Source organism: Equus przewalskii, unplaced genomic scaffold (assembly GCF_037783145.1).
Source record: "Equus przewalskii isolate Varuska unplaced genomic scaffold, EquPr2 contig_12173, whole genome shotgun sequence".
Classification (NCBI taxonomy): domain Eukaryota; kingdom Metazoa; phylum Chordata; class Mammalia; order Perissodactyla; family Equidae; genus Equus; species Equus przewalskii.
In genome coordinates, this window is record NW_027227008.1 from 24,033 (window position 1) to 96,121 (window position 72,089).

General features: G+C 36.1%; 3 protein-coding genes across 3 annotated transcripts in view; 2 read left to right on the forward strand and 1 right to left on the reverse strand.

Moving 5' to 3' along the window:
• LOC139081271 (olfactory receptor 11L1-like) overlaps window positions 1–318 on the reverse strand; it is a 972-nt gene extending 654 nt beyond the window's left edge. The window contains exon 1 of the mRNA XM_070606747.1: window positions 1–318. This exon is cut by the window's left edge and continues 654 nt beyond it. Within this exon, the coding sequence (XP_070462848.1) occupies window positions 1–318 (318 nt within the window).
• A 24,590-nt stretch (window positions 319–24,908) lies between these two features.
• Window positions 24,909–25,861, forward strand: LOC139081270 (olfactory receptor 14A16-like). The gene is given in 2 exon segments (XM_070606745.1): window positions 24,909–25,829; window positions 25,832–25,861. Coding segments are annotated over 2 exon segments (951 nt in total).
• A 26,388-nt stretch (window positions 25,862–52,249) lies between these two features.
• On the forward strand, window positions 52,250–53,290 carry LOC103545278 (olfactory receptor 2T27-like). The gene is given in 1 exon segment (XM_008511971.2): window positions 52,250–53,290. A coding segment is annotated over 1 exon segment (1,041 nt).
• Window positions 53,291–72,089: the final 18,799 nt, after the last annotated feature.

Sequence of the window (72,089 nt, forward strand, 5' to 3'; positions counted from 1 at the left end):
GAACACAAAAAAGTAGAGCTGGGCCATATAGGCAGGGAAAGAGATGGACTGGCCCCAGGAAAGCAGGTTGGATAGGAGAAGGGGCACAATGGTGGATGTATACCAGATCTCCAGAAATGAGAGGTGTTTGAGGACCATGTACGTAGGTGAGTGCAGTCGCTGGTCCTGGCCCACCACTACAATAATGACAACATTCACTGTTACTGTGAGGAAGTAGATGAACAAGAAAATGGAAAAGAGGAGGGTCTGCCACTCAAGAAGGTCCTGGAATCCTAGCAGCTGAAACTCAGTGACAGTGGATATATTTTGGGGCTCCATTTCCTGTGGAGAGGAGAAACATTTTGGAAAAGCAGTATAAACAAGGCATAAAAATATTTGTAACAATTGATATTTGGAACTTCAGAAATAAACTTTTTTAAGTAGTTTGAATTTTTATGTACAGCATTTTGTAAGAACAAATGCATAATTTCATCTAACTTTTATAAAAATACATTTTCATATCACAAGCTGAATGTCAATATTAGATCTTGGAATGAATCTCTGCAAATTCCATTTGTAGGGTTCTCTGAAACCTGGAAAAAGTCTGAGATCCAAAGATATAGGCAAAAAGGACACTGATTGAAACCAAACTCATAAACTGATAACAACAAAGTTTAAAAAAATTAAGGTGCATGGGGAAGGAAATTCCTTTCTTTTCTCACATGTGAGTTTTGCCTAAAAAAGAAGTCAGGAGGATGACCTGGTGGCACAAGGGTTAAGTTCACATGGTTCAGCAGCCCAGGGTTCACTGGTTTGGATACCAGGTGCGGACATGGCACCACATGGCAAACCATGCTGTCATAGGCATCCCACATATAAAGTAGAGGAAGATGAGCATGGATGTTAGCTCAGGGCCAGCCTTCCTCAGCAAAAAGAGGAGGATTGGCAGTAGTTAGCTCCAGGCTAATCTTCCTCAAAAAAATAAAAAATAAAAAAAAATCTTGGGGAAATTGATGCATTCTCCCCTCCCTCAGACAGTATTTGTAGATACTCTGTTGTGTATGTGTTCATGAAGTCTTGGGCTGAGCTAATGTGTACCTCCATCTATATCCTTTCTTGTTCCATTGAATATCACACTCAGCCACAGTAACAACTCCTTCCTGTACAGATTCAACATGTGACCTTTCCCTCAGTTTCACTTGGTTCATTGTCAAACTGAGTTCTGATTAAATCCAACATCCACCTGCCATACATGAGCTTCCATAAAATAAGGGAGGTGAGAGGCAACACATATCTTTGCCACCTTAACATTCATAACCAATAAACTCCGATGTGTCCTTAGCACTGTGGGTTAACCATTCTACACTAACTTCACCTGTTTAATTTTCCATTCTCTTCAGTGACTATTTCATGTATGTTCATCTCTTTTAAAATGTCCAAAACTTCCGTGTCTATCTATACCATCAGCAAAAGACCTATTGTACTGAAAAAAGTACTGAAATACTCTAATGGGAATATCAGATGCTCAGGCCATTAAGTTCCCCATGTGCCACCTTATGTTTCTGTGCACCTGCTTCCTACATCTTCCTCTGAAGAAACAGTCTATGCCCAGGTTAAGGTAAATCCATCCATACGTGCTTTGGGAGCTGCACTCTTCCAGATAGTGGAAGGTATTGCAGGCATTACATCCTCTTACTCCCTGAATCAATGATGACCCCCTCTCTGCTGCATCGTTGCCTCAGCATGTCAACAGGCTGGTGTTTCTATCCCTTTTAAATTAAAAGACAAAACTGAGAAGAAAAGATCTCAATGCTACTCTGTTTTCCAAACACTGCTTGCATTTGTCTGTTCACCTTTACTCTTTTCCTTCCTGAGGGTGTTGTCTCTCCCAGCTGCCTCGATCCCCATTTGAATGCGCCACAGTCAGGGCCTTTCCCTTACTGCTACATCACAATCCTTCTACCGCAACATCACTCTCCATTTATCCATTCTCATTCCTAACCATCTTGATCTCTCTTCAGCATCACATAGTTGATCTCTCCTTATTCTTGGATCTACTCTTGTCACTTTACATGCTTGACTATGTGCTCTGAGTTCAACTACAGCTCTGTCTTTTCATACTTTATCCATTTATTTTTCAACCATCTCCACCTCTTCCAATTTGCTAATATATGACCTCAGGGATGAATACTTTTCAGTTCACCCTCACTTCTCTGATGGTTTAAGCAGTCTCTTGACTTTAAATGCTGTCATTTGGCCCTCAACACCCAAATGTGTGCATCAAGCTTCAATACAAGCTTCACGTAAACAACTACCCTATTTGACATTCATGCTCACATGTTGAATCAGCAACTGAAATTTAACACAAATTAACCTGCATTCCTGCCTCACTCCATGGTCTCCCCTTAGTGAGCCTCCCCTACCTCCTTAATGATAACTCCATCCTACCATTTGCTCAGGCTAGAAACCTTGAATTTGATACTTGTTTCTCTTAGACCCAACACATGATTTCTCACCAAAATCACCTGGCTCCACTGAAAATATATTCAAAAGCTGATCACCATTAACCACCAACATTGCACACTCTTTGGAAAAAGTGCCACATCTTCTCACCTGGAGGGTTCAATAATCTCCTTGCAATCCCTCTGCACCCACCTGCACTTTTTCTGTAAATAATAAAGCAGCCAGTATAAACCTTTTAAAACAGAAGACAGAGCATGTCACTCCTCTGCTCAATTGCCACAGTGGTATCCAGCTTCATGTGTGTACTGGGAACACAAACGTACTGTTAATCCTTCCTGTTAAGTGAATAAAACAAAGTGATCAATTAGCTTATTTACACATCAAGAATGACTGTTGTGCTAATTTGTTGTTTTTGTTTTCATTCACTATTTTTGCTATTCTCTGTTTTCTCCTCTCATATTTGGGTAAAATCACTGGGAATATTATCTTCATTTGAACATAAAAAATTCATATGGAGCGAAAATAATATCTTTGTAAAATCCATGCAATTGTCATCAGAAACAGAATACTGGATGTTTCTTATATATATTAAACTGTGTGGTATGTGTTTTCTTAAAGCTTAAGACAGGGAAGAAAGGCCAAAACCTTCACAGTTTACCAGGTCCTCCTTGTTCTCTGCTGTGATTGCTTCTTCAATTTGTTTGTTACTTTTCTCTTTGCACATTCTGCTCCCAGCACTCCAGCTTCCTTAGTACTTTTCAAATTACCCAAGACTTGACTCCTTTTCTATTCAGCGTCCTGGAATATTGTCCCTGAATATTTCCATATAGCTTGTTTCTTGTGTCCGTCTAGTCTGCTCACTTTTTCTATGATATTTTATCTGACCACTCTACTGCCATTCTAGGAGCTTATGACATTGACTCAAGATACAAGTGTTTTGGGGAAAAAACGATACAAGTGCTGTGTGTATCTTGGTTTGAAGACAGAATATTCCAAAATTTATGACTTGAAGCCATTGAATGAACAACTAAAGGAAGCTAAAATATTATTTAATGATAATAGATTAATCAGTTTTTTAAAGCTCAGTGTAAATTAATTCTAACACTTGAAATAATAATTATTAAGCAATTAGTATTTCAATAGGTGATGAGTTCCTCATTACTTAAAGTATCCCAGCAAAGACAGATGATTCACAAAGTTTAGTTGTCCTGTGGACTTGAATGTGCATTGCAGCAGGGACTTTGATCATTTTGTTGATTGATTGGTTCAGAAAGAGGGAGATGTGATGGAGGGTTTTGGAGACACAGTAATGCTCAAAAATTGTCTTAGCAAAGTAACAATTCTACTTTGGAATATGGTCTTTTTTTACTTCCTTATCTCATTTTCTGTAACTGCATTGCCATTGGACTCAATATAAATGACCAATGAATAAATAAAAAATAATTTAAATGTTGTGAACAATGGAGGTCTAGTTTGGGAGACCACAGTGAAAGCAAAATGGCATTGTATTACACTAGACAAAGATTTCAGGGCATCTGGCTCAATCTCTTAGTCATCTAAAGTCCTGCCCACAATGAACACAAGGAAACTGGACTTTGTTAATCACCAGTCTTTACTTAAATACTTTCAGTAATGAAGAACTCACTACCTATTGAAATGCTGATTACTTAAATAGTGATTATTTTTAAATGCTAGAATTGCCTTAATTACATTGAACTTAAGAAAAAAGAAAAATTCTGCCTCCCATAGTGCTGAGTTCACTTCAGTATTAGAGAAACCAGTGTAACCTCACATCTAATTTTGTAACTTTCTTTGAAATTATGTGAAAATAAACGTAATCAATAATGTTATTGTTCTTATATGCAATCTCATCTAGAGTCAACTGAATGGCCTTTTGACTTCTGGAGAATTCTGTCTTGGTTACTTTTTAAGTTATTACTGTTTGAAATACCAGAAAATTTAGGCATGATCATTGACTTTGTTTTCATATAGATAGAGCGTCAGCAAAAGCTAAAATTGCCTTGCTAATGAGCAACAATTTAATGAAATATGTGTAATTTTAGAATTCAACGTCCACAACCACAACTAATACAACAAATTTTATGTCATCTGGCATGAAAACACAAACCATGTTGATTTCCTTCTGCAAACCTTGAGGCCTGTCTGCATGAGCCTCCCCTACCTGTCCATCTCCCCAGCATGGAGAGTCCTAAATCCTTCCTGCTCCAAGATCTGTCATGCCCGCTTCTAACCCAAATATGGGCTGTGCTTTCTTGATGTGAGTGGGGATTTGCCCTCTTCTGCTGGGGTTCGATGCTGAGTGAAGCTGATTTCTCTTTTCAATGACTCTGGATTTCTTGAGGACCTGACCCTTCTGAGAATCCTGTTCCCCAGATATTCTTCTGTAATTTGCCAATCAACTTAGTAAATAATGGAATCAATCTTCTGAAATTTGACTCTTCCCATTGAGGCTTAGATGTTGATAACACAAGCAGGATAGATACAATTGTTATTTTCTTTTAGAAGTGTAATTTTTTTATTGAAATTAAGATCAGTCTCAATAATGTTGAATTAAAAATTAAATCAAACAAAAGAGTCTTTGTCTAAAATGTAGCAAGCAGGACATTAGTGACTACCCTATCTTGAGGACTGAATGCATGACAGCTGCTTTTTGTTGAATGTCATTTCTCCACCACACTTTAATTATGGGTTTGGTTAAATAAAAAAGGAGCATAATTCATAACTGAAAATTAATTCATGCAATGAAAGCAATCTGCACAAAAACTTATTCTAAGTGTGACTCTTTCAGTTTAACAAAGAAAATGCAATATCTGAATTGGTCTGAGAGGCTGCCATAACATGAGTTGGAAAAGAAAAGATTTCAACCCATCTGAAAAATAGCAGGATTTTAAAAAGCGAAAATCCAGTGTATGGAACCAAGTGTATGGAATTTCATTAAAACCTCCTTTATTTGTGTTTGATTTACTTGATATAGATTTTTTCAAAATAATATGATTTATGTGTGTATTTTACAGAAAGCTTGGAAACAGAAAGAAAAAGAAAACTATCAGTAAATTTGCTTCAATGTGATGCACATGCATGGCTGCTTGTTCTTAACTCAATAGCATAATCTTAATTAATATGCAGTAAATTATAGTCTAAAATACATTGGTATTGTTTTAAGTGAGAAACCACCATGAAATAAAATGCACAGCAAATGATCATAATTGAACATTCCTTAGGATACATTGTATATCGTGCTGTCAGAAGCCATGGTGCTTATGGGAAGTAAAAGGCTACTGGAAAGAATGTCCAAGTTACTTAGGGGTGGAAATCATAGTACTCTTTCCCAGAGTTAGACACTTGATATCTTGCTGTTCAAACATTTTTTGTGCGTCTCCCATATGGGGTGGAGCAATATAGACTATTTTATAGCTTATAACTTGGCTTTTTTTACAGCTAAATTTATATAGCTTACGTCTTAGCTTTTTTTGCTGCTACTTTACAGCTAATTTCTATCATAGATCTTTTCTCCTGTTAAATTTTGAAAATAAACACCATTTATTGACCGCATTTCAGTCCATTGTTTGATGTAAGCTCTTCATACCTAATCAAAAATCTAGATCTTACAATTCTTGCAAGTTTTCAGAAAGAAAACAAGAGGAACTATAAGGCCCGTAAAGCAGGTTATATATCCACTTTCTCTGACAGCTGCAGAAATGAAATAATAGAACTTCTGTACACATCAACCATAGCTGGATATATGGAGATGAGATGGTACCCAGGCCTGCAAAGACCATAACTGTCTACACATGATGAAGAGCCAGCCAAAGAGCACAGGGAGCATGAGCAACCTGGATACTCAGAACCAGAAAGTGTCAGGCTTCACAAGTTAGCCAGGCCACCCAGTAAGAGCAAGCTATGGCAGATAGGGGACACCAGGAAACTTCCTCTAATAGTCAGCCATGTGATGACAGGGATGTGTGTTTCTTCTCTGTGGTAGGAAGATGCTACAGGAAAGGTAGATAAATATCCTCTCTAAGCCTGAAGTGGCTAATGCTGATTAAAAAACATATATAATGAAATACATAAATTACAAAACATTGTATACATTTGTAAGTTTTAAATGGTATAAATGACATAAACACTTAGAACCTTCAAATGCACCATAACTTGGTATTTTTTCCAATAGCCTTTTATCTCTCACAAACAGCATGACTTCTTGAAGTACAATATGCAATATATTCTAAGAATGTTCAATTATGGCCATTTGCTGTGTATTTTATTTCACAGTATAGCAAAAATTGTGTTCTCATTTAAAATATTATAAATATGTTTTTACAAAAACTTATTGCATATTAATTTACAGTTATGTTATTGCATTAAAAATTAACATCCATTTATGTGTATCACACCAAAACAATTCACAGATATTTTTAAATATTCAAACTATCATTCAGAAACATTTTAAAATTCCTCTTTTGCATTTCCCAGTAGAGTTAGCTTTCAAGTTTTCTTAATAGGCTTATGACTAATTTATTTATCAGTACATAGAGAAATTTGAAATTTTGTAATTATTTGTCACAATTATATTATGGATTATTTGAAAAATAGAAATATTTAATGGTAATTTTAAGTCAAACCAAATGTTGCTAAAAGTCATTTCAATTTAAGAGAAGTGATAATATGTCATTGTAAGAACAGCCTAACTTCACTTTAAATGCAAAATAATAAGTTTATTATAATAGAGCTTACAACTGTTAAACATTTCTTTAGTTGGAATCACAGTGTTTTGTGTTTCACTTGCATTACTTTATCTTACCTGCACAACAGCTCTACATGTTGGGCGTGAACCTACAAATATGAAAGCTGAGGCCTGGAAAGTAAATGATTCATTCAAGGTCACCTAGCTTAAGGTCACTGTGACAGCATCGGTTTCACCCAGAATGTCTCGATATGGAGGCCAGACTTGTATATGCGGTTCTTTCCTGCTGCTCTAGGCACAGAGAGTGGTAAAGATGAGCCTTACGAAATGTACTAGTTTACAAAATAATTAAGGGGAAGGAAGTGTATTTAAATTGGTGGAAGTCTCCCATGGTAAGCATGGGAGCAGAGTGCTTTACCTGCCGCCGTCCTGAAGCACAGTGCCTTCAATTCGAGGGCTCTGTTTGAGAAGCTCCTAGATAACGTGGCATAAGTTCAATGGAGAATGTTGTAAGGCTCCAGAGTTATTCCAAGAGAAAGTAATGAAAAACAAGTGGAGGCATCTCACCTGATTTAGAGAAGATAAACATGGATGATTTTATGGGCGGAATTAAGCAATTTTACAGTTCGCAATTAAAGTAGAAATACTATTAATAAATGGAAGTTTTAGGAAAATATGTCTTGGTTCAATATAAAGAAGACATTCTAAAACTTATGTTCGATGTTGTTCAGACAGAGGGAAAATTATCACTTGGTTAGGTATTAGATAAGGAAATAATTATTTGATAGATAGGGTAGACTCCCAAGTGTTTTCAAACATTTAATTCTATGATCTCATAGACAAAAGTTATAGTGAATTAACTTAGGGGCATACTTTTTTACCAAAATCTAAATTCAACTTTGTCAGTATAGATATTTCCTCTGCAGAGGGAAAGAGAGAAGAGGATTTTCAAGGATGCATTAATCATAGTCTTTGCTTTCAAAGAAGAGTCACTACTATTCTCAAAACCCATTCTAATGCTTTATCATTGCTTACCACTGGAGGGGACTTGATGTATGATGCATAGAGACAGAATTCTAATTCCAGCAATTTAAATGATGTCTAGAGTTAGTTTCAAATGTTTTATCTTTATTTTAATTTTCTTGTAAAGAAAGAAGGAGGATTGGGCAGGCTCAGTGGCGGAGCAGTTGAGTTTGCACACTCGGCTTCGGCGGTCTGGGGTTCACCAGTTTGGATACCGGTTGTGGACCTGTCCACCACCAGTCAGGTCATGCTGTGGCAAGCATCCTACATGTAAAGTTAAGGAATATGGACACAGATGGTAGCTCAGGGCCACTTTTCCTCAGCAAAATGAGAAGGATTAATGGCAGATGTTAGATCAGGTCTAAACTTTGGAAAAAAAAAATAAATAAAAAGCAAGAAAGGAGGAAGATTATCCAAATATTGTATCGCATTGTTTGCTGCATTTTCTATGTATTTATACAATGTGGTGGGGCCATTATAAGGCATGCTTTCTATTACCTTTGCAATAGTGACTGATGATACTGTATTTTTTAGAATCTTTTAATGTCCTTGGCAAACTTCGGCAAGGTAGTTCTTTACAACTTGAAATCTCTCTCTACAATTAAGTAACTGAACAATGCTGGTGAAGTAATTGAAACAACCAGCCACAGAAGATAAATAACCAATCTAGGAATAAATAATTATTCTTCCTCAGACAGCCGCATTTTGAAATTAGCAGATAATTTGTCATTATCTTCATAAATCTCCTGGCACATAAGTAGAAAGAAAACCTTTACTTCTGAACATCTGCATGTTGAATGCACAGTGGAGATAAGGAAACATCAGAATAATTAGCACCTGCACACAATAGAACAGAATATGTCTCCAAAGATTTACAATTTCTTTCTCTCAAGAGCATTATGTGATTGGGGAGTGAAGGGTTTGGACAAACATTTGTTGAGTACATATTAGATGCCAGACTCTCCAAGAACAATATCTCATATAAGCTTGATGAGGGACTCATCTCACTCATAAGCACATAGGCAGACAGGCTCACATAGGTCACCAGCTTCACATAAGTGGTATATCAGAGCATAAGTGTCTGAAAAGAGATCTCTTTCAGCTTCAAATGTGTTTTTCATTCACCAGAATGCACTTTTTTTCAGGGCAATTCTAGGAATTGCAGGTATTGTATTAACAGAATCAAGCTCAAAGAGACAGCAGAGAAAATGAGTATATGTTTATATAAGGGATGTCAGGTTTCAGATGCTACTGGAGTAATGCAGGAGCTAGCAAGAGAAACAAATGAGGAAGAGATCTAATACCTGGATTGAAAAGAATTCCCACCAGCAAAGTGATGAGATGGAGTCTGAGGGTGATGGAGTGGTAAGGAAAGCCCACCTCAGCAGGGCTGGGGAGGGTGTTGGATGTGGCTCCTGTGACTGATACCATCACGTTCATCTGGGAAGATCTGCTTTTCAGCAAATTTTACATAATTTTTATTTGAAAAGTTTTATTTATAAAGAACTCAGTTTTACCATACTAACTTCTTTACTTATAAACTTTGAAAACGTTCATTTCTAAAACAAAATAAGGCTAAACTTTCTAATTATTTATCGAGTGCTTTGCCTCCTGCTGTTTGCACTCCTAAGAAACCCTCTTCAAATATCATCATGGATTCTTCCTGATGTCCCTCCCACCCTGCCACTAATTAGTACAATAACTATGTCCTTTCTCTTCCTTTAAATCTTATAGAGAGCAGAAAAAAAATTCCCTTGTATGACATTTTTGATCATCCTTATGATATAGTGGTGTGTTTGTAGAAGACCTTTGAATTCACATTCTTAGCAGGAGTATGCATACTAGCACTGAGTGCCAATGCAAATTTTTGTACCAAACTGATTTACAACAATAGCACAATATGAAACACTGGATTCCATACTATGTCCTTCATTGTGGATATGTGAAAGTCTATTTACATGGCAAAAAGACTCTATGCCTTTCTTCTATGAATTTTACAAAGAGTAGAGGTAGAATAATTGTTGAGATATTGCTGCAAACTCATTGGAGAACCTGTCATAGGCCTTGCTTAGAAGAGTGGCCAGAAGGGTCTAGAATGTCTGTTTTTATATTTATCAGATATAATAATGGTATCTCTGAAAATGCAGTTGACTTTGGGCTGCCTCTAAAAGTTTGCAGAAAACCCCACAACTTTGCTGTCTCATTTCCCCCCATCACCTCAGCCACGTTACAGCACCACTGGGGCTCCGCAAAGCCTCTATTCAGTGACCTGTAGGGCTTTAACACCCAAACCACTGGGAAAGACAACAGCATGGCCTAGAAATTACATCCAGTGATGGTCATTGAAAATCTGTCGTTGATACCCATTACCTATGAATAAAAATTTAAATATTTTTAGTAGCATATAAAATTGGTGATTATCTGTTCTTGCCTCAATCACAATCTAAGCAGGAGCCACTTCAAACTTTTCGAAGTTCCAAGACACAAAATATTTTTTCATCCTCTTCTGGATTTTGTGTGTGCTGTTTGCTCTGACTGAATTCTGTTAAAACTATGGAGGCAAGCTGGCAATCCACTACTGGGAATGTAATCTTGTACAATCAGTATGGAAAACAGTATGGAGATTTCTCAAAAAATTAAAAATACAAATACTGTCTGATCCAGCTAATCCACTACTGGGGATTTATACAAAGAACATGAAATCAATAATTCAAAAATGCTTACATACCCCAATATTCATCACAGAATTGTTCATCATAGCCAAGATGTGGAAGCATCCGAAGTGCCCATCAATGGATGAAAAGATAAAGAAGATGTGGTATATACATACAATGGAATACTACTCAGCCATAAAAGAGGACAAAATCATCCCTTTTGTGACAACATGAATGGACCTGGAGGGTATTATGTTAATCAAAATGAGTCAGACAAATTCAAACACCATATGATTTCACTCATATGTGGAAGATAAACACATGGATCGGGAGAACAGACCAATGGTTACCAGACGAGAAGGTGGTGAGGGGAGGGTGAAAGTAGTAAAGGGGCACATATATATAGTGATGGATAAAAACTAGACTATTGATGGTGAACAAGATGCAGTGTATACAGAAACTGAAATATAATAGTGTACACCTGAAATTTACACAATGTTATAAGCCAATATAACGTCAATAAAATAATTTTTTAAACTTTTTAATGTGTATTGAGTTGATAAGTTACAATCTTGTGAAATTTCAGTTGTACATTATTGTTTGTCACTCGTGTTGTAGGTGAACCCCTTCACCCTTTGTGCCCACCCCCCACCCCACCTTTCCCCTGGTAGCCACAAATCTGTTCTCTTTGTGTACATTTCTAAAGTCCTCATATAAGTGGAGTCATACAGAGATTCTCCTTCTCTGTCTGGCTTATTTCACTTAACATGATTCCCTAAAGGTCCATCCATGTTGTTGCAAATGGGATGATTTTGTTCTGTTTTATGGCTGAGTAGTATTCCATTGTATATATATACCACATCTTCTTCATCCAATCATCTCTTGATGGGCAGTTAAGTTGCTTCCACGTCTTGGCTATTGTAAATAATGCTGCAATGAACATTGGGGTGCATAGGACTTTTGGAATTGCTGACTTTAAGTTTTTTACATAGATACCAGTAGTGGGATTGCTGGGTCGTATGGGAGTTCTAGTTTTAATCTTTTGAGGAATCTCCATACTGTTTTCCATAGTGGCTGCACTAGTTTGCATTCCCAGCAGCAGTGTATGAGGGTTCCTTTTTCTCCACAACGTCTCCAACATTTGCTACAATTAGTTTTAGATATTTTTGTCATTCTAATGGGTGTAAGGTGATATTTAGTGCAGTTTTGATTTGCATTTCCCTGATGATCAGAGATGATGAACATCTTTTCATGTGCCCATTGTCCATCTGGATATCTTCTTTGGAGAAATGTGTGTTCATGTCTCCAGCCCATTTTTTGATCGGGTTGTTTGATTTTTTTCTTGTTGAGTTGTGTGAGTTCTTTATATATTATGGATATTAAGCCTTTGTCGGATGTATGCCTTGAAAATATTTTTTCCCATTTAGTGGGTTGTTTTTTTGTTTCAATCCTGTTTTCATTTGCCTTGGAGAAGCTCCTTATCCTGATGAAGTCCCATTTGTTTATTTTTTCTATTGTTTCCCTTCACTGGGAAGACATGGTGTCTGAAAAGATCCTTTTAATACTGATGTCAAAGAGTGTACTGCCTACATTTTCTTCTAGAAGCCTTAAGGTTTCAGGCCTCACCTTTAGGTCTTTGATCCATTTTGAATTTATTTTGGTGAATGGTAAGAAAGAGTGGTCAATTTTCATTCTTTTACATGTGGCTTTCCTGTTTTCCCAGCAGCATTTTTGAAAAGACTTTCTTTTCTCCAATGTAGGCCCTCAGCTCCTTTGTCGAAGATTAGCTGTCCATAGATGTGTGGTTTTATTTCTGGGCTTTCAATTCTGTTACATTGATCTGTGCACCTGTTTTTGTACCAGTAACATGCTGTTTTGATTATTCTAGCTTTGTAGTATGTTCTGAAGTCAGGGATTGTGATGCCTCCAATTTTGTTCTTTTTTCTCAGGATTGCTTTAGCAATTCGGGGTATTTTGTTGCCACATATGAATTTTAGGATTCTTTGTTCTATTTCTGTAAAGAATGTTATTGGGCTTCTGATTGAGATGGCGTTGAATCGGTAGATTGCTTTAGGTAGAATGGACATTTCAACTATGTTTATTCTTTCAATCCATGTAGATGGGGTGTCTTTCCATCTCTTTATGTCGTCATCCATTTCTTTCACAAAAGCATTGCAATTTTCATTGCATAGATCTTTCAGTTCCTTAGTTAAATTCACCCCAAGGTATTTTATTCTTTTTTGTTGCAATTGTGAATGGTATTGTGTTCTTGAGTTCTTTTTCTGTTAGTTTGTTGTTAGAGTATAGAAATGCTACTGATTTATGTAAGTTGATTTTATACCCTGCTACTTTGCTATAGTTGTTGATTACTGCTAAAAGTTTTCCATCGATTCTTTGGTGTTTTCTATATATAACATCATGTCCTCTGCAAACAGCAAGAGTTTGACTTCTTCCCTCCCTATTTGGATTCCTTTTATTCCTTTCTCTTGCCTAGTTGCTCTGCCCCAAACCTCCCGCAATATGTTGAATAGGAGTGGTAATAGAGGTAATCCTTGTCTCATTCCTGTTCTCAGGGGGATGGTGCTCAGTTGTTCCTCATTGAGTATGATGTTGGCTGTGGGTTAGTCATATATGGCCTTTATTATGTTGAGGTAATTTCCTTCTATACCCATTTTGTTCAGAGTTTTTTATCATAAATGGCTGTTGGATCTTGTCAAATGTTTTCTCTGCATCTATTGGGATGATCATGTGAGTTTTATTTCTCAGTTTGTTGATGTGGTGTATCACATTGATTGATTTGTGGATATTGAACCATCCCTGTGTCCCTGGTATGATTCCTACTTGATCATGAGGTATGATCCTTTTGATGTATTGCTGAATACGGGTTGCCAAAATTTTGTTGAGAGTCTTTGCATCTATGTTCATCAGCTATATTGGCCTGTAGTTCTCCTTTTTTGTGCTGTCCTTGTCAGGCTTTGGTATCACAGTGATGTTGGCCTCATAGAATGTGTTAGGAAGTGTTCCATCCTCCCAAATATTTTGGAATACCTTGTAAAGGATAGGTATTAAATCCTGTCTAAAAGATTGGTAGAATTCCCCAGGAAAGCCATCTGGTCCTGGGGTTTTATTCCTTCTGATGCTTTTGATGGGTGTTTAAATGTATTTCCTTGTGATTGGTCTGTTTAGATTGTCTGCTTCTTCTGGACTCAGCTTTGGGAGATTGTAAGAGTCTAAGAATTTATTCATTTCCTCTAGATTATCTATTTTGTTGGCATATAGTTTTTCATAGTATTCTCTTATAATCCATTGTATCTCTGTGGAGTCTATTGTTATTCCTCCTCTTTCATTTCTGGTTTTGTTTATTTGAGCTTTCACTCTTTTTTTCTTTGTAAGTTTGGCTAGAGGTTTGTCAATTTTATTTATCTTCTCAAAGAACCAGTTCTTTTGTTTCATTGATCCTTTCTACTGTCTTTTTTGTTTCAATAGCATTTATTTCTGCTCTCATTTTTATTATTTCTCTCCTCCTGCTGACTTTGGGCTTTGTTTACTCTTCTTTCTCTAATTCAGTTAGCTGTAATTTGGGATTGCTTACTTGGTATTTTTCTTGTTTGTTAAGCTGTGCCTGTATTGTGATGGATTTCCCACTTAATACAGCTTTTGCTCTATTCCATATGAGTTGGTATAGCTTGTTATCATTTTCATTTGTCTCCAGATATTTTTTGATTTCTTCTTTTATTTCCTCCATCATCCATTGTTTGTTCAATAGCATATTGCTTAGTCTCCACATCTTTGTCCCTTTCTCAGCTTTCTTCTGGTAATTAATTTCTAGCATCATAGGATTATGATCAGAGAAGATGCTTGTTATTATTTCAATTTTTGAAAATTTATAGAGGCTTGCCTTGTTTCCCAACTTATGGTCTAGCCTTGAGAATGTTCTGTGCACACTTGACAAGAATTTGTATTCTGCTGTTTTTGGATGGAGTGTTCTATATATGTCTATTAAATCCAACTGTTTTAGCTTGTCCTTTAATTCCACAGTTTCCTTTTTGATTTTCTGTGTGGATGACTTGTCCAATGATCTGAGTGGGGTGCTGAGGTTCCCTAATATAATTTTGTTATTTTTGGTATCTTCTTTTAGGTTGTTAATAGTTGCTTTATGAACTTTTGTGCCTCTGTGTAGGGTGCATAGAAATTTATAAGCATTATTTCTTCTTGATGTAGTGTTCCTTTGATCATTATATACTGCCCCCATTTTCTCTCTTTACGTACCTTATCTTGAAATCTACTTTGTCTGATATAACTATTGCGGCGCCTGCTTTATTTTGTTTGCCATTAGCTTGGAGTATCATCTTTCACCCCTTCACTCTGAGCCTGTGTTTGTCATTGGAGGTGAGAAGTGTTTTGTGGAGGCAACCAATTGTTGGATCTTGTTCTTTAATCCATCATGGCACTCTGTGTCTTTGTTATTGGAAAGTTCAATCCATTTACATTGAGGGTGATTATAGATGTATGAAGGTTCAATGATATCATTCTGTCACTCATTTTCCAGTTTTCCTGCATTTCCTTTGTTTCTCGTCCTGTGTGTTCTGGTCTACCCATTGACTTCTTCAGTTCTTTATGCTGTGTTTCTTGGTTTTTTTCCTTATTTATTCTTTGTGTTTCTGTCCTGCTTTTTAGTTTAGTGGCGAACCTGAACTTTGTATTCAGAATCTCATGCATAAGATAGTCCAATTTCTGATGGCGGCTTATTTCCTTAGCCTAAACTGATTCAATCCCTTTACTCCTCTCCCCCTAAGTTATTATTTTCATATCATATTCCAACTTCTGTTGTGAGTTTGTGGTTGAAGTGACAAGATTGTCTTTGTTTTTTCCTTCTCTTTATTATAATGCTATAATTGAATCTTTGCTATCCTGTTCTGATTCTATCTATTTGTCTCCTTACTCTGTGTTTTGTGACCCCTTTCTCCCTTTTTTTCTTTTTTAAGGTATAAGGCCTTCTTGAGGATTTCTTGTGAGGGGGAGGTCTCATGGCTATGAAGTCCCTTAGCTTTTGTTTGTCTGGGAAAGATTTAATTTCTCCCTCATATTGAAGGATGTTTTTGATGGATAGAATATTCTTGGCTGAAGATTTTTATTTTTTAAAGTTTTGAATACGACATTCCAATATCGCCTAGCTTGTAAAATTTCTGCAGAGAAATCCGCTGAAAGTCTGATAGGGGTTCATTTGTAGGTTATTTTCTTCTGCCTTGGTGCCGTGAGTATTGTTTCTTTGTCATCATTTTGGCCTGTATTACTGCTATATGCCTTGCAGTAGGTCTTTTTACATTGACATATCTAGGAGACCTGAAAGCTTCCTCCACACACATTTCTCTCTCATTCTGTAGATTTAAGAAGTTCTCTCCTATTATTTCTTTGAGCACATTTTCTGCTCCATTGTCCTTCTCTTCAACTTCTTGTATACCTAAAATTCTTATCTTGCATTCCCTCATTGAGTTGGCTGTTTCTCAATTTTCTTCACAACTTTTTTAGTCTTAATTCTCTCTCTTCCCCTTTCTGGAGCCTTTCAACATGTCTATCTTTGATTATGCTGATTTGCTCCATTATGATGTCCACACAAGCATTCAAGGAATCTGTATTATGTTTGATTTCTCCCATTGTATTTTTCATCTCTCGTGTTTCTGATTGATTCTTCTTTATAGTTTCAATCTCCTTTGTGAAGTAGCCCCAGAACTCGTTGAATTGTTTCTCTATATTTTCTTTTACCTCATTGACTTTTTTGATGATAGTTATTCTGAATTCATTGTCATTTAGTTTACCTATTTCTAAGTCTGCAGGACATAATTCTGTGTAGTTATTGTTTTCCCTCTGGTCTGGAGCTTTTATGAGCTGCCTGATACTGGAAGTATGATTTTTCCCCATTGTAATATTATTTTGTAGCAGTTACAGCCTATTGCCACTAGATAGGCATTAAGAGCCACATATTCTGAGCCCTCCACCTTCAGCTTCCCTCATGGGGCCTCCCTTGGAAGCAATCCCAGCATTTAGGGGAGGGAGCAAAGTTCTCTTTTACCCCATTCGAGCTCCTCTGATGTGGGCTCCAGCCACTCTGCCCTCCATCGTTTGCCTCTTATGGGTCTCCAAGGATTCCTGTGCTGTTAGGGTATTTTTTGTTGGAATATAGGTGCTTCTCCATGTTGTATGTTGGAGGGGAGAGAGTCCCAGGCAAGCTCACTTTGCCATGATGCTGACATCACTTTAGGATAATTCATTTTAAAAAAGAAAAAAAAGAAAAGAAAGACCTACATTGTACATACAGCCATTTCAGGGGAAAAATAATTAGTGCTATTGTATTAAATCACTAAGATTTGGACTGGCTTGTTATGCAACAATAGTAACTAGAACACATTTTTGTACTTGGAAGAGGGGTATCTCCAACACTAATACTAAAGCCATGTAATGTTGTCATAGAATTATGAGGCAGGCTGAGTAGAAAATGACCTCAAAGAGACTGTTATCAGACATGTAAGATCCTTGAGAGGACCATTACTGAGGCCTTCAAGAGAAGTTGGAAAGATAGCCTTAAAACCTAGAGGAAAAGGGAACCATTTTCATAAAGTAAAAGAAAATCTATAGTAATAAGTAAAACATTGAAAGGAACATAAAGAACTCTGTGACCTTGCTAAAAAGATTTCCAGAGGGAATATTGAAAACTCCACCTGTCTACTGATGGCCCAGGAGATAATATGAGAGGATTTAGATATGCTAAAGAAAAAAATGTTAATAGAAGCAGTTAGGAAGTTCTGGGTTTCAAAAATAAATAGCTTCTCTCAGCAAAGTCTCCTCAAGAATGGGGCTCAGACCAAAGATTAAATAGAGACTGGGGCTGTAAAATTACTTGTTAAAACTTCAGGACAATCCAGGGGCTAATCACGTGGCATAGTAATTAGGTTCACATTCTCCACTTTGGCAGCTGTGGGTTCACCAGTTCAGATCCCAGACAGGGGTCTACACAGTGATCATCAAGTGAGGCTGTGGCAGCATCTCACATCCAAAAAAGTTGAGGAGGATTAGCACAGATCTTAGCTCAGCAACAATCTTCCTCAAGCAAAATGAAGAAGATGGGCAACATACATTAGCTCAGAGCCAATCGTCCTCAAAAAAAAAAAAAGAATCCAATAAAATGAAACAAAACAAAAATTCAGAAAAACCTAAGACCTTATAAGTCCTCATAGGCAAACAATAAGCCCTGTTAGAATCTTAAGGTTATGTCTTTTAGAATCTTTTCAGTAGAAAGAAGCACTTCTAGTAAATCTTTAGGGCATCGTAGTGCAGCAGCTTCACAGGAATCTCATGATAGGAAAGGGCATGTTTCAAAGGGGTTTGTAGCTGTGGCTTTTGTCTCAGGGAGTGAACTCAAATAAGGTTCATAGAAAACTCACTGTTTGTATGCAATTTTTTTTGGCAGAAACACCTCAAGCTTGGTCTTAGGCACAAGCAGGATGAGATGCAGAAATAGTAACTATACCAGTAATTCAAACAAAATATGTTTTTCCTTAAATCCATGAGAAAGATGTCAACACCATTTTTAAATTACTTCACAAAATCTGGAACTATTGTACTGATAGAATACTGTTATACTATCTGTTTGGAGGTATTTTACAATAATAGAAATATCTTAAAGCTTCATCTTTATTAACAGTTTCTTAGATGTTTTACAAACAAATGTTTTTAAATGTAATTCAGGAAAAAACATTTAGAATTTAGTATGAGATAACCAGGAGTTATTATCTGTGGTTATTCACCTAGGAACACGTGCCCTTGTAAGGTGGACTCTCCAAGGCATAGCTACTAAGTTCATGAAAATAACTTTCCTGCAGTTTGAAAAAAAATAAAATTTAATTTCATTTGAATATCATGAACATGAAATGAGAATGATTCACTGTCACGATGTGTGGCAGACTAGTTACATGACCAACCCACAGAGTTAGATGAATAGACAGACTGCTAGGGAAATAGGTATCTACATCTATATTTGATCTCTCTCTTTCTCTCTCCCCACAGATATATACACACACAAATATACACACAAATATAAATCTTAACTATACCTAAATTTATTTCTATCAGAAGCAGACATTTATGTGAAAGCAGAAACCTAGAAAAATTAAACATCAGTGAGTGTCCTCACCAAGGATGTTAGTCACAGGAAATAAACAAAATGCTATCTGTTCCACAGCCTTGTGTGGCACAGTAAAAAGGAGAGACACTACAAGGCACACGAAGGATGATAATCAGATCGAAGATCCCTCCTACACCCTCAGTGTTAGGCTTGACTAGAAAGAATCTCCCCTTCCACCAGTAAGTCCAGGAACACAGGAGAAAATGGTCTGTCTCAATGAATAGCACTGAGTTGAGTGTTGAGAACTCAGTTGAGACTTTGTCAGTCATTTAAAAGTCCAAGCTTCTTTGCTGGAGGGAGAGGCCATGTGGATCAGCACTGAGCCACCAGACATATAAGGGAAGAAAGCTTCTTAGATACCCAGCTCAGTAGACATTTCAGATGACTCCAACCAGGTTCTAACTGCCACTTCTAGTGAAAGTTCCCCAAAGAGAGGAACTGCACTGAACCCAGCCATTTCAAAACACTGGGGAGAAACCAAAAATATTTGAGAAATAATGAGAAAAACATTATATTATTATATTATTGTATTGTACAATATGCTACTGTTTTAAATCAGTAAATTTTGTGTGGTTTGTTACACAGCCACAATATGATGACCTGAGTTAAATTATCTAATATATTTATAATGTTTGACATCATAAAGGTGAAATAAAATTAGTATTGATAAATAAATTACACAGAAAAATGTCTTAGATAATCACTAACAAATATAGAATCATAGTACATTTTGTCTTAAGCAATAGAAAGGAAGCATGAAATGAGAAAAATAATCCATCCAAAGAAGACAAGAATGAGATAGATGTGGACATAGAGAAGGCAGATACTTGGAAAGCACTAAAAAAACATCGTAGAAATTAATCCAACTATGTCATTTCTTTCAGCAAATGTAAATATACTTATTGCTGCAAGAAAAAGCAAATAATCTATACTGGAGAAAAAATATTGTTTCAACTGGGCATATCTAAAATGAAAACATACAATTGTGTGATAAATAAGGAATGAGCCATGTTTCATCAGGCAAATATTGTCAATAGTAAATGGATTTAGCTTCTGTGATATTAAGCAAAATAAATTTTTTTTAAAATTTTCTTTGTTGTTGTTGTTTTGTTGTTGTTTTAAAGATTTTATTATTTCCTTTTTCTCCCCAAAGCCCCCCAGTACATAGTTGTATATTCTTCGTTGTGGGTTCTTCTAGTTGTGGCATGTGGGACGCTGCCTCAGCGTGGTCTGACGAGCAGTGCTATGTCCGCGCCCAGGATTCAAACCAACGAAACACTGGGCTGCCTGCAGCGGAGCGCGCGAACTTAACCACTCGGCCATGGGGCCAGCCCCTTAAGCAAAATAAATTTTATCGAAAAAATCAAGAGATACAAAAACACTCACAGATAGTATAATACAGGTCATTATTTATTTTCAGATACTTTCACTGCCTTTACTGTGCAGTGTTCTGTACCTGAGGATACTATTATTCCCATGATCCAGTGACAGAGTTCCTTTTGTAGGAAATCCCAATGGCAGCTGTAGTGAAAGTTTCGAAGTTCTGTAGGACATAATCCAACATATATTTTCTTTCTTTACCTCTTTCTCTGTTTTAATTGGGGTCTCTGGCAGTAGCTAATACTTTTCATTGTTCCAGTTCCCATGAGACAGCTAGAAAACAGGCACAAAGAAAATAAGGTATTGGAAGAGACAAGCTACTCAAGCATTTTCTTCTCATACTGATGAAGGAAGCAACAGCAGAATGAGAAAAACATGATGTTTCTGAAGTCTTCAGCCTGGAATTGGTAAACAGACTTTCAGCCATATGGCATTGAGCAAAGCAAATAAGCACATGGCCAGGCCCATATGTATGGGGTGAGAAGTTCATTTCTCCCTTAGAGGTCAGGAGAATCCTGTGAATATTTGTAAAGCAATATTCTATTACCCTCAGACTTAAACTATCCATCCACAAGAATGCAATTGAGAAAACCACTTAGCCACACGAAGATCATTTTCCACAATTATTATGGTAGATGAACTATAAAGATATTGGAAAAGGAAGAACATTCTAGAGGAATAAGCCAGGAACAATGACCAAAAAAAAAAAAAAACCTCAGAAATTCCTGCAAGAAATAAAATTACTTTATTTATGAATTTCTTCATTGAAAATGTATAAGTGCACAAATACCTGCCAAGTGAGATTTGAGAATATCTAAGAACAAATTTCTGTATATTCTCTCATTCTTCTTTTCCTTATAAGTTTGTTTATTGCTGTGATCAGGATCCTGATTCACCAAATGTTTTGGTTATTTCAATGATTTACATTTCACAGGTCATCAAATAAGAAAAAAGCATTTCTAGATTTGCTTATCTGCTCAGCACTCATGACTGAATGAGACCTTTGATTTTTCTCTTTGCAAAGTGGTTGAGCTTATTTTGTATGAGAGAACCAAACATTTGGTAACCAGAAAGGTAAACTCATTGATTAATGTTGTTGGTTAGTAATCTGGTCTTCTTACTTCTGGACTAAAGATCATATTGCACTTCTTTTGTCTTTGGAGTATAGGGTAAACTATGAAACATCTGTGAAAGAGGCCTATATAACACCTGGCTAGATAATTTAAGCACTAATAATAAAATTATGTAATAGTAATTTTTTTTTTACAAATTGAGACATAGACTCTGACATATAATCTTCAAACATACTCAAGAGGAATATGATGGAAAATGACATAGGGAAATAAAAAGAAATCCATCGCCATTCTAATATTTTTCTGAATTACTTAAGAGTGTAAGGATAGAAAAGAAATTTGAAAAATTGTATATTTCATTAAGGTCTCTGTCAATCTATTATATTTTATTATTAAAATATTGACTTGAAGGGTAAACACATTTTATCTTTCCAGATTTTAAAAATAGTGAGTGTATCAAAATAAGCTTAGATCTTAATCTGTGTTATCTCTGCCTGTCTTCAATAAAATCCCCATAGGTGGCAAGGTGTTATCACCTAATGTAGTGAATTATGCAACACTGCACATATTTTTAAGCCTCCCTCAGAGTATCCACAAGACCTCTCTATTCTCCAAAATTATTCTCATTTATAAATTTCTTCCATGATATAACATACTTTTAATTTCATCAAGAATATATGACTGAGCAAGATGGTGGATGTTTCCCCATTTCTACCCCACAGAGACAACAATGTGGCAGCCATCAGTTGATAAATGTGCCTTTGGGTAAGCTTTGGGATCCAGGTAAAAAGTTGTGAAACTCAGGTCTAGCCAACGCTTGAGAGTGGCGTTTTTTCAAAGGCATGCCTTCCTGCATCCATGTGGTCCTGCTTACAGACTCAGAAATGCCCCTGACAACCCATCCCTCTGCAGATTCAGCACAGTACTGTTTGGCATTGGTCCTGCCTCAAGTTCAATCTGCCAAGTGATCCAAAAAGAAGCACACCTATTCTTGCCCCTACATGCAGGCCCACTGAGCTTGATCTGAGTGTGGATCCTGAAGCAGTCCTAAGACCCAGCTCCAGCCTCACTCAGCCGTGGTCCAGGGACAGTTCCACCTGCCCCAAAACTTGGAAGAAGTCACAATCGTCTCTATGCCTGGTGACAAAATTCAGACTTTGGTCCTAACTGTGGACATTGAAGCAGCCCTGCGACTCAACTCCCACTCTGCTCAGCCTTGTACAGGGCCACTCTTTCCTGATGTAGGCCCTACTCAGTGACCAGGCAGGACACCTCCCAGAGACCTGGTGGGAGCAACTCTCATCCACAGGTGTGCCTGTGTAGTAACAGGTAGGTGTGTAGTAACAGGTGTGCCTTCTGTGACCCATCTATAGAGCTTGAAGCAGACACTCATCCGCGTTGCAATCTTACTGACCAAGGTTCTGGAAGCCATCTCTTTGACCCAGAAACCAGACAGGATTTAAGCCCTCCCATATACTTGGTAACAGGCCCATCAACAAAAGTATTAAAAATAAGTAGAGTTACAATAAATGAAAACATATCCTACAGGCATGTATATGCATAAGTACAACGCTGTTGATAGGAGTATAAATTTGCCACACATTGCTGAAGGAGTATTTGCGTGCCATTTGTAAAAATTTAAGAGCTATTTGATCAACTAATAGCCTTAAAATTATTTTAGAAAAATATTTGCACATATGTACAAAATATAGACATAATATTTTATTTACAACTGACTCATAATTTTAAAAATATCAGAAGTTTTAAATTCCTTTCATGTCCATATTCAGAAATATGAACAAACCATGGTAAGAAATCATGTATGTTTAAGTAAATGTTTTTGCATTTGTGTGTTCCAAGTTCATGTGAAAATGTAAATAAGTAAATACAGAAAAAATTTAAGAGTTTCTTCCTGAGAAAGAAAATTAAAGTATACAGTGAAAAAGGATATTTGCTCCTTCATTTTCTTGTATCTTGTATATTTTGTATGGTGAGGTGAATTATAATGTGCCTATGACAAATATTAAATAAAATCAAAATAATTAGTAAAGGAAAATAACACAGCTGATCATTTTGTACAGATATCAGCTCATGAATTCAAATCATTCCAATACCTGACAATGTAAAGTTTCACAACCGTTTATTAACATAATTCCTGCCATTAATGAGATAAGTCAGAGCAGGAAAACACCTTGGGTATAAAAACTATCCAAAATTGGACCTAAATATTTGCATTTACAATCCTTAGTGTCGGTGATGACAACTGAAGTCTGCGGCAGAACTCAGGTCCAATACCCATAATTAGCTCTTGTTCTCATTAGTCAATTTAACCACCCACAAAAATGCAAGACACTTTGAACAGTAGATGGACTAGCAATCAGAATAATAGCAGTATTTAAACAGGAATGTTCATCCTGTAGGACGAAACATCCAGCTCATCCAAGTTTACTTTCTATGAAAGAAAATATCCTTTATTGGCCTCATTTTTGGCTTTCACTTCCACAATATTTTAAAGAACAGACTGCCGGAATTAGAGAAGCTGAATTTGTGTTAGGTAAGTGGATTTACCCTAAACCTTTATGCATCTAATATGTTTCCCAGTGCCACTCTATCTCTTTTGATGTGTTGAAGTAGGTAAATTTATTTCATTGTTTATTAGATGCATGAGAGCCATGAATCTTTATTGAAGGAAATTATTGCATAATAAATTTGTTTCTGAACAATTAATATCGACAGAGTAGAATTTTTGTCTACTTCTAGGACTCTGTTGACTGCTCAAGATAGCTCATACATTGTCTCCTTAACTTGAAACCTCTGTAAAAATATCAGTGTACTCATTATAATCTTCACCTTGTAAATGATGTACATCATTGCCCTAGTCTCTATTGTTGTACAGACAAAGATTGCAAGGAGAATATTTAGTTCTGACTTCTCTCATTTCTTATATACTAATAGGATAGAGAAAGGTGGAAAAATAAATGATATCAGAAATTCTTTATACTACTTCTTCAAATGTATCAATAAAACAATCCACAGGAAATTAAAGTAGATTTCCAAGTATGACTGAAACAGTTAACTACTCCGTTCTGTTCAAAATTTTTCTACTTCTTTTAACCTATTCCATCAAAGTAAAAAGTGAGACAATCTTCATTTATGGAAGTATGAGGAAAACATTTTATATTTATGCATGAATTCCAAGCCATAATTTGGTAAATTAATTTAGCCTGCTCTTACTGTCTGTCTTAATATAATTTTTTCTGTATTAATTGAATAAATACATTACGGAGTGTGAGACATGATTTAGTTTGAGACTAACCATGTAACCATGAAAATATCCCTGAGAACAGAGTTGAATCAACAAATATTGGAAGCAACGAAAAGAGACAGATCTTAAGGATACAAGTGAATAAAGAATTATAATTTTTCTTCTTTTCTCACAGGAAAGAACCATCATGTCTGAGAAATTAACCAATGTGACCATCATAATGGAATTCTTGCTCATGCAATTCCCTGATGACCAGGTTCTACAGAGTCTCTGTGCCGTGTTGTTCTTACTCATTTACTTGGCATCACTGATAGGGAACATCCTCATTATCACCCTTACCACCATTGACCAGCATCTACAATCCCCCATGTATTTCTTCCTGAAAAATTTGTCTTTGATTGATGTCTGTTTTATTTCTGTCACTATCCCCAAATCCATCATAAACTCTTTGACCAACAGCTATTCCATCTCCTTTTTGGGATGCTCCTCACAGGTTTTCCTTCTTATTTTTTTTGCTAGCACAGAGTATGGTCTCCTTATAGTCATGTCCTATGATCGCTATGCTGCCATCTGCCACCCTCTGCACTATGAGGCTATCATGAGTAGGGGCAGCTGTGTGAAGATGGTGACTGCATCATGGTTCAGTGGGTGTGTTTATGGATCCCTTCATGTTGCAGGTACATTCTCTGTTCGTTTCTGTGGACCCAACACAGTACATCAGTTCTTCTGTGAAGTTCCATCACTGCTTCACATTGCTTGTTCTGGGGATCAAATTCTAGAATATGCATTTATTATTACTGGCTGTTGTTTTGCTTTTGTATGTTTCATTTTCATGGTTGTTTCCTATGTTCAAATTTTCTCCACTGTCCTAAGAATTCCTTCTGCACAAAGCAGGTCCAAACCTTTCTCCACTTGTATTCCACATATCACTGTGGTGACCTTATTCCTCTCTTCTGGATTTATTGCATATTTAGGTTCAACCTCAAAATCACCAACTTCGCTGAACCTCTTTATGTCTGTGTTATACTCTTTTTTAACTCCCAGCCTGAATCCTGTCATTTACAGTCTGAGAAACAGAGACATTAAGGTGGCTCTTAACAATTTTTTTTTTTGGGGGGGGGAATATTCCCAAAGTTGTAGATGTCTGAAATATCAATGAATTATATAAAATATTTGGTTAATGCAAATAGGTCTTAAAATTATTATATAGCTATTAGGTCATTATTGCTGCTACAAAAGATGCTACAGTTTATATTATTACATGGGTCTGTCAGTCAGATAAGTGTCTTGGCAATTTCCAATCAAGTGGAAATCTTCCACTCCTTAATGTCACATCAAAGGACGCAGGTTCAGAGTAATAATGTTTTTCTTTTTTTTCATGTTTAACATCAGTCTCATTCCTCCTTAAGATAATTTTAAGATAATTTCAAAATGTAAATCTTTATTATAATTCCTAGCCATGAATTTTTCCAATATATTCTTTCAATAGTTTTAATGATAATGAGTAATTTCAAACTTATTTTTTTCTTTTATTTGTTTGAATTGGGAAGAATATTTTTATGAACTCAGTTTAATTGATTACCTAAACGATTAATTTTTCATATGGACTTGCAGATACTACACTCATAACAGTCTTTAATAGAATTTATGAGTATAATATATTGGTAAAAATTTCCATTGGCAATCATGTAGTGACATTTTAAGAGTAGTGATATTGCTTGGCAAATGGGAAAATTCTCATTACAGACTCCAAATTAAGAAAGCACATTCAGGAGCAGAACATTTAAGAGAAAGCACAATTTTGTATCCCCATTTTTTGTATTTCTAGAGTTTGTTTCACATAAAGGTATACATTTAAATATATCTAGCAATAAATTGAAATTTATTTTTTCTTAGATTATCTTCTTTTATATTTACTTCTAAATTTAACTTCTTTTCAGTTTAAATGTAGTGTAAAACATTAAATTGACATTTTATCAATTTAGATGGACTCCTGGTTTCTGAATTTTAATACATTTGCATGGAAAACAATTTTCTTTTTGTGTATGTAGGTTTTTATTCCATCATCCCTTACTTCGTTCCTCTTTCTACTTACTTCTGTTCTCTAACTTCTCCATCTTTTTTCTCTCGTATTTATTTCCCTTATACTTCTTTTCTTTATTTCTTAAGTAGAGATATGTATTCCATATTCCACATCAGTTATCGCATATTTTCTCCATTATTTGACTGTTTACTTCTGTGTCCACTCACCATCCTTTACCCCCAAAATGCCTTTTCCCTTTCTCTCTTTCTGTTAAAATTGGAAGTGAAACAATAACAATTTGTCCACGTCTTGAAACAGTAATCACAATGATTATAATACTAATTTTGTTGTTGATGGTGATGATAATGGTGATGGGACTACTGCCTTTTCTGAGCATTTGGCATGAATTTATCCATTATTTCTGCACAAAAAAAAAACCCCTGCAAGATAACTACTACCAATTTATTTTTTATGTGAAAAACTGAGACACACAATGACTAAGGAGTGTATCCTAAGTCAAACAAATAAAAACTGACACTGTCACCATGCAATCTTAATTAAGATGTTATTCTGTATTCATGAAAAGCACGCTTACATATCATGCTCACATCATCCAATTATCAAATTGGTTCTCTTCTGCTGGTTACTGCATTTTTTTCACTATTTTTATATAATTATAAAATGATAATTATCTAAGTCCTTTAATAAATATCTAACTAACACATGTGTTTGTTTTAAAATATTGTCCTTCTTGAGTAAATGTAATTTAAATAAAAATCTTGTGGTTCATTCATATACTGAAACACAATTTGGCAATAAAAATAATAAACTATTGATCAATGCAAAAAGGTGGGTAAATCTCAAAGGCATAATGATGAGCGAAAAAGTGAGTCTACAAAGGGTGCATACTTTAAAATTCCACGTATGATATGCTGCAATGGCATGACTATAGAGATGTAGAGCAGAGCAGTGGAATGCAAAGGCAAGATTTGAAGAAGTGGTTGATTATAGAGAGGCAACCTGAGGAAACATTTGTGGTGTTGGAACTGTACTGTGTCTTTATTGTGGTAGTGATTACCTCATTGTATGTGTGCATTACAATTAATGTAAATAAACACGAAAATAATGTAAATTTTATGTCATTAGGAGTCAGCCAAGAAATACAATGTTTTGGAATTCTATCGTTATCCCTTTGCACAGACACACACTCAACTGTATAAGAGTTAGATTCTATTACCCAGCAAGTTTTGTAGACACCTTTTTTTAAAAAGATTTCATTTTTTTGCTTTTTCTCCCCAAAGACCCCCAGTACATGGTTGTATATCTTCGTTGTGGGTCCTTCTATTTGCGGCATGTGAGATGCTGCCTCAGCGTGGTTTGGTGAGCAGTGCCATGTCCACGTCCAGGATTCGAACCAATGAAACACTGGGCCACCTGCAGCCGAGCATGTGAACTTAACCACTCGGACACAGGGCCAGCCCCAAACATTTTTATGATGCAAGGAACTGCAGTAAATGCTGCTATGATTGGTTCACATTATAAATTTAGGAAAGTAGAAGCTATCTAAAGACTGTAAGTTATGATTAATAAGAAGGAGTGTTCACAGAATCAACTAGTTGCATCTGATTACGAATCAAAACTTCAAAATTAGAGGAATTACTTTCTCAAAACAAAATAACCTATAAAGAATGACTGAATGAGTGATTCTCTCATTTCTAGGTAATCAGTGGTGGCATTTCTCCCACCACTTGAAGCTAGCAAATTGATATCTCATTTTTTTAATCATATCCTGATCTGGGCATGACAAATATTAGCTTATGCCTTGAATGTGATAGTGCCATTGGGTGAGGAAAATGTATTAATTGTAATTTCTTCACTCTGATCTTCTAAAAAGTAATGTTCAACATAAATAGTCATCATGGAATCACAAACAGAAAGTTGAATTAAATATGACATAACTGTCTTTACCAGTGTGTTGTATATTTTAATATGTTCTCAAGCCACAAATTGACATCAGTTTACTTTAGCTAGAAGAACTCTTTTTAGCATTTCTTCTAAGGCAGGTCTAAAGGTGATTAAATCACTCCATTTTTGTTTGTCTAGGAAAGTCGTTCTTTCTCCTTCATTTCTGAAAGACAATTTTGCTAGATAAAGTAATCTTGATTGGCTGTTTTTTTTTTCTTTCATCATTTTGAAGATATCATCTCTCTCCTGGCTTGTAAGATTTTTGCTAAGAAATCCACTGATAGCTTCATGTGTTTATACTTGTAAGTTACAAGTTTCTTTTATCTTGCTACTTTTATGATTCTCTTTGTCTTATACATTTGATAGTTTTATTATTATGTGTCTTTGATAAGATCAATATCAGTTGAATTTGTTTGAGGACATGTGAGCACATGAACTTGGATGTCCAAATCTCTCTCTAGATTTGGGAAGTTCTCAGCCATTCTTTCTTTAAATGAGCTTTCCTACAGTTTCTCCTCTTCTCCTATGGGACTCCAGTGTCTCACGACTTTTTTCTTTTCATGGTATCCCATAGTTCACACAGACTTTGTTCATTTCTTTTTTTTCATTCTTTTTTATTTCATTCTCCTCTGACTGGGTAATTTCTAAGGTCTTGTCTCCTCCTAACTCATAGATTATTTTTTCTGCAGAATCCATTCTGCTGTTGATGCTCTTTATTGCTTTCTTTTTATTTCTTTCATTATTTAGTTCAGCTTTAACATTTCTTTGGTCTTTTTAAATGATTTCCATCTCTTTGTCTAACTTCTGTTATTGACATAATAAAGAAATCAAGATAGCTGTTTTAAGAAAGCTCAGTGAGATACAAGAAAACACAGAAAGAAAAATCAATAAAATCAGAAAATCAATAATAAAACAAAATGAGATTTCCATGTCTTTGTAGTCAGTTAGTGGAAAATTATTGTGTTCCTTGATGTCCTATGTTTATTTGATTTTTTTATGCTACTTGATACCTTGCATTTCTGTCTTTTCATTTGAAGTAGCAATTACCTCTTCTAATCTTTATTGACTAATTCAGGACAGAAATAGTTTCCAGTAGCCCTTTTTAGGATTCTGAGGCTTTCTCAGACTTCTATGGATATGCCTGCTCCATACTTTTCACTCCACTTATGACAGAATTCTTAAGCTTGTATATCCTCTCTCAATTCTGTCAATTCAGTCTGGGTGTTGACAGCCTCACTTTTGCTTTTCCAAGTATGATGCTAAATGCTTGAGTTTGTGGTGCATTACAGGCTGACAGATTTAGGCCAGCTTTCTGCATGCAATCACTCACCATCTGAAAATGCTAACTCTCACCATCATCATGTTTGTACAGGAGCTGGCCATGGGGTGGGAGTGTGTGTGCATGAGCCACATGGAGCATCAGGGGTGCTGATGTTCCATCAATGGCCTCTGTAGGTTAGTGATGGGATTTTCACAGCAGGTGCCTGGGAAGCTCGCGTGATGGCCTTCCAATGGAGTCTGCTGTGTAGTTGAAAGGATGTGTATTCCTTTGATATGTGCCATTCTGAGTCCTGCTTGTTCTCTCAGCCACTCACTGCCACCTAATAATGCAACTAATGACTCAACACTCTGAATGGGGTAAAAAAAAATGGGCCTCTTTGGCAATGTCTTGCACATCTGAGGAATGCAGGCACTCCTTCACATGCTCTCACTTTCCTTCAAGTGAGGAGCCACAGTCGACCATGTGCTATATTGGCAGTGAGCAAAGCTGTCTTCAGGAAGGGATGATGCAGGTAAAACCAATCTGTTCCTCTTACCCTTTCTGTCACATACAAAAGCTCTAGATTAGCTGAATGTGGAGGAAAATTAATTTCCAGACAAATACTCAATATGGATAAGACCTCTCTGTTCAGCAAACATATGTCTGAAAGGACTGTCACCCATAAGAAGGCCAAGGCAATGTGAGGTTTCATAGCTTTTAAGAACAGGGTAGCAATCACGCTTGGAGGCAATGCTACAGGCTACAAGTCTAATATAAACAACCTAAATTTGCACCTCAAAGACTAGAAAAAGAAGAAACAAAACCCAAAGTTATAGAAGGAAAGATAGAAGAAATATCAGAAAGAAGTAAATGAAGTAGAGACTAAAAAGAATAGAAAAAAGTGATGAAAGTCAGAGCTGGTTCTTTGAAAAGAGAAACAAAATTGAGAAACCATTGGCTAGAGTAACAATGAAAGAAAGACAGAGTGTTCAAATAAAGAAATTCAGAAATTAAAGAGAGATTAAAATTGATACCACAAAAATAAAAGGATCATAGGAAACTACTATGAAAAATTATATGTTAAACAAATTTGACAATCTAGAAGAAATATATAAATTCCTGGAAACATGCACACTACCAAGACTGCATGATAAAGAAATAGAAAATATGAGTAGATTGATAACTAGTAAGGTGATAGAATCAGAAATCAAAAACATCCAAAGAAATAAAAGTCCAGAATCTAGCAGCTTCAGTGCTAAATTCAACCAAATATCTAAAGAATTACAATCAATCTTTCTCAAACTCTATCAAAAAATAAAAGAGAAAAGAATAGTTCCAAACTCATTTAATGAGACCAGCATTACCTTTATACCAAAAGCAGAAAAGGAAGCAACAAGAAATATAATTATAGGCCAATATCCCTGATAAACCTAGATGCAAGAATCCTCAACAAAATATTAGCAAACAAAATTCAAGAACATATAGAAAAGATCATACATCATGATAAAGTGAAATTTATTCCAAGGATGGCTTAATGTCCATAAATCAATCAATTTGATTTGTCACATTAGTAAAATTAAAGACATAGGATTATTTCAATAGATTCAGAAAAACCATTTCACAAAATTCAACATATATTTATGAGGAAAAACTCAACAAAGCGGGTATAGAGGAAAATATCTCAACATAAAGAAGGTCATATACGACAAGCCCATAGCTAACATATATACAATGATGGAAAGAGGAAAGTTTTTCCTCTAAGATCAGTACCAAGACAAGAATGCCCATTGCTGCCACTTTTATTTGACATAGTATTGGAATTCCTGGACAGAGCAATTGGACATGAAAAGAAATAAAAGGCATCCAAATTGGGAAGGAAAAACGAAAATTGTGGCTATTTTCAGATGTATTATATACAGAAAACTCTAAAGACTCTGTGAAAAACTATTAGAACTAATAAATTCAGTAAATTTGCAGAACACAAAATCAATATACAAAAATGTTTTGCAATTCTTTACACTAATACACTACCAGAAAGAGAAATTAAGACACCAATCTCATTTACAATTGCATCAAAAAGAACAAAATGCCTGGAAATAAACTTAAACAAAGAGGTGAAAGATTATACTTTGAAAACTATAAGATGATAATGAATAAAAATGATAAAAACAAAAATAAATGTAAAAATATCCCTTGTTCATGGACTGGAATAATCAATATTGGATAAAATATCCATAAAAAGATATCTACAGATTCACTGCAATCCCTATAAAAATTGCATCTTTTAGCAGAAATAGAACAAACGATTCTAAAATTTGTATGGAACCACAGAAGATCCCAAATAGCCAAAGCAAGCTTGAAGAAGAAGAACAAATCTGGAGACATTATGCACCCTGATTTCAAACTATATTACAAAACTATAGTAACCAAAACAGTATGATACTGGCATAAAGACAGACACATCCATAGAACAGGATAGAGAGTCCAGAAATAAACGTACACATATATCATAAATTAGTCTGTGAGAAGGAGCTAAGAATACATAATGAGGATAGTACACTCTCTTCAATAAGTGCTACGAGGAAAACTGGACAGCCACATGCAAAACAATGAAACTGGATCACCATCTTACACCATACACAAAATTTAACTCAAACTGGATGAAAGACTTGAATGTAAGACCTGAAACTATGAAACTCTTAGAAAAAAACATACATGGTAAGCTATTTGATTTTGGTCTTGGTGATGATTTTTTTAATTTGACACCAAAAGGAAAGAAAACAAAAGCAAAAATAAATAACTAGTACTAAATAAAAAAAAAAAAAACCTTCTGAACAGCAAAGAAAATCATAAACAGAATGAAAAGGTAATCTACTGAATGAGAGAAAATATTCGTAAAACATATATGTGATAAAGGATTAACATCCAAATTATTTTAAAATCTCGTACAACTCAATAGTGAAAAAAAAAAAGAACAATCCTATTAAAAAATGAGCAGAGGTTCTGAGTAGATGTTTTACCAAAGAAGACATAGATTTTATGCAGGAAATTATGTTTGAAAATTTGAAATTTAATTTTGATTATTAATTATTTGAAAATTAATTTTGTATTAATAATAATTTATTTTAAAGTGGAAGCTGCATGTGGAAGATCAATTGTATTCACAGTTGATCCTCATTACTTGAAAGTTCATTAACCATGTATTTCCTACATACTAAAACTTATTTCTTACCTCAAAATCAATTCTCATGGCATTTTTACAGTCACTCATAGATGTGCAGAACAGTGAAAATTTTAAGTACTCAATATACACATTCCTAGCCGATGTCAAACAAGATGATGCTCTGCCATCTTAATTCAGCTCTTATACAATGAACAAGTGTTTTGTTTGTGGTCTATTTAGGGTGATAATTTTTCCCATTGTATTTTTGCTTTTTATTGATAATTTAGCTCTTTGAAATAGCCCCTAGTATAGCCTGCAGTGTTGTCTAGTGTTCCTAAGCACAGGAAGGCTGAATATTACTTATTGAAAAAAATGTGTTTTAAATAAGCTTCATTCAAGTATGACTTATAGTGCTATAAGCTATGATTTAAATGTTAATAAAACAACAAGATACATTAAATAATGTGTCTTTGAACAAAAACACATACGAAACAAGGTTATATATTGATCAATTTACAAAATGTTTGTGGCCCAGAGGATCTCAGGAAACTAACTGTGTTTTTCCTAGGAGCATGATTCAATATCCACTAATTTAGTTTTCCAATAACTTTATAAAATGTAACTACTATAGGAAGTGATGTTAGAAAAGAGAGACCAGCCTTTATCTCATCACACAAAAAAAAAAAAAAAACTCTACAATTATCAGCCATCCCGAAATGAAAATAGCCCTGGCAGGACTAAAGAGTAGAATTAAGAATCTATAGCAATGTAGTGGAGAAAAAAACAAACAGAATAACCACACACATATGATTTCTGGCAAGATAAACTCAGTTGAGATGTCTGGAGACCTCTAGGAACAAAGTAAAGTAAAAGATGCTATCACTATCAGACATAAAGCAAGAGCCATTGTCAGTCCCTGGTGGCTTGCTCTAGAAAGGACCTCAGCAGCATTTGCCTCAGAGGACGGCAACAGCCTCCACAAGAGTCTTTCTGTAGATTTCACAGAAGAGGACACTGTAGCATTCATTGGCATGGGCCGCAGCAGCCTGCTCCACAGAGGACATGAGAAACTTTTACCACTGAGGTTACTGATAGTCAGTGCTTCACAGGTCCCTCAGAGAAGGAGCCACTGTTGTGTGTCCCCCAAAGGAGCTTCTGTTGTGTTGTTCTTGGACTAGAATTGTCAATCCACTCAAATTCATGCATGTCCCAAACACAACAGCCACTGTCACTCCATGTGCAACTGTGTTCCAGATCTTGGTCCTGCAACCACTCTATGCACACCTATTTTCCAAAGCCTGATATGATGGCTGCTATATGGATGCTTACGTATGAATTGGCAGAGTCACTGTTGTTATCTAGCTCCTTAGGCCCTGTTGTCATTGTTGTTCCATGAGCACCCATGCTTCTGTCCCTGACTTCATGGATGCTCAATGTGTGGCCATGCTTCAAGCACTGGAGCCACAGTGCTGCAGGCTACCCATGCCCTGGACCATGGAGCTGCTGTCATTTTTTGAGCATCCGTGCTCTAGATGCCCATGCACCTATGCATCAGACACCAGTGCTGCCACAATTGTGAGGGCACTGAAAGTTGGATTCAGTGCCGAGAGGGATCTTCTCTACCATGAAAGCATCTGTGGGAGCAAAAGAGATCAGGAGGTTCTTGGCAGCTTTCACCACTGATGATTCCAACAGTCCTTGCTGCTGCTGAAAAACAGCTGCTGCCTTGACCTTTGAGGACTCTTGCAATCTTTGCTGACGGTGACCTCAGGTGACAGAGCTACACGGTGATTATGCGGCTGGCCGTTTTCCAGAGCTGGAGCCATCATACCCACTCATAAGTAAGTGTTCTTCCCGAGAAAAGCTAGTCTGTAAAGTCTGGAAGAGGTGACTGCACCATGAATCTGCAGATGTCCATGCAAGGTTACAAGGAATATGAAGAAGTGTGGGAACATCATGTCAACAAAAGAGCAAGGTAGTTTTCCGAGTAATGACCCCAAGGAAATGGAGATCTATGGGTTGCTAAACAAAACCTTCAAAATAATTGCTTTAAATAATCTCAGTGAGCTATAAGAAAACACAGACAGACAACACAGTTAAATGAGGAAAACAACACACAAAATGAGAAGTTCAACAGAAAGTTCAAAATAATTAAAAAGATAAATTCTGGAGCTAAAGAATACAATGAATGAAATGTAAAATGAAATAGAAAACACCAACACTGAGTAGATCATGCATAAGAAAAAATCTGGTGGGGGCGGGCACAGTGGCACAGCGGTTAAGTTTGCATGTTCCCCTTCGGTGGCCCAGGGTTTGCTGGTTTGGATCCCGGGTGCAGACATGGCACCACTTGGAAAGCCATGCTGTGGTAAGCGTCCCACATATAAAGTAGAGGAAGATGGGCACAGATGTTAGCTCAGGGCCAGTCTTCCTCAGCATCATTGTCAGCATTTAGCTCAGGACTAATCTTCCTAAAAAAGAAAGAAGCACTGAAAAAAAAAATCTATGAACTCAAGACAAGTCATTTGAAATCACCTAGTCAGAAGACAAAACAGAAAAGTTTGAAAAAGAGTTAAGAAAGCCTATATGATTTAAGAATGCCACCAACTGAAATAATATTTGTGTTATAGGAGTCCCTGAAGGAGAAGAGAAAAAGACAGAGGAAGAAAGTTTATTTAAATAAGTAATGGCTGAAAACTCTCCAAATCTGAAAAGAGGTATAGACATTGATGTATATGCAGCTTATAGATCTCCATGCAGGTTTAACTGAAAGAGGACTTTACTGAGATAATTATAATACATGCATAAAATCAAAGGCAAAGAGATAATTTTGAAAGAAGCAAAACAAAAGAGACTTGTTACATATAAAGGAAGCTCCAAAAGGGTATCAGCAGATTTCTCAGCAGAAATTTTGCAGGCCAGCAGAGAGTGGATGACATACTCAATATGCTGCAAGAAAAAAAATTGTGAATGAAAATACCTACACAGAAAAGTGCCCTTTAGAAAAAGAGAAATAAAGACTCTCACAGTTAAGAAAAGTTGAGAGTTAATTACCAATAGAGCTGCCCCACAAGAAATGTTAAATGAAAGGATGCTATTGAAAAGAAAATAAAGAATGCTAATTAGTAACAAGAAAATTTATGAGTAAAATCTCACTAATAAATATATACAAATATAGTGATACATGTATAAATATAGTCAAATTCAGATACTGTAATGTTGAAATGGTGATGTGTAAATCATTTAACTCTAGTATTAAAGTTAAAAGACAAATTAAAAATAACTATAACTTATAATAATGTTTTAGTGGATGCACAATAAAACAGATAGAAATCATGACATTAAAAATATGAAATATCGAGGTGCAGAAAAAGGGTAGAGATTTTTTTAATGCAAGTGATGTTAACTTATTATCTGCTTAACATGGACTGCTGTAATTATATGTTTTATCTAACCCTTATGGTAACTAAAACAAAAACCTATACTACATACACAAACAGAAATAGGAAACTAAATATACCACTAGAGAAAATCAAATTAGAAAATAAAATAGCAAAAGAGGAGGAAAGAAATAAAAAAATGATTACCAGAAGACAATCAACAAAATGGCAATAGTGAGTCTTTACTAATCAATACGAGCTTTAAATGTGAATGAATTAAATTCTCCAATTACAAGGTATAGAGTGGCTGAATGAATAAAAAAGCAGACCCAAAAATGCCACCTACACAAGACTCACTTCACTTTTAAGAACATTCATAGGCTGAAAGTGGAGGGATGGAAAAAAAATATTCCATGCAAATGGACACCAACATAGAGCAGAGATAGCTATACTTACATCAGAAAAAAAATAGACTTAAAGTTAAAAGTGAAAAATTGTAACAATAGACAAAGAAAGTCGTATAATAATTCGTCAATTTATTAAGAGACAAACTTTTAATTATTTATTTACCCAATATCAGAGCATCTAAAAACATTAAGAAATATTAAAAGACCTGTAGTTAGAAATAGACAACAAAGCCATTACAGCAGATAATTTCAACAATACTTTCTGTCTGATCATCCAGACAGAAAATCAATACGGAAATATTGTACTCAAACTACACTTTAAAACAAATGGACCCAACAGACATATACACAACAACCTATCCAACAACAGTAGAATACAGATTCTTCTCAGGTGCACATGCAACATTTTCCAGGATAGATCATACATTAGGTCACAAAACAAGTTTTCATAAATTTAAGAAGATTGAAATCAAACCAAGTATCTTTTCCAGACACCATGGTAGAAAACTAGAAAATGAGAACAGATAGAAAGTTAGAAAATTCACAAATATGTGAAAATTAAACAACATACTCCTGAACAACCAATGGTTTAGAGAAACTATCAAAAAAGAAACTAGAAACAAATCTTAAGATAAATAAAAATGGAAACACATCATACCAAAACTTCCAAGATTCAGCAAAGGCACTTCAAAAGGAAAGTTTATAGTGATAAACAAATATGTTATAAAAAAGAGAAAGATTTCAAATAAACAACTAAGTTTACAGCTCAGGGAACTAGAAAAAAACTAATAAGAACAATTATACAACAAAACAGATAACCTATGGGGCTGACCCCATAGGCTGAATGATCAAGTTTGCACACCCTGCTTCAGCGGCCTGAGGTTTCACTGTCTCAGATTCTGGGTGTGGACCTAGCACAGCTCATCAAGTCATGCTGGGGCAGCATCCCACATAGCACAACCAGAAGTACCTACAGCTAGAATATACAACTATTTACTGGGGGTGCTTTGGGAAGAAGAAGAAAAATAAAACATTGGCAACAGATGTTAGCTTAGGTGCCAATCTTCAAAAAAAGAAAAACAAAAAAGCAACGAGCTGCTCCTTGATCTAAAAAACAAAAGCAAAAACAAAAAACAGGTAATCTAGAAAAAAATGGATAAATATCTATAAAAATACAACCTACATAAACTAACTCATAAATAAGTAGAAATTTGAAAAGACCTATACGTAGTAAAAAGGTTGAGTCAGTAATCAGAACTCTCCCAACCAAGGAAGACCAGGATCAGATGACTTTACTGATGAATTCTACTGAACATTTAAAGAAGAATCAATAGTTTCAGTTCAAGATGTCAGTGTAGGAAGATCTGAAACTCACCTCGTGCCACAGTCACAACCAGTCTGAAGCTACATGTGGGACAACTTCCTCTGAAAACTTAGACAAAACCAAAAACTTCATGAGTGATTTCTGCATATCAGGTAAACAAGAAAAAAAAAAGACATTGAAGTGGGTAGGAGAGATTGAGACACACTCTCACCATAAACACCACCCCTGCCATAGCAACCCACAGTGGGGAGGGAGTTCAAAACCTGGAGCTTTGCCCTGAGGATTGAAGGTTTTGAAGCAAACATCGGACACCTTAACTTTTAAGACTTGCCCCTGAGAAATGAGCCCCCAAAACAACTAGTTTTGAAGCCAAAGGGGCTCACATCTATGAGACCCACAAGGTTATAGTAAACTGAGAAATGTTTTTTAAAGGGCTCATATGTGCAGATTTTCCCTCCCCATAGCCCAGAGTAGTGCCCAGATTTTCTGTGAGAGGTTTATTTTCTTATCTTAAAGCATAAGCCAAAGTAGTAGAAGTCTAATTAACACAGGTCTATAGGCCTACTGAAATGCCCACAAGGGACAGAGGGTGGCAAGCGTCACCTTTGTGCTCCTCCTCTGCCTGGCTCCAGCTCATCAGTAACTTTCCAAAAGTAACTTGTACTCTTGACTCTCACCCCAATTTTTGTGGCTGCCACGAGAGGACTCTGTAGATTGCTTTGGCTTTGACCAGTGGGATTTATGCTCTTATGATCCACAGGAATGTAACAGAGAAACAGTTCTTAACTGGCTATCACACCTCAGGGCAAACAAGAGAAACAGATGGAGGAACCCAGTCTTTCTGTGAAAAAGGCCTATTAGCTTGTTTTCACAGCTTCGGCCAGCAAGGCAGGTTTCTAATTAAAAACACATCTGAGGGGCCGGCCCGGTGGCGCAGTGGTTAAGTTCGCATGCTCTGCTTCTTGGCGGCCCGGGGTTCACTGGTTCTGATCCTGGGTGCGGAGATGGCCCCACTTGGCAGCCATGCTGTGGTAGGCGTCCCACATATAAAGTAGAGGAAGATGGGCATGGATGTTAGCTCAGAGCCAGGCTTCCTCAGCAAAAAGAGGAGGACTGGCACTAGTTAGCTGAGGGCTAATCTTCCTCAAAAAAAAGAAAAAAAAAACACATCTGAGAGACAAGTAAAATCATTTTCAGAGACCTTGGAGGGCAAGTGATATCTTAGTATGCCCCCTCTGCCATGAAACAGAGCACCAGTAACTCCCAGAGAAGAGCTTGTACATATGTCTGGTGCCCTGATTTTTGTGGCTGCAGTCTAGAGAATTGCTTTGAGCGCCTGGCACTGGTGGCCAGCAGAGCTTGCATTCCTGGGTCCCTGAGACTGTAACAAACAAAGAGAGCACCAGGCAATGGCACAGGTGACAGATTGAAACACATCTCCAGTCATTCTGTGAAGAAAGCCTTTTTTCTTGTGCTGGAGATATGGTCTGAGGGACAGACTTCTGTTTAGGCACATCTCTGGGGGCCTAAGGAGCTGCTCTCTTGGGCTTCAAGCTAGTGGATGTCATCATTATGTTCTCCTTCTGTCTTACTCCAGGTCACTGATGAGTCCCAGAGTGGAGCTTGTATGCTCATCTAGGACCTTGATTTTTGCAAACTCCACCCAGGAGACACATCTAGATTATTTGGTTCTGGTGGCCAGTGGGACTTACACTTGCAGTCCCACAGGCCTATATATATTTACCTATGTTAAGTGGCTGTATGATTCCTGTTTTCCAATCAGCTTGAATCTAGATGCTGACTGAGTTTCCCTTCATTGGGCCACTGACAATTGTTAAAACTGGGAGCCACCAAGTATAAAATAGGCTGCTTGGACAATCACAAGGACTTAAGGGAAAAACAAAAGCTAGGGCATGCTTGAATAATAAGGTTCATTTTCTACACAAGGATGCTTTTTCAAGACTCGAAGAGGTTTCTGTTTTACCTAAGTCATAGGAATCAGCAGAGAAAATCAAGGAAAATGAAGAAACAAATGAACATATTAGAAATAAAAAATAAAAATGATAAAATCTCATAAAAAGCTCTTAATGAAATGGAGATAAATAATTTACCTGATAAAGAATTCAAAATAATCATCATAACAATATTCATTGAGCTTGGGAGAAGAATTGGTAAACACAGTGAGAGCTTCAACAAGGAAGAAACATAAGAAAGTACCAAATATAAATCAGAAAGCTCAAGAATACAATTACTGAACTGAAAAATACACTAGAGTATTTTAAAGCAGACTAGATATAGCAGAAAGCTGGATCAGTGAATTGAAAGACAAGGCAGTGGTACTTATGCAATCAGAGAAGCAAAAAGAAAAGAACCAAAACAGTGAAGGCAGCTTAAGAAACTTAAAGGTCAGCATCAAGTGCAGTAACATTCACATTACAGGGATCCTAGACCCCAAAGAGTCTCACACCAAGACATATCATAATTAAAATGTCAAAAGTTACAAACCAGGAGAAACTGTTAAAAGCAACAAAAGAAAACCATCTTGTTATGTACACAGGAACCCCCATAAGGCAATGAGCAGAGTTTTTACAAGAAAGTTTGATGGCCAGAAGTATGTGGCACAGTCTATTCAAAGTGCTGAAAGGAAAAGAAACTTTCAACCAAGAATACTCTACCTGGAAAAGTTGAAATTTAGAATTGAAGGAGGGATAAAGAGTTTTCCATACAAATAAAGCTTAAAAGAGTTCATCACCACTAAACTAGCCATTCAAGAAATATTAAAGGTACTTTTTAACCCTGAAATGAAAGATCATTAATTAGTAACAGGAAAAAATATCTGAAAGCGTATGTCACGGGTAAAGGTAAATATACAGTAAAATACAAAATAATCTAAAGTTGTAAATGTGATGGATTTATCACTTATTAAGCTATTATAAATGTTAAAATATAAGAGTAGTAAAATTAACCATAACTACAAAAATGTGTTAAGGGATGCACAAGATGAAAATATGTAAGCTGTGACATCAGAAACAAAATGTGGAGAGGAGCAAGTAAAATTTAAGCTTTAAGGTGTGTTAAAATTTAAGTTGTTCTGAATTTAAAATAGCCTATTACAAAAATAGTTTGTTATATGTGAGCCCGGTGGTAACCACAAAGCAAAAATCTATAGAAGATAAACAAAAGACAAAGAGAAAGAAATCTAACACTACCACTAAAGAGAGTCATCAAACCACAAAGAAGAAGAAAGAAACAGAGAAACTACAAAATAGCCATAAAAATTAATAAAATGGCAATAAGTACATATATATCAATCATTACTTTAAATGTAAATGGACTAAATTTTCCACAAAATGACATACAGTCATTGAATAAATAAAAAAGAACATCGGCCTATATGCAGCCTACAAGAGATTTTCTTCAGATGTGAGCACACATATATGCTATAAGTGAAAGGATGGAAAATAATAACAAAAACATATAGGTAGATACACTAATTTCAGAAAAAATTGACTTTAAAGCAAAGACTGTGATGAGACAAATAAATGTGTTACATAAAAATAAACAGATCATTCCAAAAAGAGGTTATAACGTTTGTAAATATATACACACACAACATAGGAAGACCTAAATACATGAAGCAAGTGTTAACAGACTGAATGGGAAAATAGACAGCAATCTAATAGTCAGAGACTTCAATAACCCCATTTCTTCAATGGATAAATCATCCAACAGAAAATTCATGAGAAAACATTGGCCTTAAAGGACACGTTAGACCAGATGTAAATAACATATATACAGAACATTGCATCCAAAAGCAGCAAAATTTACATTTTTCTCAAGTGTGTATGAAGCATTATCCAGGATAGGTCATATGTTAGATCACAAAAGAAGTCTTAGCATATATAAGAAGATTGAAATCTTATCAAGTACCTTTTCTATTTACAATGATATGAAAATAGAAATCAATTACAAGAAGAACCCTGGAAAATTGCAAATATTTGGAGATTAAACAACAGGATGCTGAACAACCAATGGAATAAGAAGAAACCTGGGCAAGGGAAACAATAGAAAAAATTAACAAACGGGACTATATCAAACTAAAAAGCTTCTGCACAGCAAAGAAAACCATCAAAAAAATGAAAAGACAACCTGACAGTTGGGAGAAGATATTTGCAGACCATACATATATCAGATAAGGGATTAGTATCCAAAATAAACCAACAACTCATATACCCCAACACCAAAAATCCTAACAATCCAATTAAAAAATGGGCAAAAGATATGAACAGACATTTCTCCAAAGAAGATATAGAGATGGCTAATAGGCACATGAAAAGATGTTCAACGTCATTCACTGTCAGGGAAACGAAAATCAAAACTACAACAAGACATCATCTCACTCCTGTCAGAATAGCTCTAATTAACAAGATGGGAAACAAGCATTGGATAGGATATGGAGAGAAGGGAACTCTTGTACACTACTGGTGGTAGTGCAAACTGGTACTGCCACTATGGAAAACAGTATGGAGTTTCCTCAGTAAATTAAGAATAGATCTACCATATGATCCAGCTATTCCACTGTTGGGTATTTATCTAAAGGAGCACAAACAAAAACACAAATGCATAAAGGTACATGCATCCCTATGTCCATTGCAGCGTTATTCACAATACCCAAGACTTGGAAGTAACCTAGGTGCCCATTAGGGGACGAATGGATAAATAATATGTGGTATATATACCCAATGGAATCCTATTCAGCCATAGAAATTATGAAATATGGCCATTTGTGACAACATGGATGGACCTTGAGGGTATTATGCTACGTGAAATAAGTCAGAGGGAAAAAGTCAAATACACTATGATCTCTCTCATAAATAGAAGATAAAAGCAAAGGCAAACAAATGCATGGCAACAGATATTGGATTAGTGGTTACCAGAGGGGAAGGGGGAGAGAGAAGAGGGTGAAAGGTGTGAGTGGGCACATGTGTGTGGTGATGGATTGTAATTGGTCTTTGGGTGGTGAACAAGATGTAATCTACACAGAATTCAAAATATATTATGATGTACACCTGAAAGTTATATAATGTTATAATCCAATGTTACTGCAATAAAAAAGTAAAATAAAATGCAAAAAAACACCTTAAGACAAATGAAACCAAAATATACCAAAATGTATGAGATGCAGCAAAATCAGTTTGAAGAATAAAAGTTAGTGACAAATGCCTACGTGAAGAAACAAAACCTTGGGGGCTGGCACCGTGGTGCAGCGGTTAAGTTCCCACCTTCTGCTTCTCAGTGGCTTGGGGTTTGCCAGTTCCGATCCTGGGTGCAGACATGGCACCACTTGGCACGCCATGCTGTGGTAGGCGTCCCACATATAAAGTAGAGGATGATGGGCACAGATGTTAGCTCAGGTCCAGGCTTGTCAGCCAAAAGAGGAGGACTGGCAGAAGGCAGCTCAGGGCTAATCTTCCTCAGAAAAAAAGAGAAAGAACCAAAACCTCAAATAACCTAACTTCACCACTGAAGGAATTAGAAATAGAAGAAAAATACAGATCCTGATTTTAGTATAAGGAAGAAAATAACAAAGATAAGAGTGGAAATAAATGAAATAGAGAATAAAAAAGAATATACAAAAGATCACTGAAATTAAGAGTTGGTTTTGCAAAGATTAAGTTGACAAACACTTAGCTAGATTCACCAGAGCAAAAAGAGAGGACTCAAGTAAATAAAATCGGAAATGAAAGAGTGGACATTACCACTGATACCACAGAAATCCAATGTATCATAAGAGACTACTACAAATAATCATATGCCAACAAATTTTATTTTTCGTTGATGTAACATTGGCTTACAACATAATATAAATTTAAGGTATACATCATTATATTTCTACTTCTGTATATTGTGTTCACTACCAAAAGTATAGTTTTAATTTGTCAGCATAAAAATGCCCCCCTTTACTCCTTTCACCTTCCTCCTATCCCATTTCTCCTTTGGTAACCACCAATGTTTTCTCTGTGTCTATTGTTTGTTATTTTTTTTCTCTTCCACATATGAGTGAAATCATATGGTGTTTGTCTTTCTCCTTCTGATTTATTTAGCTTAGCATAATATTCTCAAGGTTCATACATGTTGAAAATGGTAACATTTCATCTTATTAGTGGCTGAGTCTTATCTTATTGTGTTTATATATTATGTGAATATGTTTGTATGTACATGTAATATATATATATATTATATCTTATCTGTTCATCCTTTGATAGGTACATGGATGGATTCCAAGTTCTTGGCTATTGTAAACAGTGCTGCAATGCTCACAGGGGTGCATATATCTTTAGAATTAGTGTTTTGTGTTCTTTGGATAAATACCCAGAAATAGAAAAATTGAATCATATCATACTTCTATGTTTAACTTTTTTAAGTATTCTCCATAGTTCTATTCACAGTAGCTGCATCAATTTACATTCCCACAAGCAGTGTATGAGAGCTCCCTTTTCTCCTCATCCTCTCCACCGCTTATTTCTTCTCTTTTTAATAATAGTCATTCTGATGGGTATGAGGTAATATCTCATTGTGGTTTTGATTTTTATTTTTTAATAATTACTGATGTTGAACATTTTTTCATGTGCCTGGGACCATCTGTATATAAATATGTCTTCCTTGGAAAAAGAATCTGTTTAGATCCTCTAACCATTTTTTAATTGGGTTGCTCATTCTTTTTTGGATGAGTTGTATGAGTTCTTTAAATATTTTGGATAATAATCCTTTATTGAATATATAATTTGAAAATATATTCTCCCCACTGGTAAGCTATCTTTTTGTTTTCTTGATGGTTTGCTTTGCTGTGCAGAAGCTTTTTAGTTTGATGTAGTGCCATTCACTTATTTTTTCTCTTGTTTCTGTTGCTTGAGGAGACATACACAAAGAGATGTTTCTATGACTGATTCTTTTTCTAGAAGTTTTATGGTTTCATGTCTTAGACACAAGTATGTAATCATTTTGAGTTAATGTTTGTGTATGGCCTAAGGTAATAGTCTGCTTTCATTCTTTTGCATGTGGCTTTCCAGTTTTCCCAGCACCGTTTATTGAACAGGCTTTCCTTTCTCCATTGTATGTTCTTGGCACCTTGCTTCATTGTAGCATTTGTTGGTTTATAGATGTTTTACTCTCTATAGACTAAAAAGGAAAGACAAAAGAATTCTCTTATGCCATCATGATGATGACATCTCTACACCAACAAAGTGGACAACCTGGAAGAAATTAATAAATTTCAGGAAACATACAACTTACCAAGACTAAGTCATGAAGAAACAGAAAATGTGAAAGACTGATGACTGGTAAGGAAATTGAATCAGTAATCAAAAACTTCACCACAAATAAATTCAAGGAAGAGGCAGATTCACTGGTGAATTCTACCAAACATTCAAAAAAGAATAAATAGCAATCCTTCTCAAACTCAAACACTAGAAGAGGAAGAAATAGTTCCAAACTCATTTTATGAAGGTAGCATTACTCTGATCCCCAAATCAGATGAGGATACCACAAGGAAAGAAAACTATAGGCCAATATTCCTGATGAATATAAATGCAAAAATCCTCCAGAAAATACTGGCACAGTCAATTCAACAATACATTAAATGGATTGTACCCTTGATCAAGTGGTATTTATTCCAGGGATGCAAATATCATTCAGCATCAGAAATCAAAGAATGTGATACACCACATTAACAAAATGAAGGATAAAAATCATATAATCATGTCAAGATGCAGAAAAGCATTTGACAATATCCAACATCCTTTTATGATAATGACTCTCAGCAAAGTGGGATAGAGGACATATACTTCAACATAATAAAGGCCATTTATGACAAGCCCACAGCTAACAACATACTCAATGCTTAAAAGCTAAACTATTTTCCTCTATGATCAGAAATAAAATAAGGGGATACATATTTACTCAACATAGTATTAGAAATCCTATCCAGTGAAGGAGACAATTAAAAAGTATCCAAATCCAAAAGAAACAAAGTTGTCTCTACCTGCAGATGGCATTATATTAATGGATAAAAAAACATAAATACTATACAAAAAAATCTATTAGAAGTAGTAAACAAACATAACAAAGTTGTAAAATAAAAAATAATAGGGGGCAGCCCCATGGCATAGTGGTTAAGTTTGATGTGCTTTGCTTTGGTGGCCCAGGTTTGTAGGTTTGGATCCCAGGTGCAGACCTACACCACTCATAAGCCATGCTGTGGTAGAGACCCCTACACTAAAATACAGGAAGCTTGAAACAGATGTTAGCTCAGGGAGAATCTTCCTCAGAAAAAATGACATCAATATACAAAAATCTGTTGCTTTTCTATACACTAATTAGAAGATATCAGAGGCTAGCATGGTGGCGCAGTTGTCAAGTGTGCACATTTAGCTTTGGCAGTCTGGGGTTCACCAATTGGGATCCTGGGTACGGACATGGCACTGCATGGCAAACCATGCTGTGGGAGGCGTCCCAAATATAAAGTACAGGAAGATGGGCCCGGGTGGTAGCTCAAGACCAGTCATCCTCAGCAACAAGAGGAGGATTGGCAGCAGATGTTAGCCCAGGGATAATCTACCTCGAAAACAAAAAACAAACAAAAAGGAGATATCAACAAAAAATAAAGAAAAAATTTCATTTACAATTGCATCAAAAATAGTAAAATGCCTAGGTATAAATTTAACCAAGGAGGTGAAACATATGTACACTGAAAACTATAAGACATTAATTAAAGAAATTGAAGAAGATACAAATAAATGTGCTCATGGATTGGAAGAAAAAGTAGTGGTAAAATATTACACTAAGCAATCTTCAGATTCAATACAATCTCTATCAAAATCTAAATGGCATTTTCACAGAAATAGGAAAATCAATCCTAAAATTTGTATGAGCTTAAGACCTGAAAAAGCCAAAGCAACTTTAAGAAAGAATAATAAAGCTGGAGGGTTTATGCTATCTGTTTTAACCCATGTTACAAAGCTGTAGTATTCAAAGCAGTATGGCATTGCTATTAAAACAGGCACATTGATCAATGGACCAGAATAGACAGCTCAGAAATAAACCTATACACTTAACGTCAATTAATTTATGACAAACAGACAAGAATATATAGAGAAAATCTCTTTAGTAAACAGTGTTGGAAAATCTAGACACCTACATGCAGAAGAATAAAACTAGACCAGGGCTTTCACCATACCAAAAAGAAACATAACTCGAATTATGGACTTAAATGTAATACCTGAAGTCTTAAAATTCCTAAAAGAATAGATCTAGGAAGCTTCTTGACATCAGTCTTCGTGATAATCTTTTGTATTTGACACCAAAAGAAAAGGCAATCAAAGCGAAAACAAACGGGTGGACTACATCAAACTAAAAACCTGCATAGCAAAGGAAACCAACAACAAAATAAAAATCAACATGCCGAATGATAGAAAATATTTGTAAATTATGTATATGAAAAAGGGTTAACATACAAAATATATAAAAATGCATGCAACTCAAGGGCAAAAATTAAACAACTCAATTAAAAATTGGCATTTCTAAAAAGACATTTTACCAATGAAGAAATAAAGTATGTGAAAAGATGCTAAACATCTTTAATCATCAGGGAATTGCAAATAGAAACCGCAATGAGATATCAACTGACACCTGTTAGAATCAAAAGTATAAGAAATAGCAAGTGTCGGCATGGATGTGAAGAAAAGGGAACTTTTGTGCACTATTGGGGAGAATGCAAATTTGTGCAGCTACTACAGAAAACAGAATGGAGGTTCCTCAAAAAATTAAAAATTGAATAACCTTATGATCCAGCAATTCTAATTTTTGGTATTTGTTAAAAAAAAAAAAAAAAAATACTAACCCCAAAAGATATATGCACCTCCATGATCTTTGGAGCATTATTACAACAGCCAAAGTATAGAAACAGCTTAAGTTTTCCCCAATGGATGAATGGATAAAGAACATATAGCTTATATAGTATGGAATATTATTCAGCCATAATAAAGAAGTGAATCTTGCCATTTATGACAACATGAGTGGACTTTGAGGGCATTATGCTAAGCAAAATATATTAGACAGAGAAGACAAATATTGTATGATCTCACTTAATGTTTAAAAAAAGGAAGCTCCTAGATACATAAAAAAATTTCTGGTTGCTAGAGGCTGGTTGTGAGGGGCTGGTGAAGTGGGTAAAGGGGACCAAAATCTGCAAATTTCCAGTTATAAAATAAACAAGTCATGGGAATGCAATGTGCAGCATGAGGACTATAATCAATAATGCTGGATTGCATATTTGAACGGTGCAAAGAGAGTTGATTCGAAAAGTTCTCATCGCAGAAAATTGTAAGTTTGTATGTTGACTGATGTTAACTAGAGTTATTGTAGTGATTATTTCTCAGTAAATACAAATATTGAATCACTGGTTAATACCTGAATCTAAAATAATATATATAAGCATTTTCTTTATCAATTTCACCATTGACTGACAGTTTGCTTCCATATCTTCTCTATTGTGAATACTCCTGTAGCAAACACGGAAATAAATATATCTCTTATAAATAATGATCTCATATCCTACAGATTTATTACCCAGAAATTGAATTGATAGATCCTATGGTAGCTATATTTTTTAATTTTTTGAGAAACCTCCCAACTGTTTCATTGTTTAAATAAAAAGTACAGAATACTGGACAGTGATTATCAATTATAGGAGATTTCAAAGCCCTGCTCTTACGCTCGGTCTATAATTAATTGCAGTCTGGGGACAGTGTCTCATGAGACACCTGTCAAGGCATCCCTACTTCTGTGGTACACTGAGCTTTAGAAAGACCTGATCCATCCAGAAGACCATGCTGAGTCCTCAGATGCTCCTCTCAGGCCTAACCCAGGAAAGGAGCAGAAATGTAATTAATCCATTTTGGGGGACCTTGAAATGTCAGAAATTAGGTTTCTCAGGACAAGAACTGACTGACTGAATGCAAAAGAGCCATGGGGCAAAAGGAGTGGCAGCAGCTACTTGAAGTTCTCCAGGCAGCAGTGACTAGGGAACTGGAGGCAGAGGAGGGAAAATGATTTTATCCATTAATAAAACAATTGGCTTGTATGCAGGAAGTTAAATCTTGTTTTCATCCAGGCTCCACATCAAAAATTCAGGCAGAAATCTTTGAAAAGCAAGAACAGGTAAGTTTAGACCACATGAAAAGGAAGATTGCTTCTCACAGTGAGTACATTTCTTTGACAATTAGAAGAGGTAGGAATTAAACAATAAATTTTCAGTGGTTTAGATAAATATATAAATCACTAGAGAGATAGAATAATGTCTTGATGGAGGGAAGCTCTGTTTTAAACTGCCTGAGTCCTCATGTTTTCATCCATTGTCTGACAAGGGACATAGTGAGGGCACACTGTTACATCCCTCACTGTCCCAGTTTCTCAAGATTGCACATAGGGCCCATATGAAGTGCCACTTAGTTAGTGCATGAAAATCACTCTGGCATTTAGTAAGCCCACCATAAGTGTTAACTACTGTTAGTGTAATTATCATTATTGTTAGTATTTCCTCCACTATACGGACATGAGGGGAGACAATCTTGTCCTCCAGCAGTACATCTTTTGGGATTACTTCATGCTAGGCTGGGAGAAGCATTACATGGATCCTGAATGATGAAAACTCTACTCCTTTCCTTGAAAATTTTCTCCAGAAGAAGTATGTAAAGGCATTTATAAGAATACAGTGAGTTATGGATGGAAGCAATCTGTTCACACTCTTTTACGAGGATCAGCCTTTTGCCATTCTTACAAAAATTGTTTTAGAGTGATTCTTAGATTGCTAATCACTCAGTTTCAGACTCTATGTGATGGAGAAAGTTAGGTCCCTTGAGTAATTGACAGGAAATCTGACTTTCCCTAGAAGAAAATCAAAGAGTGCCACTATATTTAGTTAAGACAGACCACAGAATTAAACTTCCTTTTTTGACATTTCTTCAGTAAACCATGGTATTCCATATTGACTACTTGAGGACAAAAACATATTTATCTTGACAGAAAATATTTTGCAAGGATTTTTATAATATACGACTTGTGCATTATTCAGTCAAGATTGAATCTGTATCTGGCTAATGCATAGTTTGTTGTTAAAACATTATTTTAGTATAATAAAGGATGTGTTCAATGGTTTTATCAATACCTACTGGCTAATTATAATTTTTAAAAGATAAGAGCAGCCCTTATAGATCAAGTAAGTCAACCTCTTCTTGTACATATGAACAGCTGAATCCTAGTGCTAATCATTGATGTCTAAGCTCACAATGCTATTCATAAAATCAAGGTCATCCTAAAGAAATGACAGGAATCACTTTTATTACACTTTTCTAAATTCAAGACAATATAATATTATGTGCTTAATATAAAACATTACAATATTTTTAAGATACATCACTTCTACTGGCCTAATCTGCTAATCTGTGAAATGATTAATTCACACTTGAAAGGAGCTTCCAAGTAAAAACAGATACTTCAAAAACTGATCATTCGTAAGAGGATAGCCATCATGTTAAATGCTTTGTCATTCCTAGAGGAAAAGTTTTGTAGTGTTTATGTCTATTTTCTGTTCCCAGCCTATGATTAATTGAATCTGCCATGGTTAATAGTACTCCTGTATGTTAACCTGGTAGACATATTTTCATATTTTAGATGTGACAATTGAATACCATGGATTATCATTTTCAAGGATATTCTCCCATTATTTTACTCCCCAGAGAATTAATATCTATGTTAAGGGAAGCATTTATGTCAAAAAATACAGGTATAAAGAGAAGCATCATGATGGAGGGTACCCCAGAAAGCAGCACAGGATCTCTGCTAAGGAAACAAAATTCCTCAGTGTCAAAATAGTGCCACAAGCTTATAATTACTCTACTTTGAAAGTTTGACAGTGAGAACTGATTTCTTTCCATTGGCAGTCAGACATTATACCTTTTTTCATTATCTTAAATAAAGTAAAGCATGAGGACATATGATTTCATACAACATAGTACTTCAAGTATATAATTGATAATGAAAGCAAAATTTCTGGTTGATATTGCTTGAAAAGAGAGGAAGCATTGCATGTGAATCATCAGGGTTCACAACGGAAATCAACTCATTCATCTCAGGACTGAGATATTTGTCATCACATAAATGAAAATACATGTCTTCATTTGTCACCAGTGGAAAGATAACACTCCTACAAACATGAGAACTTAGAATTGATTTGCAGGACTTAGTCAACATGTTAGTGTATTTTGAAGGAGTTTTTATTCCATGGACAATGAACAGTAACTGAAAGATTAATGGATAGAGGAATATGAGTGATGTCTTTTAGGTTGTTAATTGTATAAGAAAATTATTGAAGTGCAAATATAAAGTTTAAAACTAAGATAAGAAGGAAGAACAAAAGGAGAAATTGAATAAAATAAGAATTATCAAGGTGAGTAAGTAAAATAGAATGAACAGCCTATTACATTTGGTTGACAATTATAACTTCTTGAGTATAGCTGTGAGAGGGCCTCAGGAGAAGTTCAAGAGATCCTCTGGGGTGGAGATGGGTAGAATAAGAATTTAAGAAAAGCAACATGCAAGACATAAGAATGTTAACAGCCCAGAGTTCATTAAAAATCTCAAATATATGAGGAAACTAATGGTCAAGTTAGTTATCATTATCTGTCAAAGGGACTAAATACTCATTTACCCAAATCAAACCAACTGTAGGATATGACATTGATAAATTCTAGGTAAAGGAATTTTGATTTGATGGAGTTTTTAATTTCTCTTTTATGAGAATATACTTTTATAGAGACCTAGTCATACATATACAGAGATAATGGTGCTGACCAAGAGATCAAATTATTTTACTGAAGCATTACAACCCTTGTTACATTATTTTCCTTCTGCAAGTATTTCAGTATGAATTGAGCATTTGAATAAAAATATGGACCTGGACCAGAAGAATGAAACAGCAACAGAATTCATCCTCCTTGGGCTCTTTCCCTGGTTCAGATATCCCTATCTTCTCATCCTCATCATCCTCTTCATCTACACTATTGCCTTTACTGGAAACTCCATACTAATCTTCCTCATCTGGCTGGACTCTTGCCTCCACACCCCCATGTACTTCCTGCTCAGTCAGCTCTCCCTCTTAGATCTGGCTTACATCTCTAGCACAGTCCCCAAGATGGTCACCAACTATTTCACAGGGAGGAAGAACATTTCCTATTTTGCCTGTGCCACTCAGCTCTTTTTCTTCCTAACCGTTGGCATTGCTGAATGCATCCTGCTGACTCTCATGGCCTATGACCGCTACGTGGCTATCTGTAATCCCCTGAGTTACACAGTCCTCATGAACCCCAAGGTCTGTCTCCAGATGGCTGCTGCAGCTTGGATTGGGGGAGCCCTTGCTGCCCTTGTACACACTATCTATCCAATGAATTTTCCTATCTGTGGCTCTAGGGAGATTAATCACTACTTTTGTGAGATGCCAGCGATCCTGAGAATGACTTGTGTGGACATATCAGCCTATGAGATGGTGAAATTTGTGTCAACCATTGTATTTCTCCTGGTCCCATTTATTCTCATCCTGGCATCCTACACTCTCATTTTCCTCTGTGTCCTCAGAATGAACACTTGCAAAGGCAAGAACAAAGCCCTGGCCACATGTTCCTCCCACCTGACAGTGGTGAGTCTCTACTTTGGTCAGGCCATCTTTATATACATGACACCCACCTCTTCCCATACACCTGAGCAAGACCAGATTGGAACTGTGCTTGGCACCATAGTGACTCCTATGCTTAATCCACTCATCTACAGCCTGAGGAACAAAGAAGTGGTGGGGGCTCTGAGGAAGTGCATGGGAAGGTGTTGCAAGTGAGAAAATGCCCTGTTTCTACAGTGTCACTTTCAGAAGTGCTCCATCCTCTATGTTAAAAGCTGCCACGGTCACTGGACTGCTGTACTTGGAAATGTAACCTCATAAGAGAGCGGGTAGGTATTAGGACTGACGCCGATTGACATTTGTTTGTTGCAATGGAGTCGTTCTTCCATAGTGGTGACTTCAGTTGAGTACAACAATAATATGTTACTTATCATTAGTCTTTAGAGAAATTACACGGATTTTGACAATAACATCTGTACAGACATAAATGATCTCCATCTTCTTCGAGAGCTCTGGTGTATTGGGATACATGGACAAAACTTATTGTCATCCTACAGCTAACTCCTGGATAGATGATTCTTCTTTAAAAATCATCATATCTGCATTTGCTTTCATTTGTCTATTTACTCTTAATGTCCCTGACTAAATCTCAATTTTCCAAAAGATCAAAGATGACTTGTTCTAGGAAATCTTAACGTATAATCCTACTTTGTCCAATCTCATACATTATTTTTATGTTTTAGTACATACAATTTATGTAGCTATATTATTTTTTCTTCTCAATTAAAGACTTTAGATAGCCATATGTGAATAGAAATAAGAATTCATATAATTTTTAAGAAATAAGATAATTTTCTTTGTTCCTAGTAATTTTTACCATTTTTAATTTTTATTTGGTGCATTAATATTTATATTTTTCAAGCTAATGAATTAGCCCAACATTATAATTTTATAATTCTATTCAGTGTGGCTTCTGAGACTGTAATTTTATATAATTACAGTTATCTGATGCCTTCCTGAAAATACTTATAAATTTAACAATTTAAAAATTAAGTGGTATTTTGTTCATAAATATAAAATAGTATAAAGCAGTTTATAAAATATTAATATCTTGCCATGCTTGAGGTATTATTTTTTCATAAAGTAAAATCCAACTGATAGAATTGAAAAGCCAAAGAGAACCCTGCTTATCTCATTCCTTTCCCTATTCTCCAGCACTCATCACTTTCCTGGATTCATAATGCATCATTCTTAAGGTTGCCTACATGTTGTTACAATGGTGTATGACAACAAGTAATCATTGACCAGATTATACACACAAGGTGATGGCTTTTACTGTGTGAGTAGTTTAATTTAAACTGAGTTTTGAGGTAACAGACATTACATTTATAAATAATTATAAAGAATATTAATTTGGTATTAAAAAATCTTAAATTGTAATGGCATGATATTCATATTACGTTATGTTAAGTTCTAATAAACCTCAAAGCAACTGATTATCTCCATCCCATAGAAAATACTTTACAGAAGTTTGCATGTTTCCTCAAACACACCCAAAGAATTCAATTTCTGATACTGTAGTTTACAGTTTTAGAATATCAATTTATTTATTTTTTATAGAATCTCATTCTTTAATGAAATTTTTCTTTGTTTCAGAGTATTTCTCTCTCCATTTTCTTGAACTTATTAACTATTGGAAGTTTTTTGAAGTTCTTAAATTTTTTACTTCAATATCTGAGCTACCCGTGATCTAGTATCTAAAGTCTGTTTTTCCTTAGTTTTAAATCAGATATGACTTGTTATATGTAATAATTTACAATTGAATTCTGGTTATTGTTTACCAAAACCCATAGAGAATCCACAGGATTTAATCATTCTCCAAATAATTTATCCTTTCTTTTGCTGAATAGACTTTTCAACTGGCCCATCTAGTCCATCATATGAACCTAAACATCTGTTACTCAAACAAGCAGGCTATTAAAACTAAGCACTTGAGTCAAATAACTAAATTTCAACTTTGACACAAATATTTATTGTAGATTTATTCCATAATTGTCCATAGTTGGAAGTGACCAAATTGTCTTCCAACAGATGCATGGGTAGACAGACTTTGCTGCAGTCATAAGATGGAATAACATTAATCAACAAAAAAAATGAGCTATTGATTCATGTAACAAGAAGCATGAATGTTGAATGCATTATGCAAAGTAAAAAAGCCAGACTCAAAAAGGTGTATATTGCATGGTTCCACTTATATGACATAGGAAATGCAAATTGATAGCCATTGATAACATATCAGCAATTTCCAGGGTTTTGAAGAGGACTAAGTGGTTGAATACAAAGGGAATGCATATGGAGTTTTTAGGATAATAACCCTCATAGAAGCCTTACATCAGCCACTGTTCCTAAATGACCAGCACATTTTTTTTTTGGGAGGAAGATTAGCCCTGAGCTAACATCCACCACCCAACCTCCTCTTTTTTGCTGACAAAGATTGACCCTGAGCTAATATCCATGCCCATCTTCCTCTACTTTGTATGTGGGACACTTGCCATAGCATGGCTTGTTAAGCAATGTGTAGGTCCATGACTGGGATCCTAACCAGTGAACCCTCATTTGCCAAAGCAGAATGAACTTAACTGATGCAACACCAGGCTGGCCCCAATGTACTGCACATTTTGTCAGCAGACATTAAAAAATTTTCATCCATGAGTAAAATAACGCAGATGGAAAGTGATTCTTTATGACTCTTATAGCTAATTATGGAAATTCATGGAAGTCATTCATATTCACCCCTTTCCTTTTTTTTAGGTGAGTTTTATTTATTTTTGCTCTGGACATCAATCTATCTTATGATGATTTATATATTATTTTGTAATTTTGTTTTCCCCTATTTTATCATCTTTGGAAGAAAAGGAATTTTAACAACAGGCTTTGACTGTGAACAAGGTAATTGAATTTTATAGTCTCATTCACAAAAGGCAGAACTTAACATGGAAAAATAGACAAAAATGTCAATAAAACTAAAAGTTGGTTGAAAATGTCAATCAAATTGATAAACTTCTAGCTATATTGGCTGAAAATTAGAGAGTGGGAAGGTGACCCATCCCCTCTCATGACAAACACATTCAACCCACAGTGGGATTGGTTGTAGGGTGACCACAATAGACACTCCTATTCAAAAAGAGGGTAAACAAGAGGCAAAGTGGTAGTTTGGTCCACAATATTTTAAAATATGGATTTGTTATTATTCAGGTACGGTGAAGCAAAGATCAGGAGATGTCTGCCATGGAAAAAGTAATGTGTTATGCTCACAGATACCAAGAGAAAGGGGCATGACATTCCATGAGGGCCACATGAGGAAGTAGCAAAGTCAATTAGGTGGCAGAGGGAATGAGGAGAAAACATGGGAAAAGGCCTTTATTGTGTTTCATTTTAAAGGACAGGACAAGTCAGGCTAAGTAGGCTTAGCATTGTCTAATTTGGATAATTTCAGTAAGCTCCAAGATGTAGCATTGTGTTTAGTTGTCTGGTAACTGGGCCTGGGGTATTTAGGGCAAGTGAGTAGTGGCCTGGAGTATGAAAGCCCAATAAAGAAGGTGGCTGGGTGTATGGGTTCTTTATTTGTTGGTTTGCATATAAGAGATGCATTCACAGGTGAGTTGTTTTCTGTATCTGGGAATTAGTAAACCCTGGGTGTGGCTCCATGGTCAGTGAGGGCCTAGATGTCAAAGCATCAGAAGATAGAAAATAAAAACATATGGTTAATACACATATAAATTCTGCAATCCAACTTAGCATATATCGCTAGTCTTCTTATTAAGGTCTAGTACTGCTCCCAGGAAAAATTTTCCAAAACTCTTGACTCCATTGATTTAACTCTTGGTTCAGCTTCTGTGATTTTGGTCCCAGCCAAGATCTTCCGTCCTTTTTTTATAATAACACAGTTTGCAACTACCTAGCTTCCTCAGTCTTCTTGCACACAAAATCTTGAAATCCAAAGATTTCTTTTAATTTAGTGTTCTCTCTGTCATTTTTGGACCAATCTGGGAACTATGAGTATTCTCTTAAAATTTAGGTGGATTTTCTACTAATATCATAGGGATTCGCTCCATTATATCAAGGACACAATGACAAATCTCTTTAGGATAAACTCTTCTTTAGCTTGGGCTCCCTGTGAAGCTGCTATGGAAAATATGCCCTTAAGATTTATAGAAATTCTCCTAAAGAGAAGATGTACAAGGCATAACTCTCTAGAGGGCCTTTGTTTATATATGTTTCTATGTTCCAATTGACCTATATATTTGGTTTTTGGTTTGAGATCTTTTCTTATTTGAGAATCGTTTGCCATCTGGAGAGGCAAGAAACTTATTTTTGAACCTGTAAAAGCTTGACTCACAGATTTAATAGTTTATTTTCAAATTCTCTCTCCATTGGTTCATCACAGGTAGCGAGAAGTCAGGTAGCACTCTCAATATTGTGCCTGAAAATTCCATTAGCTTGATCATCAATTTTACTCAGTATAACCCCTATTTTCTGTGTTACCACATAAAAAGTATAGTGCATCACTACATAATAGGAGTCTACTTTCTTCCAGCTTCCAGTAACTTTGTCTTTGTTTTTCTTTAGGCTGTAATACAAAAATCTCCTTGAGGCGCTTTGAGCTAACATTAATACTTTTCTCAAGTTTTTTTAAGCTTTAACTAACAGTTTCCTTGGGGGCTATTACACGTTCTGCCCACCACCCAATTCAATAGCCAGTGATACAGGTTTTAGTCTTATCTCAGCATCTTCCCATTTCTGGTACAAAATTAGATTCAGTTATCTATTGCTGTGAGACAAACTAATAAAAATTGGTGAAGTAAAATAATAATTATTTATTTTGTTTATAAATGTGAAATTTGGACAGGGCTCAGCATAGGTGGCTCTTGTCAGATGGGACCTGATGCCAGATGGGACAACTTGACTGGAGTCGAGAAGTTCCAGTTACAAGATGGCTCACTCACATGGCTGGCAGGTTGGTGCTGGCTGTTGACTTGAAGCTCAGTTGGAGCTGGAGGCTTGGGATGTTAATACCTCTCCATTTGGGTCTCCCTTTGGGCTATTTGTGCTTCCTCACAGAATGGTGGTTGGGTTAAAAGTGCAATTATCCTAAGAAAACAAATCAGAAATACTAGTTTCATAATAATTTCTGACATACTTTAACAGTCAAGACAGTCAAAAAATCGACTCTACTTTAATTGTGAGAACATAGGCTTCACCTCTTCTTGGAAAAGTAGCCGACTCTAATACAACATGTAGTACGGAAAATAGTTTTGTAGCTGCACTTGGAAAGTGTAATCTGCCACATCTTAGAATCATTGCAAAACTCATATGACTTTTTATATTGTCTTGTTAAAATGTTCCTTAATAAGATAAACTTTCAACAAAAATAATAAAGTATAATGCTTTCATTATCCTCTTGAGTAATAATGTGTGAATATTACATTAAAGCGATAATTACTTATAACACAAATATCAGAGAAATATTAATTAATATGCATTTCTGATTCATTGAAAAACATTACCTTTGTGATAGTCATGCTTAACACCCTGATTAACACCACAAGAGACTATTGAGAGGGATAACGTAAGAGTATGTAAAGATTTAATCATTCAAATAAATTTAGTTTTTCTAAGAAACTAGAGATAATTATGTGGTAGAGAAGACTGACATCATGAAGATGATGATATAAGTCATTCTCAAATTCAGTCTCCATTGCAGAAAGAATTACTAGCAACTATCTATAGATAAGGTGCCACTGTGAAGACCCTGGAGCACAGGCAAGAGCCTGAAGCACCCCTCTGGACCACAGAGACTAAGAAGGGCTTCATTATAAGTATACAAGAAAGAGCTACACTCTGAAAGCATTGCCCCTCCCCTAGGCTAACAAAGCTTCCCACTGAGAAGGCCTCCCTTGGCTAATGGTTACTCCAGTGGGAAAAGGAGAGCCCAAGGTGAACATCAAGCTCCCCAGGATGTAAGATGCTTCCTGGGAGGTCTGTTGAGGTCTTAGCGCACAAGAATTATGGGGGATTCTACAGAGCTGGTACACTGGAGATTAGATTGTGACAGAGAAGGATGGTTGGGCTTACAGCAACTGGCACTCAATTCTTGACAGACTGAGCATCTCCCCCAAGCAGCACCACAGTATAAATCCCCACCAGCAGCTCTGCCCAGCTATAGACTTAATATAATGCCCCATCCTACCAGGGAACTTGGTTCACAGTTATACTTCATGCAGGACCATAAAAAATGGGAATTTCTAGCCTTGGAGCCTGTTCTGCTGCTCTACTTGGGCAGGGAAGTTAATTCATAACCCTGCTTGCTGCTGAGCACTACTCCCAGCCTTGCCTGACTAGGAAACTTGGCCAGAGCACCCAGAAAGCTGCATATCCCAGAAGATCTTAAGCAGTGATCCGGGGCCGTCACTCTGCCTCTGTACAGGGATAATCAGTGACCCCCTCTGGCCAGGGAGCTGCATGTGAAGTTCTGCCTTATTTGGTCCCAAAATAGTGATACTTTCCAACCTTGGGGCCCTGCCCACTTCTGAATACAGCCTTCAGACCCACTTAACCAAGAAATGTAATGAGAGTACATGGAAAACTATGTAGAACATATTGGAGCCATTTATTTTGTAACATAAGCAGAGAACCCAGACATTTGGCTCTACCCATCTGCAGAGTAAAACCAGTGACCCCATCTGCCTAGGAAACTCAGCACACATTTCTGCTTAATATGATCTCATAAAAACAAGCCCCTCACTTTTCCATGACTTTTGCTAGGAGGAATATAAAGATCTCACCATTGTGACTCAGCAACGGAAAACATTCTTGGTCTACTACTTTGCCTGTGTCCTTGATAAATTATTACTTTCTTCTCAGTCCTTCCAACAATGCTAACCGATTCAGAAAGAAACTTTGGGATCAGTGGAAAGCATTGGGGATAGATATAAAAAATACATTATAAAAGTCCTATATCCCAGTGGAAAATCAAGGCCACTATTCAAAACCTTCAAATTATGCTATTCTGAATTATAACAAATACATATATACTTTAATTTTTTCATGTGAAAGAGTCAGTCAAACTCTTGGCATTTAAGCTCAGAATTATGATGGGAATCAAAGACCCATTGGGCATTACCATACCTCTCTCAATCCAGTAGTTAAAGTATATTTATCTTACCTGAGGGCAATAGCTACAGGTGCAAAGTTAGAAGTCATCCATATTTAACCTTAGCACCATCTCTCCATCTCAAGAAATTTCAGGTTGTTGAGACCCTCCTTCTCACTTAAAATACATAATATTTTTCTCCTCCCAGTAACACTTGCTAAAAATTGCTGCTTCTATCTCCAGCACCTGTCACCATCTACAATTACTTAAATCAGCTTTTTAACTCCCTTTTCGGAGAACAGAGAAACTCACTATTGGCTAACAATAAGGAGAGCAGAGCAAGGGAGGGAAAGTTATTTGAATGTTTTGAATTTTGTTAAGAGAGGATATGTGAGAAGCTGAAAGTTGGTTCAAATCATATCAACAATTACTAATTCATGTTTCATCATATTTCATTTCTATCTGCACTCACTTTATAAAAAAGTATTAAAATCCAACCCAGTTGGGCATTTGCACTAATGTGTACTCTTTTTCGGAGTCATTCCTCTCCCAGATATTTATAAGGTCATCACCTTCACTTTTTCAAGACGTTGCTTAAATATCATATTTATTATTATATTATATTTCCCTGTGTCCCATTACAGAACAATAGAAATTAATTTTCTATTAGCCGACCCTCAGTCTTTCATGCATCTGGCTACTCCAACCTGTTTCTGTCGCCCCTTTCTTCTTCTAAAATATTAATGATTTATGCATTTGTTTCTTACTTTTAGAATTCATCCATTAAAGAATATAAGCTTCAAGGGCCTGCCTGGTGGTGTAGTGGTTAAGGTCGTTCACTCCACTTTGGCAGCCCAGGGTTTGTAGGTTTGGATCTCGGATGTAGATCTAGCACTGTTCATCAAGCAACACTGTGGCAGCATCCCACACAAAATAGTGGAAGGTTGGCAAACATTAGCTCAGTGAGAATGTTCCTCAAGCAAAAAGAGGAGAATTGGCAACAATTGTTAGCTCAGGGCCAATCTTCCTCACACTCACACAAAACAGGTAAGCTCCATACGGCTGAAATTTTTATTTATGTCACTTTTATTTATGTTGCAAAATGCCTAGATCAGTACTAGAACTTAGTATCACTCAATGAATATATATTTAGGCAAATAAATGAATTAATGCTGTTCAGAAAAAAAATCCAGATCAGAGATGTATATTAATATATATATATATTTTCATAAAAGTTAATATATGTAAATATATATCAATATATAATATATAAGGAAATTGTGACAGCATAGGGAAGTGAGTTATATGGAGAAGGCCACCAATGCTAAGGTGGTAACTTAGAATTCTACATTCTGAAAGCCAAAAAAATGAACAGAAAAAGAACACCTTATTCGATAGGAACACTGGGGGATTTTTTCTGTAGTCCAGAATATAATGTTTTTAATAGAAAGGTATATTCACCTTATCCAATGGTGCTCCTAAATTTGACTACTGGTGCAAGAATAATGTAGATAATAAATGACCTTACTCTCAGGTTTTTTATATATGCTGAAAAAACTCAGATAGAACAGCCTTATGAAAGAGAGAAGCAGCACTGGAAAGTGTAAAATTATGAGATATTATTTTGAGGAATTTTATAATAAAAGTCATGTGAGTTATGATGTATTAGCTTGGAATGACTGTGAAGTTAGGAGATCATTTTTGGATACAAGAAATATCTGCATGTTACTATACTGGAGGAATTATCCAAGAAAAATAAAATTTATGATAGGCAAAAGATATTGGAGCCCTCACCTCTCATAATAGATGAAAGATGAATGTGTGTATATACAACGTAATTAGATGGATGGATTTTGTGGTGGTAACTAATAGATATGCTTTTCCTTTTGCTTTAATTTATTATAAAAAATGAATTATCTTAGTGTTTGATTATAATAAAAGAGATCCATAAACTAGTACTTACACAAATAAATGATTACTTTTTAAAAAATGAAGAGAAGTGATAGCTCTTTCTTAGAGAAGCATCCCAATTAATAAATGTAGATGGAATAAGAAAACAAATTCACCACATAAATGATTCTAATAATTTTTGTAGGCAAAATTTATGAAATACTGCCAAATTTTGAATTTTTAAGCAAATTTTTATCTGTGCATTCTCAAAGCACTTCCTTAAGTTATTTGTTAATTACTGTAGTGGCTTTAAAATATACCCACAAGTTCATTAATATTTCTTTTCTATGCTTCTCCCAGCAGATTAATTCTACTTCCCTTCATTGTTGGCTGGATGCATTGATTAGGTTCTAACACTAAACTACAGAAAGAAAAAAAATAACTTTACAATAGAGAAACACAAGCCTTAACCAAATAACTAATGTTCACACAACCAGTGTGAAGTCATGTTGATGTACTGTACACCATAATTTGATGCAATGTGAAGGGTGCCCTAATTCGGTGGAATTCTTTCTAAATCCTAAAGTCCCAATATATTTATGAGAAAACATAAGACAAACTCATATTGAGGAACATTCTATAAAATAACAGACCACTACCATTTAAAAATAACAATCTCATGCAAAACAGTGTGTATCACAGAGGATGTTAAGAAAACAATGAGGGGGCTGCCCCATGCCCTAGTGGATAAGTTCAGTGTGCTTTGCTTTGGTGACCTTGGTTTGATTCCTGGGTGCAGACTTATACCACTCATCAGTGGACATACTGTGGTGGTATCTCACATACAAAACAGAGGAAAATTGGCACAGATGTTAGCTCACAGTGAATCTTCCTCAGCCAGAAAAAAAAAAGAAAAGGAAACATAAAATAATAAAAAAAGGCAATATGATATTCTGGGTTGTATCTAGTGAATAGATATAAAGACTGGATCCTAGATTGTAACACAAAAAGACATTACTAGAAAAACTGGGAAAACAAAAATGAAGTCTGTAGTTTAGTTAGAATACAATAGAAAATACTTCTAGACATGAAAACTAATGTGTCACAAATAAAAACATATAATGGATGAGGAAAATGACAGATGAGACATCGTAGAAGAAAATATTAATAAACTTGAAGATGGCAATAGAAATTATACAAAATGAAACACACAAAGAAAAATAATATTAAAATATAAAAGAAGAAAAATGAATTGTGAGACAATTTAAGACAGCCTAATATACATATAATAGACACAACAAAAGAGAGGAATGAGACGAGAAGAAAGATATGACACTTTTTAAGTAACTCCCCAAATTATATAAATTTACAAATATGAGGGTAATGATAAATCCACAAATGCAGGAAGCTCAACAACTCATAGTATGATAAAGATAGAAACTTTACCAAGGCACAAATTACTCAAAATCAGCAATAAAGATAATTTTTTAGAAACAACCAGAGGAAAACAGGACACAGTGTAAAAAGAGATAAAAGTTCAGGTCACCAGCAAGTTTATATCAATAAAAAATATGCAATCAGAAGACAGAGAAGCATCATGTTCAAACTAAAATTGAATAAGTGAAATTTTCCCAGAAACAATTTTTGAAAACTAAGGTAAAATAAACAGTTTTGAGATATATACATGATGAAATAACTAATCACCAACAGATATATGCAACAACAGATATTAAAGGAAACCTTCAAGTAAAAGGGAAATGATACAAGAATGATGTATTGATATAGAGAAAAGAATCAAGAATACCGGTAATAGTAACTACATAGGTTAGAATGTAAGATGATTTTTATTATTGTTTAAGTCTCCTTAAAATATAGACTCTTTTTGATTTCATTTCCATGGAATATCTTCTCAAGCAAATGGAAACCAAAAGAAAACTGCTAGCTATATTTATACCAGAGAAAATGTATTTTAAGACAAAAGACCACAATAGGGGACAAAGTATATCATTATATAATGATAAACGGGTCAATCTAGCAAAAGGGGATAATATTTGTTAATATATATGCACCCAACATGGGAGCATTTAAGAATATAAACTCAATATTATCAGACCTAAATGGAGAAATAAATTGCAACAGAATATTTATAGGAACCACTAGCACCACACTTTCACCAATGAATACATAATCCAGATAGGTAATCAATAAGGAAACAATGTCTTTAAACAGCCTGTTAGACTAGGACTTAATAGACATATAAACATAAACTGAACATTCCATTCAACAGCAACATCACAGGGGCTGGCCTCCTAGCTGAGCTGTTAAGTTTGCCTGCTCTGCTTCAGCAGCCTTGGGTTTCACCGGCTTGGATGCTGGGCACAGGCCTAGCACAGCTCGTCAGGCCATGCTGAGGCAGCGTCCCACATAGCAGAGCCAGAAGGACCTAAAACTAGAATATACAACTGTTTACTGGGGGGATTAGGGGAGAAGAAAGAAAAAAACAAGGAAGATTGGCAACAGATTTTAGCTCAGGTGCTAATCTTTAAGAAAAATAAAAGAGGAGCTGGCCCCATGGCAGAGTGGTTAAGTTCGTGCACTCTGCTGCAGGTGGCCCAGTGTTTCCTTGTCCGAATCCTAGGCACGGATATGGCACTGCTCATCAAACCACACTGAGGCAGCGTCCCACATGCCACAACTAGAAGGACCCACAATGAAGAATATACAACTATGTACGGGGAGCTTTGGGGAGAAAAAGGAAAATATAAAATAAAATCTTTTAAAAAGAAAGAAAAATAAAAGAAACATCATACACATTTTTCTCAAGTGCACAAAATAATCATCTAGGATACATCATATGTCAGGTTGCAAAACAAATGTTAATAAATTTAAGAAGATTGAAGTCATATCAAGCACCATTTCAAAGCACTGTAGTGTGGTACTAAAAATCAATTACAAGAAGAAAATGGAAAAATTCACAAATATATGGAGATTGGATATACAATATACCAAAAATGAATCATGAAGAGATAGAAAATCTCAACAGACCAATTAGTAGCAAGGAGATTGAATCCGTAATCACAAACCTTACAGCAAAAGTCCAGGACCAGGCAACTTTACTGGTGAATTCTACTACCAAACATTTAAAGAATAATTAATATCAATCCTTCTCAAACTCTTCCTAAAGAAAGAAGAAGGAACATTTCCAAACTCATTGTGTGAGGCCAGCATTACCCTAATAACAAAAGAAGTCAAATATAGTACAAGAAAAGAAAATTACAGGCTAATATCCCTGCTTAACAAAAATGCAAAAATTCTGTTCCACCCGGGCAGCAGACAAAACTCTGTGTCTGCCATTAGCAGAGGGGCCACGCCAAGCATTCACGGCTCCGGGAGAGGCCCAGAGAGAACCCCAGAGGGCGTGGCGACCCCCAGCTGCCATTTCCCACCCCATGGGACTAGGGATTGCTGGAGATCTCGGAGAGCACCCGGGCTGGGGGAACTTTCAAAGGCCGGCTCTGCGACCCGGAGGGGAAGCGCCGGAGTTCCACCCGGGCAGCAGACAAAACTCTCTGTCTGCCATTAGCAGAGGGGCCACGCCCAGCATTCAGGGCTCCGGGAGAGGCCCAGAGAGAACCCCAGAGGGCAGGGCGACCCCCAGCTTCCATTGCCCGCCCTGTGGGACTAGGGATTGCCGGAGATCTCGGAGAGGACTAGGGCTGGGGGGAGTTCCAGAGACCCAGCTTCATAGCCTAGGGGGAAACCCTACAGGCTCACAGCAGCCTTAGGGAAAGCCTCTGCACAGCACCAGTAGAAGGCACCCAGCCGCCAGCCACAAGGCTGGAAGACCCCAGGGCAAAAGCAGCATAGCTAGGTGAACTAACCACAGACTGTAGAAGATGCCAATAGCTCTCCTGCAACCCATAGAGGACAAGTGAGATTTTGTGGGTGCCGACAGCAACGGAGCGACAAATATAAGTGATCCCACCCCTGGCTGCTGGAAAAGCCCATAACTCTGTTGCAGACCACAAGGAGAGAGCACATCTAGGTGGGCTGCAACAGTAGGCACCAGCAGCCTGAAGCCCCCCTGTGACGGCCCCCACGGCAGAGGAGGGAATCCAAAGGGCCACTGTGGCTACGAAGAGGGTCCCAGGCCCAGTTAGCAACTGCAGACAGGGTTCCTGGTTGGTGCAGTATAAACAGCTGCTCCCCCACCGCAGCAGCTGAAACAAGTGAAAGGAGCAACTAAACTCTATCTCCATGCGGAGGCACAAATCAACAACATCAAGCAATATGAAAAAATACATTAAATCTCCAGAACAGAAAGAAAGTAACAAATACACAGAAAACAATCCCAAAGAAAATGAGATATATAACCTAAGATGATGACTTCAAAACAGCCATCATTAAGATTCTCAATGAGTTAAGAGAGAATTATGACCGACAACTCAATGAGTTCAGGAGCTATGTCACAAAAGAGTTTGATACGATAAAGAAGAACCAAAGAGAAATATTGGAAATGAAGAACACAATAGAGGAGATTAAGAAAAATCTAGATGCTCTGAACAGTAGGGCCGATAACATGGAGGAAAGAATTAGCAATTTGGAAGATGGCAATATAGAATTGCTGCAGGCAGAGGAGGAGAGAGAAGCAAGACTAAAAAGAAATGAAGAGCCTCTCCGAGAATTATCAGACACAATTAGGAGATGCAACGTAAGGATTATAGGTGTACCAGAGGGAGAAGAGAAGGAGAAAGGGGCAGAAAGCCTATTCAAAGAAATAATGGCTGAGAATTTCCCAAATCTGGTGAGGGAGCTGGATCTTCAGGTGACAGAAGCCAATAAATCTCCAAACTTTATCAATGCAAGAAGACCAACTCCACGGCATATAGTAGTGAAGCTAGCAAAAGTCAACGACAAGGAGAAAATACTAAGGACAGCCAGGCAAAAGAAAGTAACCTACAAAGGAACCCCCATCAGGCTATCAGCAGATTTCTCAGCAGAAACTTTACAGGCTAGAAGAGAGTGGAATGATATATTCAAAAATCTGAAGGACCAAAATCTACAGCCTAGAATTCTCTACCCAGCGAAAATATCCTTCAAATACAACGGAGAAATAAAAACTTTCCCAGATAAACAAAAATTAAGGGAGTTCATTGCCACAAAACCTCCTCTTCAGGAAATCCTCAGGAAAACCCTCATTCCTGAAAAATCCAAAAAAGGAAAGGGGCTACAAAACCAAGAGCAGAGGAGATAAGTAGAAGGACAACAACAGAGAGTAGCAGCTCTACATCAGAACAGATTAAACCATGGGACGAGAAACAAAGGAAACTGAAGAAAACCGGAAAACAAGACACAAAATGGTAGTGGTAGGCCCCCACATCTCAATAATCACTCTAAATGTAAATGGATTGAACTCCCCAATCAAAAGACAGAGAGTGGCAGGTTGGATCAAAGAACAAGATCCAACAATATGCTGCCTCCAGGAAACACACCTCAGCCCCAAAGACAAACACAGACTCAGAGTGAAGGGATGGAGAACAATACTCCAAGCTAATAATGAACAAAAGAAAGCAGGTGTCGCTATACTAATATCAGACAAGGTAGATTTCAAAGCAAAACAGATAAAGAAAGACAAAGAGGGACAGTATATAATGATAAAAGGGATTCTCCACCAAGAAGACATAACACTTATAAATATATATGCACCCAACACAGGAGCACCAAAATTTGTAAAGCAACTCTTAACAGAACTAAAAGAAGACATCAACAACAATACAATAATAGTAGGGGACCTCAACACACCATTAACACCAATGGACAGAATATCCAGACAGAAAATCAACAAGGAAATAATAGAATTAAATGAAAAATTAGACCAGATGGACTTAATAGATATATATAGAACACTTCATCCCAAAACAGCAGGTTACACATTCTTCTCAAGTGCACATGGAACATTCTCAAGGATTGACCATATTTTGGGAACCAAAGCAAACATCAATAAATACAAGAGAGTTGAAATAATATCAAGCATCTTTTCTGATCATAATGCTATTAAACTAGAAATCAACTACAAGAAAAAAGCAGAGAAAGGTGCAAAAATGTGGAGACTAAACAACACGCTTCTCAACAAACAATGGATCATTGAAGAAATTAAAGAAGAAATCAAATTTTATCTGGAGACTAATGAAAATGAGAACACGACATACCAAATCATTTGGGATGCAGCAAAAGCAGTCCTAAGAGGGAAATTCATCGCAATACAGGCTCACCTCCCTAAACAAGAAAAAGCTCACATAAGCAACCACAAACGACACCTAACAGAACTAGAAAAAGAAGAACAAACAAAGCCCAGAGTCAGTAGAAGGAGGGAAATAATAAAAATAAGAGCAGAAATAAACGATATTGAAACAAAAAAGACAATAGAAAGGATCAATGAAACAAAGAGTTGGTTCTTCGAAAGAATTAACAAAATTGACAAACCCCTAGCCAGACTCACCAAGAAAAGAAGAGAGAAATCGCAAATTAATAAAATTAGGAATGACAGAGGAGAAATCACAACAGATACCAATGAAATACAAGAGATCATAAGAGAATACTATGAAAAACTATATGCCAACAAATTGAACAACCTGGAAGAAATGGACAAATTCCTAGACTCCTACAATCTCCCCAAACTGAATCAGGAAGAAATGGAGAATCTGAATAGACCAATCACAAGTAAGGAAATAGAAACGGTAATCAAAAACCTCCCCAAAAACAAGAGTCCAGGACCAGACGGCTTCTCTGGAGAATTCTACCAAACATTCAAAGAAGACTTAATACCTATTCTCCTCAAACTGTTCCAGAAAATTGAGAAAGATGGAGAACTCCCTAACACATTCTATGAAGCCAACATCACTCTGATCCCCAAACCTGACAAGGACAACACAAAGAAGGAGAACTACAGGCCGATATCACTGATGAACATAGATGCAAAAATCCTCAACAAAATTTTGGCAAACCGATTACAGCAATACATCAAAAAGATTATACACCATGATCAAGTGGGATTTATACCAGGGACACAGGGATGGTTCAACATCCGCAAGTCAATCAACGTGATACACTACATCAACAAAATGAAAACCAAAAACCACATGATCATCTCAATAGATGCAGAGAAAGCATTCGACAAGATCCAACACCCATTTATGATAAAAACCCTCAGTAAAATGGGTATAGAAGGAAAGTACCTCAACATAATAAAGGCCATATATGATAGACCCACAGCCAACATCATACTCAATGGACAAAAGCTGAAAGCCATCCCTCTGAGGACAGGAACAAGACAAGGGTGCCCACTTTCACCACTCCTATTCAACATAGTACTGGAGGTGCTGGCCAGAGCAATTCGGCAGGAAAAAGAAATAAAAGGAATCCAAATAGGTAACGAAGAAGTAAAACTGTCGTTGTTTGCAGATGACATGATCTTATATATAGAAAACCCCAAAGAATCCACAGAAAAACTATTAGAAATAATCAACAACTACAGCAAAGTAGCAGGGTATAAAATTAACGTGCATAAATCAGTAGCATTTCTATACACTAACAATGAACTAACAGAAAAAGAACTCAAGAACTCAATCCCATTCACAATCGCAACGAAAAGAATAAAATACCTTGGGATAAACTTAACCAAGGAAGTGAAGGATCTATACAATGAAAACTACAAGACTTTCTTGAAAGAAATTGGTGATGACATAAAGAGATGGAAAGACATTCCTTGCACATGGATTGGAAGAATAAACATAGTTAAAATGTCCATACTACCTAAAGCAATATACAGATTCAATGCTATCCCAATCAGAATCCCAAGAACATTCTTCACAGAAATTGAACAAACAATCCTAAAATTCATATGGGGCAAGAAAAGACCACGAATTGCTAAAGCAATCCTGAGCAAGAAAAACAAAGCCGGCGGAATGACAATCCCCGATTTCAAAACATACTACAAAGCTACAGTGATCAAAACAGCATGGTTCTGGTACAAAAACAGGTCCACAGATCAATGGAACAGAATTGAAAGCCCAGAGATAAAACCACACATCTATGGACAGCTAATCTTCTACAAAGGAGCAGAGGGCCTACAATGGAGAAAAGAAAGTCTCTTCAACAAATGGTGCTGGGAAAACTGGACAGCCACATGCAAAAGATTGAAAATTGACCATTCTTTTTCACCACACACCAAAATAAACTCAAAATGGATCAAAGACCTAAAGATTAGGCCTGAGACAATAAGTCTTTTGGAAGAGAATATAGGCAGTACACTCTTTGACATCCGTTTCAAAAGAATCTTTTCGGACACTGTAACTCCTCAGTTGAGGGAAACAATAGAAAGAATAAACAAATGGGACTTCATCAGACTAAAGAGCTTCTTCAAGGCAAGGGAAAACAGGATTGAAACAAAAAAACAGCTCACTAATTGGGAAAAAATATTTACAAGCCACTTATCCAACAAAGGGTTAATCTCCATAATATACAAAGAACTCACACTGCTTAACAACAAAAAAACAAACAACCCTATCAAAAAATGGGTAGAGGACATGAACAGACATTTCCCAAAAGAAGATATGAATATATCCAATAGACACATGAAAAGATGTTCATCATCGCTAATCATCAGGGAAATGCAAATCAAAACTACACTAAGATATCACCTTACACCTGTTAGATTGGCAAAAACATCCAAAACCAAGAGTGACAAATGTTGGAGAGGTTGTGGAGAAAAAGGAACCCTCATATACTGTTGGTGGGAATGCAAACTGGTACAGCCACTATGGAAAACAGTATGGAGATTTCTCAAAAAGTTAAAAATAGAAATACCCTATGACCCAGCCATCCCATTACTGGGTATCTATCCTAAGAACCTGATATCAGAAATCTCAAGAGTCTGTTGCACCCCTATGTTCATCGCAGCATTATTTACAATAGCCAAGACGTGGAACCAGCCTACAAGCCCAGAAACTGATGATTGGATAAAGAAGATGTGGTATATATACACAATGGAATACTACTCAGCCATAAAAAAAGACAAAATTAGCCCATTCACAACAACGTGGATGGACCTCGAGGGTATTATGTTAAGCGAAATAAGCCAGTCAGAGAAAGACGAACTCTATATGACTCCACTCATAGGTGGAAATTAGTATACTGATAAGGAGATCTGATCGGTGGTTACCAGGGAAGAGGGGGGGTGGGGCTGGGCACAGAGGGGGAAGTGGTGTACCCACAACATGACTAACAAAAATGTACAACTGAAATATCACAAGGTTGTAATCTATCATAACATTAATAAAAAAATGCAAAAATTCTCCAGTAAATGTTAGAAAACTGAATTCAGTAATACATTAAAAGAATGGTACAGCATAATCAAGTAGGACTTATCCAGGGATTCAAGGTTAGTTCAACATTTGCAAATCAAGCAATGTGATACACCACATCAATAAAATCAAGGCTAAAAACATATGATTATCTCAACAGTTGCATAAAACTCATTTTTAAAAACAACATTCATTTATGATAAAAATTCTCAACAAAATAAGTATAGAAGAAGCTTACCTTAACACAATAAATACCATATAGGAAACTCCCACTGCTAACATAATCAGTTGGAGAAAACTGAAAGCTTTTTCTCTTAGATCCAGTACAAAGCAAGGATGCCTGCTCTCACCATTTCTATTCAACAAAGTACTGCAAGTCCTAGCCAGAGAAATTAGATAAGAAAAAATATATAAAGGACATCAGATTCTAAAAGAAAAATTAAAATTATCTGTTTACAAGACAACTATCATTTAGGTAGAAAATTCTCGTTAATCAACAAAAGAATGTAAGAAGTGATAAGTAAATTTATTAAAGTATCAGGATAACAAAGCTGTGGTGTTTGTATGCAGTAACAATCAAATATGTAAAAAAGAAATTAAGAAACCAGTCACATTTAAAATAGAAATTAGATAATATGATTCTTAGGAATAAACTTAACCAAAAATTGAAGGAGCGATAATGCTGAAAATTATGAAACATTGATAAAGAAAATTT